Here is a 65095-nt window from a genome sequence, read left to right on the forward strand (position 1 = left end):
GTGGAAGGAAGGCGGGGTAGGGGTCGGCCTAGGAAAGGTTGGAGGGAGGGGGTAAAGGAGGTTTTGTGTGCGAGGGGCTTGGACTTCCAGCGGGCATGCGTGAGCGTGTTTGATAGGAGTGAATGGAGACGAATGGTTTTTAATACTTGACGTGCTGTTGGAGTGTGAGCAAAGTAACATTTATGAAGGGATTCAGGGAAACCGGCAGGCCGGACTTGAGTCCTGGAGATGGGAAGTACAGTGCCTGCACTCTGAAGGAGGGGTGTTAATGTTGCAGTTTAAAAACTGTAGTGTAAAGCACCCTTCTGGCAAGACAGTGATGGAGTGAATGATGGTGAAAGTTTTTCTTTTTCGGGCCACCCTGCCTTGGTGGGAATCGGCCAGTGTGATAATAAAAAATATATATATATATATATATATATATATATATATATATATATATATATATATATATATATATAATATATATATATATATATGATGTTTTGCCAAATATGTAAAACTGGTCAATTAGCAAGAACTCATTTAAAATTAAATCCTTTCTAAAATTGTCTCTTATACGTTTGAAGATATATTTTTTTCATTAATGATATTGTAAAAAATTTTAATTACCTAACCTTATTATAACAAGAACAATTTATTTTAGCCTAACCTAACTAAATATATTTTAGATTTGTTTACAATAATTTAATACTAAACAGAGTGAAATATATATTTTTCGTTAGGTTCAGAATGATTTTGGTGAAATTATTGCATACACAAATTTTCACTTGTCCTATATGGCAAGATGAGCGTTGCTATTTAAGCCAAGATCGCAAGTTCTGCCTATTCGGCACGACATATATATATATATATATATATATATATATATATATATATATATATATATATATATATATATATGTGTGTGTGTGTGTGTGTGTGTGTGTGTGAGTACTCACCTAATTGTGGTTGCAGGGGTCGAGACTCAGCTCCTGGCCCCGCTTCTTCACTGATCGCTACTAGGTCCTCTTTCTCTGCTTCCAGAGCTTTGTCATACCTTGTCTTAAACCTATGTATGGTTCCTGCCTTCACTACATCACTTGTGTGTGTGTGTGTGTGTGTGTGTGTGTGTGTGTGTGTGTGTGTGTGTGTGTGTGTGTGTGTGTGTGTGTGTGTGTGTGTGTGTATGTCCTGCAGAATACTTAAAACTTTCGATTTTGGCTTAAATATCAATGCTCTTTTTGCCCAATAAGGCAAGAGAAAATTTGTGTATGCAATAATTTCGCCAAAATCATTCTGAACCTAACAAAAAAAAATATATTTCAATGTGTTTGCTTATTATTAAATCATTATAAATTTATATAAAATATAATTAGTTGGATTAGGCTAAATTAAATTTCAATCGTCATAATTCGGTTAGGAAAATTTCCTAAGGTTTATGGAAAATTTTATAGGGGGTTACCTGTAAGTACCTCATTACATACATGCAAGTAATCTCATTGGGAGACAACAACTGTGGAAAATACTGTATATATTTTCCAGAAATACAGTAGTTATATGTAAATAGATGGCCATACTGTATTTAAAAGAATTATATTATTTAAAATGGGAAGCTGGACCTGCGCCTGCACAGACAAGACAGTCTCCATTGTTAATTTGAATTGATTAACACGTTGTGAATAATGGGAAGAAATTTTCGTGCTCTAGAGGTTAAAATTGGGCTGACACCTCTCAAATAGGAGGCGAAATTGTTGGATGTGTATTCCTGCATAACTTGAGATGTCAGGCGACTGGACAAGCCAGCTCCAGGAACCTCAGATAAGTCTGTTATGTTATAACTCTGGCCAGTTGTTATTTTCATGTATAGACAGAGGTTTTCTGAATATGATACACCTTGGTTTCCAGTCAAATTGGTGAGTGTTATGATTAAGATATATTCTCCTTCTGTTATATAAATGTGTATTTATATATAATCATTTTTTAATTTAATATACAGTCCACAAATTTATATATTTACCAGCATTCCTGGTGTATGTATATTTCATTTAATTAATAGGTCCATAGCAACTTGTGGATATGACAGTGGTAGGTATCGAAGGGAGACATTTTTTGCTACCTAGGTGTCCCAAATTCCTACTTGTCTAACTGATAAATAATAATTATCTATGTTCATTTACTGTTATGTATATAATGATACATCCAAGTAAATGCAATTTTCCACATTTAATTTGCCCGTTGGTCCTTCTTGATCGGAGGTAATTAGTGAAGTCGTTAATTAGTTAATTACTTAATAATTATATGTGAAATGACAGAAGGAGGTGGATGTTAAGTTCACAAATTTACTTAATATGTAGTGGATTATAAATATTACAATATTAATTTTGATAAGTCAAGTCTGGCTAAGTTTATATTAATTTGTATAATACTAATTTGATAGACAATTGTGGCCAAGATTTATATCAGTGTATGTGTAATTGATAAGCCAAGTGTAACTAATATTAATGTTTATAATATTAATTTGCTATGCCAAATTCTGTCAAGGATTTATTAATTTGTATAATATTAATTTTGATAAGCCAAGGCTGGCTAAAGGTTTGTATTAATGTACATTTAAAATTTATATAATTTTCTTACATGTAATTGCTAAGCTCAAGTAACTAGGATTTATTTAAAGGTAAGTTGTACTATTTACCTTTACAAAGTGCATAATTTAGTACATAATCAGTGTTATTAAGTTGAATTTAATACATTGCATCATGGCTGAAAATGAGGAAATTAATATAGAAGACAAGCATATGGAATATAGAGCAAAAAAAGCAACACTACAGGCTAGAAAGGGTCATGTAACCAAGGCATATAATAAGTGTTTGGAATTAATGAATCAAGAAACTGTGAATACTGATGATTTAAAATTGTATTTAGATGCTTTAGGTAATAGATATGATTCATACAAATCATATTACAACAAATATGAAGGAGATTTGTTAGTAAACTGTGTAGATGAGACTGAAGTAGATCTCATGATTAATCAGTATTATGAATTAGAGGAAAAGATTCTTTCTTGTAAAAGTCAGGCCTTGAATAAATTAAAATGTGTAAACCAGGCAGTTAATCAGTCTACTCCAGCAAATAATATGTCTTTGCCAAAACTCCCAGAACTATGTTTACCTGTATTTAATCCTGGTGAAAATTGGGAGGAATTTTGGTCAATTTTTAAAGCAGCTGTGCATGACAGGAGTGACCTAACCTGTGTAACTAAATTATTTTACCTCAAAGGACAGGTAAGAGGAGATGCTTACATACTCATACAAGCCTTTCCCAATGTAAATGATTCTTATAAAGAAGCAGTTGACTTGTTGAAGGTCACTTATGGTAATATAGAACAAAGTAGGTTGGATCTAGTGAATATCATTGTTAATTTAAAATCTCCAGATCACACTTACAAAGGTTTACAGCAGTTTAGAGTTAAACTGGAGAGCACTCTCAAAACTTTAAGTAATAAATATAATCTGAAGGAATCAGACTGGTTATTGAGTGCCAGAGTATAGAATAAACTAAGATGTAAAACATTTGAATGAATCTCAAACAAATATCACAAGGGTTATTTTGGACTAGAGGAAATAAGACTAGGTCTACAAGAATTAATTGTGCAGTTGCAGACCAGCCAACTAACTCATTTTAAAGATGCAACACATAATAACTCTGAGGTATCTGTCAAGTTTCACAAAGGGAAAAATTATCCCAATGTTAATAATCAAAATTCATTTCCTAAAAAGAGTTGCATAGGTCATATCAAGTAGCAGGAATCAGAAATAATGATTCTCCACAAGGTAAGAAGAATAAGTACCCTCCTAAGAGTAGCCCAGTTAATAAGAAACCAGTCAAAGAAAAGAAAGATTGTCTCTTCTGCAAGGGTACTCATTTTTCTAAGAATTGCAATGCATACAAATCATGGAATGATAAAGTTGAAAGACTGGAGGAACTTGACAGATGAATCAGGTGTTTAGGTAATCACAGTGTAAAGGATTGTTATGCCAAATTAAACTTCTGTTATCAATGTCATAAAGGAAGACACCATATAGTCATGTGTAAGGGTCTATATGATAATGTTGATAATAATGATAATGTTGACAATCCTGACACAACAGTGGCTAATGTAAAAATTGCTGCTAATGTTAATAATGATGGTTTTGTTGAAGTAGCCTTACCTGTGTTACAGGTAAAAATTTATGATAAAAGACATAAATAAAAAAATGTAGCTGCATTATTAGACCAGGGATCACAATGTACTTTCATAAAACGTAAATGTCTTAATGGGATGAGATGGGAGATCCTACAACTCTAAAATTATCTGGTTTTCTCCCAGATAAAAGGGCTCAATTGTATGACACTGTTTATGTAACTGTCAGTTTGGGCAATGAGAAAAAACGTGTTAATGCAGTAATTGTAGATAGACTTCCAGAGAAAATATCTACAGTAGGGCTTAGTAAAGCTACAGAAAGACTTTCGCATAATGTAAATTTAGCACATTCTGGGGTAAGTGATGATTCTGTAGGCCCAATAAATATTTTGATAGGTAGTGACTATTATGCCTCCTTTGTAAAGGGTATGGTAAAGAAATGTGGTGTCACCCTTTTGAAGACTGCAGGAGGCCATGTAATGTATGGTAGGATTCCTCGTAATAATAATGCATGGCTAGAGGAAACTATAAATACTATCACTGTGTGTCTTACTCATGAAATCGTACCCCAGTATAATGCTTCCATAGAGGATGGTGTTGAGCCAGTGCATAAATTGTGGGAATTAGACAGCATTGGAATAAATGTAAATGAAGAAAGTCAAGACGATTCTTTTACTCAGGAGCAATACCTGAGAGATGTAAAATTTGAATCTGGACAATACTGGGTACGACTTCCGTGGTGGAGACTGAACCATCCAGAATTGCCCACTGATTACAGAATGGCATATGCACAATTAAAGGCTCAGCTCTGCGAACTGAGTAAGACACCAGAATTGTTAACTGCCTATAATGATATAATTGCTGAGCAGTTAATTAATAAATTTATAGAAGAGGTACCTCCTGAGCAAGCCAAAATTTATGGTCACTATTTTCCACATCACGGAGTGAAGAAGGATTCTAAGACCACTCCTCTGAGAATTGTGTTTAATTGTAGTGCCAGGAGTAACAAAAATGTACCTAGTTTAAATGACTGTTTGATGACAGGTCCGTCGTTGACAGAAAAATTAGGAGATATTAAATTTCAGAGTGAAGCACTATGTCTTTATGGCTGACATAAGTAAAGCTTTCCTAAGAGTGGGTTTACAAGAGGCTGACCGGGATTGTACCCGCTTCTTATGGCCTGAGAATCCTATTGACCCACTTAGCCCTCTGAAAACCTTTCGCTTTAGGAGCGTATTATTTGGTGCTACATCCAGTCCGTTCCTACTTCAAGCGATGATAAATGCACACCTTATACGTATGGAAAGTCCACTGAGTAAAGTAATGAGCAAACAATTTTATGTGGACAATTTCCTGGGTGTGACGTCAACTGAAGAGGAACTGTTAATGACTTATGGAGATGCTAATAAAATAATGCAAAGCGCAATTATGCCTCTGAGAGAATGGAATAGTAATTCGTCCAAATTAAAGGACAAAATAAGTAAAGATTTCCCTGGAGATGAAGTGCCAAAATGTAGTAGTGTATTGGGTTTAACTTGGGATACTGGGAGAGATTTGTTAATGTTAAAACCTAATAATTACAGTATGCCCAATAAATTAACTAAGAGAGTTTTGCTTGCTGAAGTTTCCAAATGTTTTGATCCACTAGGTTTAGTGTCACCCCTTACTATAAGAGGGAAATTATTAATACAGGAAGCATGGAAACTTAAATGTGCTTGGGATGAAATTCTACCTGAGGAATTCATTAACAGGTGGGATGAATTAATTGGTGATTATGAGAAAATTCCAATGTTGGAGTTCCCACGCCAGGTGGCCAATCCAAATGGGAAAAATGTACTCCACATTTTTTGTGATGCTTCAAAATTGACATTTGGAGCAGTTGCTTACTTTCAATGTAATAGTGTTATTTCTGTAATAAAGTTGGTAGAATTACCGACAATATGTAAAGTAAAAGGACACAAGTGCAACTAATGTGACATTTATTGTGGCAACGTTTCGCTCTCCAGGAGCTTTATCAAGCCATTACAAACAATACATGGACACAGAGGGTATACAAAGGCTCAGAGTGAGGTGTAATACTAGTGAGGTACCATTTCGATGTTCACTAGTGGTAGTAGTAGTAGTAGTGGTAGTGACAAAAGTAATACAATATGGTAGAGCAATTAATTCGTACATGAGTAAAAGGATATAAAAGCTATTACTTGGGAAACATAAAAATAGGTTGGACAAATATAGACTGGAAAGAGGCAGCTTGTTTCAGTGTTCACTCTCTGTAATGTGCTTTGTGTAGTATAACAGGAGAGACTATGTGATGGCAGGGTTTACTGTTTTCAGGAGGATTCTTGCTAAGACTTCGGAGATGGTGAAGCTGCCGTTGTTTTGTTTAATTGTATTTGAAACAGCGATCAGTGCTGATTCGAGGCACTTGCGTCTGCGGAAATTAGTTTCTTTGATCACTAATTGGGCGTCTCTGAATTTCATGAGATGATTGGTGGAATTTCGGTGTTGTACACAGGCGTTGTTCAAGTTATCGTTCCTACATGCGTAAATGTGTTCATTGAGGCGGGTGTCGAGGTTTCTGGCTGTTTCACCTACGTAAATCTTGTCACAGCCTCCACAGGGTATAGTGTAAACTCCTGCATTGACTGGTTCGTGGTGCTTGGATTTTGTCCTGGTTATATCCTTTATTGAAGTGCTAGAAGCGATGGCGACTCTGGTGTTAGCTTGTGAAAGTACTTTTGAGACGTTCAGTGCAACCTGACTGTTGGGAAGAATTATAACTTTGCTGGGAGTGGTGTTGATGCGTGGAGAATTTATGATCTGAAGAGCTCTTTTCTTGCAGTCTTTGATGAAAAAAGAAGGAAAATGTAACTCTGTGAATGTTTGGTGAATGTATTGACACTCCTCGTCAAGAAACTCAGGACTACAAATTCGGTATGCTCTTAGGAAAAACCCGATGATGATGCCTCTTTTGGTCTTGGTATCTTGACTGGAATAGAAGTGTGTGAGATCATTTTTATTGGTGGGTTTCCGATAAACTTGAAATCTTAGGTTGTTGTCTACTTTGTGAATGAGGACGTCGAGGAAAGGTAGCTTGCCATTGGACTCTTCTTCTAGTGTAAACTGGATCGCCGGTTCAACTGCGTTGAGCCTTGCCTGAAGATCCCGTACATCAAAACGTTTTGGTTACGTTACGTGGACGATGTCCTCGTAATAACTCCTCTGTGTCCATGTATTGTTTGTAATGGCTTGATAAACCTCCTGGAGAGCGAAACGTTGCCACAATAAATGTCACATTAGTTGCACTTGTGTCCTTTTACTTTACAGTGTTATTTCTCTTGGCCAATTAAATCAAGTACCTTGCCTCGGTTGGAATTAACAGCCATTTATGTAGGTGTCAAATTAGCTAATTATATAAGAAATAAGTTGCAGGAGATAAATATTAGCGACACTGTAATTTGGTCTGATAATGAGGTATCCTTACAATGGATTCGTAATGGAAACAGTAAAATTGTGTACGTAAAAAACAGAGTCGCTGAAATCAATCAGATGCAAGAGAAGTATAATAGTTTTTGTCAGCATATGCTAACATTTAATCATAAACCTGGTGAGGAGAATCCAGCTGATTTCTTGTCTCGAGGTTTACCTTATGTTAAATTTGTAAATGCTGTATCATGGTTTAAAGGAACCCAGGGCAACATGGGTTTAGAACAGGTCGCTCCTGTCTGTCTCAACTATTGGATCACTACGACAAGGTCCTAGATGCACTAGAAGACAAAAAGAATGCAGATGTAATATATACAGACTTTGCAAAAGCCTTCGACAAGTGTGACCATGGCGTAATAGCGCACAAAATGCGTGCTAAAGGAATAACAGGAAAAGTCGGTCGATGGATCTATAATTTCCTCACTAACAGAACACAGAGAGTAGTAGTCAACAGAGTAAAGTCCGAGGCAGCTACGGTGAAAAGCTCTGTTCCACAAGGCACAGTACTCGCTCCCTTCTTGTTCCTCATCCTCATATCTGACATAGACAAGGATGTCAGCCACAGCACCGTGTCTTCCTTTGCAGATGACACCCGAATCTGCATGACAGTGTCTTCCATTGCAGACACTGCAAGGCTCCAGGCGGACATCAACCAAATCTTTCAGTGGGCTGCAGAAAACAATATGAAGTTCAGCGATGAGAAATTTCAATTACTCAGATATGGTAAACACGAGGAAATTAAATCTTCATCAGAGTACTAAACAAATTCTGGCCACAAAATAGAGCGAAACACCAACGTCAAAGACCTGGGAGTGATCATGTCGGAGGATCTCACCTTCAAGGACCATAACATTGTATCGATCGCATCTGCTAGAAAAATGACAGGATGAATAATGAGAACCTTCAAAACGAGGGATGCCAAGCCCATGATGACACTCTTCAGGTCACTTGTTCTATCTAGGCTGGAATATTGCTGCACACTAACAGCACCTTTCAAGGCAGGTGAAATTGCTGACCTAGAAAATGTACAGAGAACTTTCACGGCACGCATAATGGAGATAAAACACCTCAATTACTGGGAGCGCTTGAGGTTCCTGAACCTGTATTCCCTGGAACGCAGGCGGGAGAGATACATGATTATATACACCTGGAAAATCCTAGAGGGACTAGTACCGAACTTGCACACGAAAATCACTCACTACGAAAGCAAAAGACTTGGCAGACGATGCAACATCCCCCCAATGAAAAGCAGGGGTGTCACTAGCACGTTAAGAGACCATACAATAAGTGTCAGGGGCCCGAGACTGTTCAACTGCTTCCCAGCATGCATAAGGGGGGTTACCAACAGACCCCTGGCAGTCTTCAAGCTGGCACTGGACAAGCACCTAAAGTCGGTTCCTGATCAGCCGGGCTGTGGCTCGTACGTTGGTTTGCATTCAGCCAGCAGTAACAGCCTGGTTGATCAGGCTCTGATCCATCAGGAGGCCTGGTCACAGACCGGGCCGCGGGGGCGTTGACCCCCGGAACTCTCTCCAGGTAAACTTCAGGTAAACCGAGTTGGTTGGTAAATAAAGCTAATTGGCCTGTACAAAAGCCGTACATTGCTCCTATTGAAATTACTGTGACCACCGCTCCAATAGTTTGTCCTCCCTTAGCCATTGACATAAATAGGTATTCTTCTTTACCCAAACTAATCAATGTAACTAAGTTGGTGTTTAAATTTCTAAACAAGATGAAAATTTTATTTAAGTTTTCACATCCTCTTGAATATTGGATAAAGAGGGTACAGGAGGAAATCTAGGGAAATGAGATTAAATTGATGATGGAAAGACAAATTGTGAAAGGTTCCATAATAGAGAAATTGGGGCTGTATTTAGAGAACAATGTAATTAGGTGCAGAGGTAGGTTACAAAATGCTGAATTGGGTGATTATGCTAAACACCCTATCTTACTGCCCAAAACTCATCATCTAACAAATTTAATTGTTCTAAATGCCCATAAAAATGTAATGCATGGTGGGGTACAAGATACCTTAAATTGTATTAGGGAAACTTTCTGGATTCCACAAGGACGGCAAAGTGTAAAAAGGGTGATTAAATCTTGTGTAATATGTCGCCGTGTGGATGCCAGATCCTATATGTACCCAGGTCCTCCACCATTGCCTAAGGAGCGTGTACAGTTAGTGAAACCATTTGATGTAACAGGTATAGACTATAGTGGTCCAATAATTTTAACAGGTACGTCAAATGATTTTCCACTGAAAGTGTATGTTTGTTTGTTCACCTGTACTGCAACTAGGGCAGCTCATTTAGAAGTGGCACAGGACTTGTCTGCAGAACAGTTTATACAGCTGTTTCGAAAATTTGCAGCTAGGAGATCCTGTCCGAGATTGATGATTACGGATAATGCCACAAATTTTGTAGCAGGTGCTCAACACTTGATAGAATTAAATAATAGTAACGATGTTCAATCTCTGTTAACCAAGCGAGGGTGTACCTGGAAATTTATTACTCCTAGAGCCCCTTGGCAGGGGGGGCTGTACGAAAGACTGATAGGCACAGTGAAGAGGTGTCTCCGTAAAGTACTACACCAGAAGAGAATTAATTTGGAAGAATTCCGTGCAGTGTTAGTGGAGGCAGAGAATCGTATAAATAACAGACCTCTCTCGTACATGAGTGATACACCTGATGCAGATGTATTAACACCTTCTCACCTAATTGGAAGCTGGCTCTGTCTATAGAGATAATCCGGAAGAAAGTGATGAAGATTACAATGATACGGCAGTGTTGTGTAATAAATTTAAAATGTTAAATAAAGTAATTGATCATTGGTCTAATGTTTGGAGTAAGGAATATCTTCTTACACTACGTGAACACTTTTATGGTGCGACAGAGGCAGTAAATCGACAGAACATTCAACCAGGTTGTTATGCAGGGTTCTGCATGACATCATAATGTACATATAGTGGAGAAGTGTGCCATAATAGTATGAATGTTATAATTGTAAAGAATAATTTTATAATTCATAATGTGCTTTTGGGGGTACTGTAAAGTACTCTAACTGTAATTATAAAGAAATTCTGTTAATGATTTATTTTCCAAGGATATTTGGGTACGCAGAGTAAGGTGGTTTGGGGATTCACGTGACGTTAGCATGGTGTGTAGAGGCTGGCGTTGGAGATGCTGTGTATTTAAGATAAGTATGTAGTTGTACACTCATTTTGTTTATCCAACTCAAGCCATAGGCTCGCATATGGCTTACCTGTATGTTCACCCAGGCTCTGACATGGTCAGGGTGCTGTGGAATGAGTGAAGAAATAAGAAATGAGGTTTATAGTGTAATGACGGCCTGACGCTGATGAAGCCTAGTGGTTATGGTGGCTGAACCTCCAGCCAGCTGTGTGTACCCTCATTTGGGCGTTTAGAATTAAGGTTTTTCTGTTATGTTATGTTATGGTGATTAAATAGATATATTTTCCTAATTGGGATTTTTGCCTAGCCCTCTGTTAACCAACCCATTGAAGTAACACATACTGGTTTAGCGCTTTCTGTTTTGACTGGGATAGCCCTGGGTGGCCTGTTTGGGCTTGAGATGTGTATAACTTTTACCTTTGCTCTTAGACCAGGCTCAAGCCCCCAGCTATCCCACACTTTTGCTTAATATGGGGGCCTGTATATGGGAGAATTATCAAATTTTATGTGGTAATTCAAGTTTACAACCTGGAAAGTCAATAATCATTCTTTACTGGGTTGATCAGAGGAAGCATTCACTATAACACTCACACTAAAATAATAATTTACCTTTGTTTGCAATATTGCTGGTTTTTAGGGTGTTGTTATTAATTAATACCCTGTGAATAATTTACTTTTGTGTGCAACATTGCTGGTTTTTAGGGTGTTATTATTAATTAATACCCTGTGAATAATTTACCTTGTTGTATAATATTGCTGGTTTTAGGGTGTTATTATTAATTAATACTCTATAAATCATTTACCTTTCTGTATAATATTGGTAGTTTTTAGGGTGTTATTATTAATTAATACCCTGTGAATAATTTACCTTTCTGTATAATATTGCTGGTTTTAGGGTGTTATTATTAATTAATACTCTATAAATCATTTACCTTTCTGTACCATATTGTTGATTTTTAGGGTGTTATTAATACTTGATATTTTGTGCATAATTTACCCTTGTAGGTACAATCTTGCTGATTTTTAGGGGGTTATGCTCACCTAAATTTCTGGAAATAATTTACCTTTGCAGGTGCAGTAGCTCATATTTTTTTTCTGCCAGGATTTTCTTTTTGTGTGCAATCCTGTTTAATTTGAGGGAGTCACATGACAACTCCTTGTGAATATACTACATCAGTATATGTACCTTGCTGTGTGCTTTATTATTTTATATCAGTAAGTTCTGTGGCTGGTAGTAAGATTTGGTGCTATTATTTCCCAAAATGGCTGACACTGGTAAAAATTCTGAGGATGACATGCATTTGGAAGGTGACATTGAATCAAATCCCCATGATAGGGACCTGGATAAGGAAGTAGTAATTTTACAAATGAAATTAGCCCTAGTTGCAGAAGAAAAGGAACGGTTAAGGATTGAGCGTACAAAGATCCAGGAACAGAGAGCCTTAGAGGAGCTTAGGGCTCAAGAAAGAGCTAAAGAGAGGCAGCTTGCTTCTCACCCAGACACAGACACAAGGGTAGATGTTTTTCATTTGGATAAAGCCATAAAATTTGTGCCCAAATTCCTAGAAAAAGACCCAGACCAGTTTTTTCTGTTATTTGAAAGTACGGCCAAATCCCAAGTTTGGTCGGAAAAGGAATGGGCGACATTAGCAAGAACCCAATTAGTTGGTAAAGGGTTACAGGCTATTAGTTCTTTAGAAGGATCTGCCTTTTCTGATTATTATAAGCTAAAAGAGGTAGTTTTACTAGCTTATCAAATGTTGCCGGAAAGGTACAGGCAGAAATTCAGAGGACTAAAGTTTCAGGCAGGGCAGTCTTTGGTGGAATATGGTAAGGAGAAGATGTCACTTCTAAATAGGTGGTGTCGCTCAAAGGAAGTGGTAGGCAATTATGAAGGTGTAATTACCTTAATTTTGTTAGAGGATCTTTTGAGAAATGTTCCTCCTGACCTTAAGGCATATCTTGAGGAGAAGGATCTTGATGATTTTAATAATGCTTTAGAGCTGGGTGATAGATTTTTAGCTAACCAAAAATTTGGTAGCAGTTACCACACCCCACATACTAATAATGGTAAGTTTTCTTCACCCACCAATAGGAATAAAAAATTTCAGAAGTTTAAGCCACCCATTTGTCAGCCTAATAACCACAAGAGTTTTAATAACCCTAATTTTCCAGTACCCACTCGAGGAGGTTTTAAGTCAGCTGTCACAGGTCCAGGACTACAAGGAACAGGTGGGACTAGCCCAGTTCCCCAGAACCAAGGCATCCAACCTAGGTCAGATGAGCAGGGGGCCTTTAAACCTTATCACTGTACATATTGCAATAAACAGGGCCACCTGCAGCCATATTGTCGAAAGATGCTTAGGGACCAGGCTGCGGCAGATGCTTCTCCAGTAAATACACCGATTACACATAATGTGGCTTGCATTGCAGTTTTGCCCCAAGGTATCCAAAGAAGACCAGCTGTCTTTGACCCTCGGATGAAGGTCTATTCAAGTAAGTCTAATGTGGCCTTACACCAAAATGAAGGTAGGGTCACAGGTGTTATGTCTTTGAGGGACACTTGTAGCACATACACCTTGCTTCGCAGGGGTGTATTGCCAGTGTCGGATGACACCTACACCGGATTGGACATTTTTCTTAAAGGGATAACTGGAGTCCCTGTCAGGACTCCAGTGCACAGGTTATGGATAGAGTCTGCATACCAGTCTTGGTACCTACCTGTAGGTATTGCAGAAGATGTACCTTTCGCAGGAGTTGACCTTCTACTAGGCAACAACGTTGTGGGACTCCTCAAAAGTGAGGAATGTTTGGTTTTGCAGGACCCTGCTTTACAAGGTGGTAATGACCCAATTGGAGCAACGGTACCTGAAAATTTTTCAATGTGCTTTCTGACTAAACAGGGGAACAAGGCAGGAGCTGTGCCTCCCTGTGACCCTTCTGCACACTGTGGTGATGGTTTGGGCATGGGGAGCCTGTTCATTGAGTCTGACCTGCAGGAGACTCTGAGCAGTGATGAACCGGTTCAACCGGAACTCGGTTGGAGAAGTGGTCTTGGTGCTGATGTGGGAAAAAATCCCCTGACTCTGCAGCAGCTGAGTGAGGCCCGGGAAGGTTGTGACCTCCGGAATGCTATTCATTTATCAGTTGTCGCGGAGGATGTGGTTCCCAAATTTACCAAGTGTTTATTTTGCAGAGTTGATCAAATGAGCAAGACTCTTTTTAAGAGGACCTGTGCTTACGTGGCCGCAGCAGAACTATTAAAGTGTCTTTGTCAGTATTTTTTACAGATTCTGAAGGAACGGCATTTCGGTGTTAAGACGGGAGAGCTAAATAATCAGTGTTTATTAATAAATTCCTTTTCTAACAGGTTACCAGAGTCTGTACCCTTTCTGAATAATTTTGTGTGTTTGGTTTTGAGATTTCTGGTGAAACATTTTTGTCTCTTAGGCTTTGCACAAATCACCCAGAAGTCATATTTTATGAAATGTCACGTAGCTTTGAGAGGCCTACTTGAGGTTAAATTTACCAATGTATATCATCCTAGGAGTCAAAGAAAAGCTCCATGGTTTTCCCAGTCTCTCAGGGTAATGCATATTTGTTTTCCCCAGTAGCAGAAGGACTGGGAGGAGGGAATTCCCCTCCCTTTCATTACCGTGTGGGGAAGCACTCTGGAATCATTAAGTCATGTGCTATGTGAGGATGGTGATGTTTCCCCGGGTTTTTTTTTCTCGGTTTCAGAAAATTCTTGGCTAAGATGAGGTCGATGGCACTAGTGCACCAGTCTGCCAGTCCGCCCAGGATGACGTGGGACTATGAGGGGGTGCTACACATTCTGGAAGCTGGAGAGATGGGATTGGCATTGGAACCGGGTCCTGGGAAGGCTATGATGGAACTGTGTGGTGACTTCAAAATGATGATGGATAAAGTCCCTGAGAAAGATAATGTAAGCAGGAAAATTGTAAGAGATTGTGGAAGATTTGGATCTTCTGAAAGACTGGTTGAAGTGTTGGCTCAGCCATGGTGCACCTTAGTGAAAGAGTTTTGGGATGCTGAAAAATGGGGCCATGTTAAACCCCATGAGGTAGAGGTTTCCGAATTTGTGAAATATCAGCAGGCCTGGCATGATGTAAGCTGGGGTGAAATAGGTTCCTTGAAGGAAGTGAAGTGTTTATTTCTAGAGACTGTTTGTATCCAGCGAGAGTCGGTGGACGTTGTTTTTTACTGGTCTCACACTAGGTGATACCTTGAAAACGTGCACTGACTGCCGCCAGGTACAGTTAAAAAATAAGGTTTTGTCTCCTCTTTATGAACTACATGCAAATTGTGTGAATGAACAGTGGGTGCGTCATCTGCTTCCCACGACCATGTGTGCCAAGGACACACCCGTATTTGTAACTTTAATATCTCTGTCCATGTACCTTTTGTATGCCATTAACCCTCAAGATCTTTTATGTGTAATCCTGAGTTACCCACCCTGGGTTTTGCAAAATGATACAGAGGTTGGGTCAGTCTTGTTGCAGGGTAGAGCAGGAGAAGTAATGCCACTCAGCTGCTTCTCAGCAAAAAGTAGCAGGCACCAAAGAAGTTATACCTCCATAGAAAAGGAGGCTCTTGCTTTAGTGTTGGCAGTGCAACATTTTGAGGTGCATATTTCTTCATCAGTTCACCCTATAACTGTGTATAGTGACCATATTCCTTTACGTTTCCTTCACTTAATGAGGCATCACAATCAGAGACTTACAAGGTGGGCCTTGTTTCTCCAACTTCTTAATCTTGTGATTCATTATGTGAAGGGAGCGGAGAATGTGGTTGCTAATACCTTGTCTTGTGTTTAAAGTGCACGATGTAGTGTATAGATCACTTATCTATTCTTATTTTGCAGTGATTTGCGGTAGACGAGTAGATGGAACTCTGGACCACCCAAAGGAGAAGGGCAGGTTGAGTTGGAGCTGGAGGTATCAGGATTCCCTAGTGTGTGTGTATTTAGGGGGGTAGTCACATCAAAGGCCATGCCTAGGTAAGGTATGCTACATTTTTTTAGGTGTTGGCTGGAATGCCTCGCCTCAGTTTTATGTTGGTATAGGGACTGTTGGACCTAACGTTTTAGTGAATGTGGGGCTGGCGGTGATGCCCTCCACTGTTTGGGTCATGTCTTTTGATCCGAGGTGTTTTGGTTCTCCAGGACTCTTTTTCAATTTTTCCTTTTTGGATCACCGCTGGGGTGACTCCAGGGTCCTTGGAATGACATGTAGGTGACGGCCTGGGAGGTCCACCTTTTGGGGGTGTTCAGTGATGACTCCAGGGTTTTACGGCCGCAGTCCCACCAACAAGATTTATGTGCCTATCCACCCATTGTTTTTGGGGGCCTGATATTTTCCCCTCTCCTGTGCTCTCCTGATTCTCGCAGAGGTGTGTCATGGGGAACCAGTTTTGTTTACTAAAGATTGCTGTGAGATGGGAGTGATAATGTGATGTTGTTTTCTCCGTAGAATTTAACATGTAACATATGTTTTTCTTTTCTTTGAACTCCTGGAAAATGTACTTACTGTTTAAAAGTTTTTTTTTGGTGGCACCTACAGTTTGGTCTGCCTTGCAACATACTGAACTTTGGTGTTACTTCATAAAACGACATTCCTCAGGGGCACTTTTGTACAAAGTTTACTTGCTTGTTTATAAGTTTGCTTGATGTAATTTAGGTAAAATGCATCAACGCCAACGCCTGGCCAGCGCTGTGTTGTAATGGTGCCTTTTCCTAAAACAGCTGTCTAAGAGTGTGACTGTGAGCTCGTTGGGCATAGAACTTGATCACTTTTATGTTCGACGAGTTTCATATGTCTGCAATCTAGTACCTCAGTTTGTAAATACGGCATATTTGTAGTACCAAAAGACCGTGATTGTATGGTGGTCATTCCCCAGTTATCATTTTCCCAGTTACCTCAGACCTTAATGTGGGGCTTATTTTCTTTTTTTTTTCTTTTTGCTTAGCGGTGTCCGTAGGGACCCCGCTAGCAGAGTGAGACCCATGGTCTGGGGGTGGGGGTGTTATGCAGGGTTCTGCATGACATCATAATGTACATATAGTGGAGAAGTGTGCCATAATAGTATGAATGTTATAATTGTAAAGAATAATTTTATAATTCATAATGTGCTTTTGGGGGTACTGTAAAGTACTCTAACTGTAATTATAAAGAAATTCTGTTAATGATTTATTTTCCAAGGATGTTTTGGTACGTGGAGTAAGGTGGTTTGGGGGAGTCACGTGACGTGAGCATGGTGTGTAGAGGCTGGCATCGGAGATGCTGTGTATTTAAGATAAGTTTGTAGTTGTACACTCATTTTGTTTATCCAACTCAAGCCATAGGCTCGCATATGGCTTACCTGTATGTTCACCCAGGCTCTGACATGGTCAGGGTGCTGTGGGATGAGTGAAGAAATAAGAAATGAGGTTTATAGTGTAATGACGGCCTGACGCTGACGAAGCCTAGTGGTTATGGTGGCTGAACCTCCAGCCAGCTGTGTGTACCCTCATTTGGGCGTTTAGAATTAAGGTTTTTCTGTTATGTTATGTTATGGTGATTAAATAGATATATTTTCCTAATTGGGATTTTTGCCTAGCCCTCTGTTAACCAACCCATTGAAGTAACACATACTGGTTTAGCGCTTTCTGTTTTGACTGGGATAGCCCTGGGTGGACGGTTTGGGCTTGAGATGTGTGTAACTTTTACCTTTGCCCTTAGACCAGGCTCAAGCCCCCATCTATCCCACATTTCTGCATAACACAGGTGACATTGTGTTGATTGATACTGAACAACATCGAACATTGTGGCCTCTGGGCAAAGTATTGACATTGTAACCAGATGCACAAGGTGTTGTCAGGAATGTCAAAGTGTTGTGTCGTGGCCAGGAAAGTTTACTCACAATTAATAAATTGATTCCCTTGGAATTAGATGTTCAATCAAACGTAAATGAAAATCTGAGGGAAAGTGACACGAGTGATATGGAAGATAACGCAGACCAAGTGATGCCGGAAGATGAAATCGTAGTAAGAGCTACTAGGAGAACAGCCACTCAAGCCAGAACTGGCTGGAATCGTCTCCTAAAGGAAGGAGTAATTTGAGTTGTTTAACAAACTCCGGCCGGCCGCAGTGTGGAAAATACTGTATATATTTTCCAGAAATACAGTAGTTATATGTAAATAGATGGCCATACTGTATTTAAAAGAATTATATTATGGAAAATGGGAAACTGGACCTGCGCCTGCGCAGACAAGACAGTCGCCATTGTTAATTTGAATTGAATAACACGTTGTGAATAATGGGAAGAAATTTTCGTGCTCTAGATGTTAAAATTGGGCTGACACCTCTCAAATAGGAGGCAAAATTGTTGGATGTGTATTTCTGCATAACTTGAGATATCAGGCGACTGGACAAGACAGCTCCAGGAACCTCAGATAAGTCTGTTATGTTATAACTCTGGCCAGTTGTTATTTTCATGTATAGACAGAGGTTTTCTGAATATGATACACCTTGGTTTCCAGTCAAATTGGTGAGTGTTATGATTAAGATATATTCTCCTTCTGTTATATAAATGTGTATTTATATATAATCATTTTTTAATTTAATATACAGTCCACAAATTTATATATTTACCAGCATTCCTGGTGTATGTATATTTCATTTAATTAATAGGTCCATAGCAACTTGTGGATATGACAGTGGTAGGTATCGAAGGGAGACATTTTTTTCTACCTAGGTGTCCCAAATTCCTACTTGTCTAACTGATAAATAATAATTATCTATGTTCATTTACTGTTATGTATATAATGATACATCCAAGTAAATGCAATTTTCCACAACAACCATATTGTTTACCGTAGTTACCCTGTGTAGGCATGTGAGAAAACTTAGCCACCCCTGGTCACTGCAGGTGGTTCCTTCGACCTCACAAGCTTACCCATATCTATCCAAGACCAGTATGAATTGGATAGCACCCACAAGTATGGCACTACTAATTAATTGTGGACTGTATAGATTATATTAGTTTAACTGAACGAAGGGGTGGGGGGTATTTTGCACATGTATATATCCATCAAGGAAAAAACACTTGTATGTAATACCACCACTTACCAGATATTCTCTGGTGGTCACTTGATGTAGCTGGATCACTCACAACCTATCCAATTACAACATACCTAACTGGCCAGTATCAGTTTGTTATAACTAGAAGGGTTACTTAACTGTGGGTAATTGATGCTCCTTATTTCCTCCATTCACCATCTCATTTCGATGTCCTGCTACACCGGCACGGTTCTTATTCCAGCAGGACGAGGTATCCATTGGTTTGTCCCGGTTTAGAAGTCGTGACTCCATAAAAACTTCACTATCCTCGGGACAGAAACCACGAGGTCTACACGTGTTCACTTGGAGCAAGGCGACTTATTTCACTTCATGCATACTCTTAACTTAGTGTTATTATCACTGATTACATTACAATTCACAAGACGATTTAATGTCTCATAATTATTATGCACATTTGAGGTCACTCCATTAAGATCTGAGACCGATGAGTGATGATTAAATCACGGGTATTTTCCCCTGGACACACTCCATGGCATCGCACCAGTCACCACCGGTCCTACCATTATTCACTAATTTTACCACTTATTACAGCGGTCCCATAAATCACATTCCTTCACTCTTCACCAGGAACAGTTATGATACTTCCTATTATGAAGTGAGGCCTATATTAATCCTTAGGCTGCCATGAATGCCAATTTCCTGGTCCCATGTTTTCCCAGCCTCTTAACTCCATTCCAAACACTCCTGCTCCCTGATGCCCCATCTCGACCTCACCCTCTGCACATCTGTGCAGGCGCAGAGCGAACCCTGTTGGTTCTATTCCATTTTCAAATACATTTTTTGACCTATATCAACACATTAAACACCTATTAGGCACTACAGCTTCGGAAAATTAAAATATTTTCCACACTGCGGCTGGGCGGAGATCGTTGTTAGACGATGTAACTAATGTTTAGTACAATTTTCCCATCTTCACTGGCCACCTGGCTTGGGAACTCCAACATTGGTATTTACATAATCACCCATTAATTCTTTCCACCTGTTAACTCCTCAGGTAGAGCTCCATCCAAAGCACACTCAAGTTTCCATGCTTCTGGTATTAACAATTTCCCTCTTATCTGGAGAGTTTATCTGGAGAGAGTTTCGGGGGTCAACGCCCCCGCGGCCCGGTCTGTGACCAGGCCTCCTTAGGTCAGTGTCCCAGGATGCGACCCACACACCAGTCGACTAACACCCAGGTACCCATTTTACTGATGGGGAACATAGACAACAGGTGGAAAGAAACACGTCCAATGTTTCTACTCTGGCTGGGAATCGAACCCAGGCCCTCACCGTGTGAAGCGAGAGCGTTAACCACCAGGCCACCAGAGCACCTCTTATTGTAAGGTGTGACACTAAGCCTATGCTCTCTGGGTTAATTTATTGGGCATACTGGAATTATGAGACTTTAACAATAACAAGTCTCTCTCAGTATCACAAGTCAGCCCCAGCACATTACTGCATATAGGCACTTCAACTCCAGGGCTATCCATATTTATTGATCCCTCAAAATGGACTAATTACTGTTCCATTCCCTCAGGGGCATCCTTGCACCTTGCATTATTTCATTAACCCCTTCATATATCCTCATTAGTTCCTCTTCAGTTGACGTCACACCCAGGAAATTGTCCACATATGAATATTTACCCAATTACTTCGCTCAGTGGACCACCTGTGCACTTAACGTGTGCATTTATCGTCGCCTGAAGTAGGAACAATTTATTATTTAACTGTTGATTAATTATATCATTATAAGCAGTCAACAATTCTGGTGCCTTGCTCAGTTCGCAGAGCTGGGCCCGTTAACTGTCCATATGCCATCCTATAATTAGTAGGTAATTCTGGACGGTTCAGCTTCCACGGAAGTCGCACCAGTCACCACCGGTCCTACCATTATTCACTAATTTTACCACTTATTACAGCGGTCCCGTAAATCACATTCCCTCACTCTTCACCAGGAACAGTTACGATACTTCCCATTATGAAGTGAGGCCTATATTAATCCTTAGGCCGCCGTGAATGCTAATTTCCTGGTCCCATGTTTTCTCAGCCTCTTAACTCCATTACAAACACTCCCGCTCCGTGATACCCTGTCTCGACCTCACCCTCCGCATATCTGCGCAGGCGCAGAGGGAACCTTTGTTGGTTCTATTACTTTTTCAAATACATTTTTTGACCTATATCAACACATTAAACACCTATTAGGCACTATTGCTTTGGAAAATTAAAATATTTTCCACAGGCTCTTTTGATACAAAATCATTTTATTTTTGTATTAACATAAATGAAATATATATATCTTTTAAATGTATAAGAGAAAATTTTAGAAAGGACTTAATTTTTAAGTGAGTTCTTGTTAATTGACCAGTTTTACTCTTTTGGCACATGTATATATAAATGCAGTAGAACCTTGACTTACGAGTTTAATACGTTCCGTGACCTAGCTCGTAACTCAATTTACTCGTATATCAAATTAATTTTCCTCATTTAAATTAATTGAAAAACCATTAATCCATTCCTGCACTCTGGAAACTAAGAAAAAAATACTTGAATATGACGCTATTATCAACTGTATGGCTTAATTATATATCATAATTCATCTAATATGACATAATAAACAATATAATTAACACAGAAACATGATATACGCTCTAGAATGAATAAAATAGGCCATAATATGGTGGCAGAGGCAGCGGCGTCCGCATTTCTGTTCATCTTTGACTATAGTATCTTCCTAATTCTTACTGTAAGAGAAAACGGAATATTTTTGAGGCTAACTGCAGTAGATCACTAGTTTTCTAAAGTTTATTCTCTATAAGGATTACAATGCTGAGTTTACAGAAATTTGGTTATTGTTTGGTTTACATGTAGTAAAATTGTGATTACAGAGTGTACCACTAGAACGCTTAGCATGGCTAGGCATTTCGGGCATACTTAGTTTTATTCTTAATTGTAAAATATTACAAATTATGAGGCAAGTTGGTATTATGGCTAAGTGACTAAATACTAGTTTGTGAGTTTAGCAATGTGAATGCTTTTGTTTTGGCACAGTATATAGTTTCAGTATTGGAGTATCACAGGATTCATTATTTTAAGACTGAGATTAATATTTCTGTTTATGGTCAAATGAGTGAGCGAGTGTAAGTGTGAACCACCAGGTGGTATTCGTGTAGTTAGTTGACGGGGTGTATCAGGGAGATAAGATTCTAAGGAAAACACTGACACAATATGTATTTATAAATAAGGAATATCATATAAAAGCTGTTTATACAAAGTCTGTATGTACTTACACACTTGGAGCAAAGAAGGTGAGAAGGTTGAGGGTGGGGGATGTTGAGGGTGCAGCGTATGATGTATTGCCTGGTTAAGTCCATGGAAATCATCGTCTTTTTCTTCTCAGTACTGTTCTTTGCACTTATTTTCTTAGGACCCATGGTTAGAAAAAAGAAATTTTGCCAAATGACTGTAAAAAATGCAAACAATCACGAAAAAACTACTCCCACAGCGATGTAAACATATTCACTTCTTGACTCACGAAATGTGTACTGCTTACTAGACGTTTTGCTATCAGCTGTGCCAACTTGCGGCAGCATTCTGAATTATTATTACGTACGTATTATGTATTATTATTATTATTATTATTACTTTAGGGAACTGGAGCTCAGATCCAATGTTCTAGATCAAGAGCCCCTCACCAGCGTCAAGGTTCCTTGACGCTGGTGAGGGACTCTTGATCTAGGAAACTGGATCTGTGCTTTAGTTACCTAAATTAATAATAATAATAAAAATAATAATATTAATAATAATAATAATAATAATAATAATAATAATAATTATAATAATAGTAATAATAATAATAATAATTATTATTATTATTATTATTATTATTATTATTATTATTATTATTATTATAACGAACTCCGTCAACTCATTGCACTGTTTAACTCGCTGTAGGAGCAGTTCTTTCATGCTTTGCTTACATTTTTGACAGTCATTTGGCCAAATTTCGTTTTTCTAAGCATGGGTCCTAAGAAAGTAAGAGTAAAGGACAGTGCTGAGAAAAAAAGAGAATGATTTCCATGGAATTAAAGCATGAAATCATAGATAAACAAGCGAGGTGTCCAGGTTTTGTGTTGAGGGGGAAGGGGGCAGAGGGGGAAGGGGGCAGAGGGGAGATGGCTCGTAACTCAAATGTTGGCTGCAACTCAGAGAAAAAATTCGGCCAAGGGACTATTCGTATCTCAAAAAACTCGTATGTTGGGACACTCGTAAGTCAATGTTCCACTATATATATATATATATATATATATATATATATATATATATATATATATATATATATATATATATATATATATATTTATTTATTATTATTATCACACTGGCCGATTCCCACCAAGGCAGGGTGGCCCGAAAAAGAAAAACTTTCACCATCATTCACTACATCACTGTCTTGCCAGAAGGGTGCTTTACACTACAGTTTTTAAACTGCAACATTAACACCCCTCCTTCAGAGTGTAGGCACTGTACTTCTCATCTCCAGGACTCAAGTCCGGCCTGCCAGTTTCCCTGAACCCCTTCATAAATGTTACTTTGCTCACACTCCAACAGCACGTCAAGTATTAAAAACCATTTGTCTCCATTCACTCATATCAAACACGCTCACGCATGCCTGCTGGAAGTCCAAGCCCCTCGCACACGAAACCTCCTTTAACCCCTCCCTCCAACCTTTCCTAGGCCGACCCCTACCCCGCCTACCTTCCACTACAGACTGATGCACTCTTGAAATCATTCTGTTTCGCTCCATTCTCTCTACACATCCGAATCACTTCAACAACCCTTCCTCAGCCCTCTGGACAACAGTTTTGGTAATCTCGCACCTCCTCCTAACTTCCAAACTACGAATTCTCTGCATTATATTCACACCACACATGCACTCAGACATGACATCTCCACTGCCTCCAGCCTTCTCCTCGCTGCAACATTCATCACCCATGCTTCACACCCATATAAGAGCGTTGGTAAAACTATACTCTCATACATTCCCCTCTTTGCCTCCAAGGACAAAGTTCTTTGTCTCCACAGACTCCTAAGTGCACCACTCACCCTTTTCCCCTCATCAATATATATATATATATAATATATATATATATATATATATATATATATATATATATATATATATATATATTGTTGGAACTTATTCACTCTGAGAAGTCCCAACAGGGGAAAACACACCATTCGAGGGCCCTTAAACCCACCCAAAACACAAACACACTCACCCGGGTTGGCGAAGGTGGTTGGAAGGTACTTAATTTATAGATTTACCTTTCAGGGAAGAAGTAGGTAGTTACACTGTTAGTACAGTAATATTAGGATTATTGAGGCAACTGTAGATAATAATAATGTAGACCTAAGACCTTAACATAGGTAGTAATAGGCCGATAATGTAGGCAAACACTAGGTTATGTTAGCCAGGGAGAACTGCCAACCCAAGTTTGAATGCTGGGGCATGGGGTTTTGAGACCACCGTGCTTTCTTCTAAGACCAGACACCATCTGAACAACGCGTGCCGTGATCAGCAGGCGGCACCCCCCCACGTGTCTTCATATATGAGACCTGAGGAAATCTGGTGGAGGCACCTCGATGTACCATAGATGACCTCCTCCATCAGGCCCATACAGTAAGACAAGACCTCCACTTTTTCTTAGGATTCTGGCCAGTGTCTGGGGAAAATTACGAGTCGTGCTGTGCCTTTGTGCAGCAGGCAGTTCATGACCAGTACGTGAATTTGTCTCTTGTCAACCTAGAAGCTAGTGTCCGTTTCTGCATAGTAATACTAGGGGATACACACCCTCTTGGATACAGGAATTTCTGAGGTGCAGGCAGGTCACTAATATCGACTGAATATTGCAGGAACTAAGGCTCCCGGTTGCACGTGGTTTCTGAGGGGCAGTCCAAAGTGGCTAAGCTTAGGGAAGTTAAAGACCAGAATAGCTTCTACATCACCAAGTAAGTTAGTCCTTTAAACGTGCATGCAGGCGAGATTTCTTGCAACATCAGTCATTTATGAAAATCTGTCCAATAATTCACTTGTGAGGCTGAGGTACCGACCTCAGAGCTCGGTGTCAACAGAGCTTGCCAGGGTAGGCGACTCACTTGGAGGCAGTCCAGACAAATTTTCACAAGTGGTCCTTCGTAACCATGATGTGGAATAGCTAGGTTAAAATTAACATAGCTAGGCCAGAATTAGGAACCAGTTTAACAGAGTTAGGTTAAGTTAGTACACCTAGCCCCAGAGTTACACAGAGGCTAGGCCAAGCTGACTATACACAGAAGTTGTTATTTGCAGTAATTTACAGGCAGGCCAGGTAGGCTAGAGAAGCTTGTGAATTTAATTATATACAGTGATTACAAGTAATCCAGAGTAGGAGACTTGTGTGTTAATTACTTACAGTGGATTTGCAAGGTAGCCACAGTTAGGCTAGGCTTGTGCACTTATAGTAGCTAGGACAGATTTAACCTAGTTATTATTTACAGGGAGTTCTAAAGCCAGGTAAGCTATAGCACACTAGTTAGGTTAGGATTTACCTTATCCAACCATCCACGCTGGACTGAGTAAGCTGGGCCCAGTTAGGTCAAGCTGTTTACATACATTATTCATTTACTGTTTCACAAGTTGAATTGTTGAATTTATTTGTGCTAACCAAGTGATTTTTAATTTGTATACTGCATCTTTTTATTGTGTGATTTTCGTTGTCTTTGACTCATTTTAATGTGGGATTTGTGAACAGACTAGGTTAAGTCCTGTAATTATTTGCTGACATTGTACAGGAAATTGCTAGGTTAAGCTTTCACATTGGTATACATTTGAGTTGGGGTTGATAGCTAACAGTGTACCCTTTAAGTCAGAGTAGAGTCAATATAACAAAGGGAATCGTTAACTTGTTGAGGAACCTTGAGACTCGTTCATTCTTGCCTAACACCGTGACGTGCTGTGTGGTGGACTGAGTAAAGTACAATTAGTGTCACACTCCAAATTAAACCTCGACAATGGCAGATGGGAGTTCAGAAGAGTCTGGTTCAGTGTTAGCAAAATTAAAACGATCAGTGGCGGCATACAAAGGGCATCTGAACAGAACGCCCAACAGGTGCAAGGCTACTTGCCAACGCAGTAAAGTAGACTGCGATGATTTGCAAGACTGCTTGAAGCTTATGGGAGAAAAATGGGAAGCCTACGAACAAGCATTCTCAGCATATGAGCTACATGCTATTGAGGATGGGGAACTCCAGGATAGTCTTCGGCAGGCTCAGGACGAATTCACTAAGGATGATGTAGATTGTCAACAGGAGATGAATACGTGCAAAGATAAGTTAAGTACATTAAAGGCTAGTATTCCAAGGGTGGTGTCGAACACCGCAGGTACCACAAACAGCCACACACCTGTTAATATGTTGCCCAGGTTGCCCCAGTTGAATTTACCGACATTTGACGGAACCCTAACTGAGTACATTGTTTTCTGGGATCAGTTTAAAGCCCAGATAGATGACAGGAACGATTTGTCAGATGCCGTCAAATTGCAGTATTTGCGGTCACAGCTCAAGGGTAAAAAGCCTTAGACTTGGTCCGGCACTACCAGATTACTGACACTAATTACCAACATGCCAAAGACCAATTAGAAGACATGTTTGGCAACACTGAAGAGATAAAAGTGGCCATACTTTATCGGTTGTTGGATCTAGAGGCTTGCCGACATGACCGTCAAAGCCTAGAGAAGTTCTGTATTGAAATTATGAGTTTGACAAATAGTTTGAGAGATTTGCATGATGAGGATGATTCAGAATGGGTCCTTAGCCAGGTGATTCAGAGGAAACTGGCTAGCACTACAGTGCATGAGTTACACTTAAAATATCGGACGATTAGGTTTACAATACAACAAATTGTTGAAGGGTTGGGAGATCTCGTTTCTCATTTGAGTATAGGTGTGAGAAAAGAGTCACCACCATCACCACATAAAAACCCAGACAGTTACTCAAAGATCTCGAGAGATAAGTCTAAAGCTCATACGACTAACGTTGGAGTGTACTATGGTAAAGAAGTGTCTAAGGTAAAAACCTCTAGGCAGAACCTCAGAGGCACTCATGCCAGAATATGCGTGCTCTGCGAAGGCAAACACGCTAGCACGAGTTGATCGGAGTATACAACACTGAGCAGTAGGCAACAGAGACTAAGGGAGTTGAGACTCTGCTTCAAGTGTTGTGGGGAACACTTTGCGAGAGACTGTGGCACCCAGCTCAGTGAGTGTCGAGTCTGTTGCAAGGGTAAACACCATACTGCACTATGTCCCAATAATTTAAGGGAACCCCAGGCTAGTAAGGATATCTCTCAGGTAGAGACAGAAAGGGAGTCCGAGCCTGAAATGGTAGCCAGCGTGATTAGTGGGAGTGAAGTCTCTAATCCGAGTGAGAATCACAGAGGTGCTGCCCTACCTACAGTCATGGCAAAGGTTGTGAATGGGCACAGGTCCGAAACAACCCGATTATTCTTTGACTCAGGAGCACAAGCATCCTTGATAACAAAGAAGTTGGTGGCTAAATTAAAGGTGAAGGCCACAAGAAAAGTTAGTATGATGTTGGGAGGGGCTATAAGTCAGGCCCCACCCGAATCTTATGATGTGGTGGATGTCACAGTCAAATTAGGTGGACATAGCAGAGACATTACAGCCTTGGTGGTAGAGACGTTACCCACGGCAATTACAGCGAGAGGTCTTGCTGCAGCAGCTAAGCGATTGAAAGACCTTGACGCGAAGCTGGCAGACCAGGGAATTACCACTGACACAGTCAGAAATGTAGGTATCCTGGTGGGAGCCAATCAGATAGATGACTTCCTGTCTACACGACGGATGTTTAGGGAAGGAATTGGTTTATACAGATCCCCAGTAGGATACATCATAGGCGGCAGGATTCCACCTGAATTCCCTGCCACGCCAGATGGAGAAGAAGCTATCCCCATGATAGCTGGGGGAGTAGTGATAATGAGTATACACAATGAACCACCAGGGAAGCCGAACCAGGTAGTGAGTGACGAACACTCGGCCACCTTGGGAAAAGACTTTTACAGGGTACATAAAGAGGGAGATAGATTGCCATTAAATCCAGGGAACCTCGTATCAGTGGGAGGAAAGGCTACCAGGGCATGTGGGCCACTGGGTGGGAAAGTACGGAGCCGCTCAGTCAAGGCTAGACACACGAAAGATGTTAAAATTAAAGGGAAGGATGTTAAGACCACCAGAACCAACAAGTTTACACCCCCAGAGGTCCACGCAGTGGAAACTGGACAGTTGAAGTTAGACCAGAGTCTGCTCGACGAGAGTAGCCGGATGGCACTCGTGTCCGGGGTCCACTGTGGGGGCTCGCGGAAGGTGAACTTGATTTAGACTTAGCACCTACCTTCGCTGGCGGGAGGATGTTGGAACGTATTCAGTCCGAGAAGTCCCAATGGGGAAAAACACACCATTCGAGGGCCCTTAAACCCACCCAAAACACAAACACACTCACCCGGGTTGGCGAAGGTGGTTGGAAGGTACTCAATTTATAGATTTACCCTTGAGGGAAGAAGTAGGTAGTTATACTGTTAGTACACTAATATTAGGATTATTGAAGCAACTGTAGATAATAATAATGTAGACCAAAGACTTTAACATAGGTAGTAATAGGCCGATAATGAAGGCAAACACTAGGTTATGTTAGCCAGGGAGACCTGGCAACCCAAGTTTGAATGCTGGGGCATGGGGTTTTGAGAACAACGTGCTTTCTTCTAAGACCAGACACCATCTGAACAACACGTGCCATGATCAGCAGGCGGTGCCCCCCACGTATCTTCACATATGAAACCTGGGGAAATCTGGTGGAGGCACCTCGATGTACCATAGATGACCTCCTCCGTCAGGCCCATACAGTAAGACAAGACCACTTTTTCTTAGGATTCTGGCCAGTGTCTGGGGAAAATTGCGAGCGAGTCGTGCTGTGGCCTTTGTGCAGCCGGCAATTCATGACCAGTACGTGAATTTGTCTCTTGTCAACCTAGAAGCTAGTGTCCGTTTCTGCATAGTTATTCTAGGGGATACACACCCTCTTGGATACAGGAATTTCTGAGGTGCAGGCAAGTTACTAATATTGATTGAATATTGCAGGAACTAAGGCTCCCGGTTGCACGTGGTTTCTGAGGGAAAGTCCAGGGCTAAGTTTAGGGAGGTTGAAGACCAGAATAGCTTCTACATCACCAAGTAAGTTAGTCCTTTAAACGTGCATGCAGGCGAGAATTCTTGCAACATCAGTCATTTATGAAAATCTGTCCTATAAGCCACTTGTGAGGCTGAGGTACCGACCTCAGAGCTCGGTGTCAACAGAGCTTGCCAGGGTAGGCGACTCACTTAGAGGCAGTCCAGACAAATTTTCACACACACACACACACACATATATATATATATATATATATATATATATATATATATATATATATATATATATATATATATATATATATATATATATATATATCTTGATTATATTATCCAGTTTTGGTCTCCATGTTGTATAAAATATAGGAAGATATACTAGAAAGGATAGTAAGATGATCAACGAAACTCATAACTTTATTAATTATTGAAAAGTAAACTATGTGAAGAAAAACTCGATGCACTGAACCTGCTCTCTCTTAGAAAATTGAAATTCTGATATCTCTTAAGAACCTTTAAGATAAAAAGAAAGCTTACTCTAGCACAAAAAAAATTTACGTGCAAAAGTGATTCAATGAGGTGAAACAACGGGATGAACTCCAAGGTTAGAAGTGCAACATAAATGTGAAGGAAGGTTTTCCAGAGTTACAGAATACTGTAACAGACTGTCTTCTGAAGTTGTAAGTGCAAAATAAATTCAGTTCATAATTAACTGACTGGACAAACATTTTGCAGTATTGGAATCAACCACTAACAATGTAAGGGCTGATTAGATGAGCTTACTGTGGCTATTACAACCTGACGTTAGTTCACTAAGTACGAAAGACAACCGGATGATCGTGGGTTACCCGGTGCAAAGTAGTAGCAGTAATAGTATTAAGAGTATTAGTAGTAGTAAGTAATAGTAGTTAGTAGCAAGTAATTGTATTAGTTGTAAGTAATTGTAGTAATAGTAGATATCCAAATACTTCTTCCACCTTTCCTGTTAAACACTTTTTCACGTTACTTACTGAGATATGCTTCCAAGTTGGTAATATAGTTGGAGGAAGTAGATGGCGACGAGGAAGCTATAGGGTTCTTGTCTTAACTATCTCGAGTCCAGACAGAAGCAGAGGTAGCTTGATAGTTGCCTCGGTGTACTGTATACACACTACAAGGCCTTCTGCTATTTTCTAGCCGCCTTTCCCATGTACTGCTTTCCACAGAGTATTAAACATGTGTGTTGTAGGCAGGGGTTCAAACCTCGCCAGGACGGTTCTTGGTGGTGGTGGGGGATTCGTTCCTGGAAATGGAGCTGTGGTGGTTCACGGTGGTGTTAGGGTGGCTACTAGAATTGGAGCTTCGCTTGTTCTTGATGGTGCTGGGGTCACTGCTGGAGGTAGTGCTGGAGCCATTCCCGGAATTGGTGCTGGAGTCACTTCTGGAGGTAGTGCTGGAGTCATTCCTAGAGGCAGTGCTGGGGTCACTCCTGGAGGTAGTGCTGGGGTCGCTCCTGGAGGTGGGGCTGAGGTGATTCTTGGGAGAGGTACTGGGATTGCTTTTGGGGGTCAGGCTGAGGTCATTCTCTTCCTCTAGGCTGTCGCCTTCATCATACTGGTCAGGTGAATCTATTCTCTTTATCACTGAGGAGCCAATCATACCATGAGTGGCGGAGACGGGGGCGGCAGCGTCGTGTGGCGGCATATCGTCGAAACCGTCGTAAGCCACCTCTGGGATCTGGAAGGTGTTTACAATATAGTCATTGTGAAGGACGTGGGATGAGCCATGCTCTCCTCCCCAGTTATGTGACATATCCCCCTCGGAGAAGTGAGTGTCAGTGGCAGCGTGGCTGGTGATCTCAATGATTTCTTCCCACGTGAGCTTATCACACTCCCCTTTGTCGCCGAGAGGGCAGTAGTCGAACCTCTCCCTGAAAGGAGAGGAGGTGAGGATACTGATGTTGAAGAAGAAGGTGAGGAGAGTGAAGCTGATGAAGAGTGTTCGGTCCATCACACGCGAGATGAACTTCCACTCCTCCACCAAGTCGTTCTTCTTCGTGGCGTGGTCTCTGTCAGCCGCTTCTTGAGATAAAATCTTATTTATGGACTCCAAAGCTGCGATGGCTCGCCGCTGGAAGGGATCTGAAAAATATCAAATAATCTTAGAAGTATAAATGATAAAAAAGTTCAAGCATATCACGGAGCCATATGTTCTCCAACAACAACTGAATTAATCTTAAGGTAATATTTATTTGATAAGAGACATCCAGAAAGGCTAAGTTATGTACTAAAATGTAGAGTGTTACTAGCACCCTGATCCCTCTCTCACCTTACTGTGTACTGGAGCTAATCGTATTAACTACTGGACAGTGTTATCGAAGTGTGGAAAACAGCAGTAATACACCTGACCCTCTTTCTCTCTCTCTCTCTCTCTCTCTCTCTCTCTCTCTCTCTCTCTCTCTCTCTACGCACAACACACACGCCAAGTAGAGATGGAGAGAATGCTAGACATGGTAGGAAAAAAAGATGTCTAAATAGATGTTGAACCCTCATGATGCAGAATGGTGATAGAAAGAGCTTCTTTGGTGTAAAAGTGCATCTAATGGGTGGTGAGTTCTGATGCTTTTGAATGACTTTAGCCAGTTAGTCATACAAAGGAACTGAGAGCTGCTCATAGTGTATATATCGCCTGCATCTGGACAAAATATAACTATATGAGATTAAATCTCATTCCACGGGCGCTATGATCCATAAGGTTTAAGTGCTCACAAGGGAATATAATAATAGTTATCCGTGTAAAAATAGTAAAGTGTGAAACGAGTTAGATGAATAGGCATGGAAGTCGAAACTCCATTATACACGTCACAAGAAACAAAGATTCACCTAATCCAGTCACTGGTTACCAGCTGATACATGACCCTGGAAGCAACACTTCAGCTTCTGGGTCTGACATTGATATGTCTATTTTCAGAGAATACATAATTTTAATAGTGAAAAATTTTCACTGAAATGTTGATAACTATGTTTTAAGAAGATGTAAGCATTTTATTTATTGAAAGTGAGAGAGAGAGAAAGTGAGTGACGTGTGGTGTGGTGTACTTACCTGTGAGCACATGTGGATCCAGCTCATCCTCAGGGAACTGCTTGCTTTCCTTCTTGTCTTCTAGTTTAGGAGACTTGGCATGCTGGGGTTGGACCACAAACACTCTCACCATATTGTCACCGTCCTTGTTCATTGCTGTCTTCAGCTTCTGCACTGGTGTGATTTTCTTGCTTTGCTCCTGTGTAGACAGGGACTAAGGTTGTGAGAGATGCCAAGACATATTTCTTCAACTTCCAGTATATCTCAAACTTCTCAATTAGCTATTTACATACCTGTGCAATTTATCGTGTTTACGCCTGTCTTGCAAACCGCTGACTGTCCGCTAAAGCACTCTCCCCTCTCTTCCTAGTAATTCCCTACACCTTACTTCACTTCGTCCCTCTATTTCCACCACTCGTGTTCTGTCCCTTCTCCTGTATTCCCAGTTTTGTCATACAGTATGCTGCAACACAGAGTGATATGGTTCTCTCACCTCTCTCCCCATGAAAAGTATTTGTTACCCACGGTACTACTCCTACACCTTATCTACCAGACCAGTACACAACACTAACCCCCCATTCCCCGCACCTCGTTGACTGAACCAGTACTCACATCGACGTCCCAAGCCTTCTTGACGACGGCTGGGATCTTGACGAGGATGGCGCGGGCCACGAAGAGGGTCGCGACCCTGGCAACACAAATACCACAGCATCAGCCACAACAATGTTTTTTTTTTTTTTTACCTTTCCTATAAATAAAGAACTAAAAAATATTATGGCACTTATAAATAGTGCATCTTCCTGAGCATCAAGCAATTTATCTTATATTCCTGAGACCTACCCGTACGTCGGGTTGCGTGTGGCCAACAGTAACAGCCTGGTGGATCAGGCCCTGATCCACCATGAGGCCTGGTTATGGACCGGGCCGCGGGGGCGTTGACCCCCAGAAACCCTCTCCAGGTATACTGCGTATCTGTGCTGTCTTGAGGCCTAGTCAGACTAGGCTTCTTGATCTAGTTATTTCTAGTAACATCTGAAACCAACTGATTCTAGCTTTATATTTTTCCCTTTGTTGTTTTAACATCATATCCACTATGGTTTATTTTTGAGCCTAAGATACTCAGAAAAAATATATGAAAAAATACAGACATGATGGGAATAGAACCTTTACTGACAACTTGATCAATAAAGAATCTCATGACACTGAATTTGTCTCTGAAATTTTATCTCCGGTATAATAACACGTCACGGAACGTGCAACTCACCCAGGACAAGTCAGTTTTAAAACTAGCAAACCAGCACATAAACCACAGTGGTTAATGTGCTGGTTTACTATTAAACGATTAATCACTGTAGTATGCCAGATTAACAGGCTTTATCCAGTCGAGTTTATTTTTATACCAGGGACAATGCAGCACAAGCCCCACTGTGACCGGTTTTAAATGTTAGTTGTTAAGTATGTGCTGGCTTACCTCCGGAGGTAAACACCCATAGTGAAACATTTGATCCCTTACCGGTGTTACAACTCCTCTGCTCTAACAGAGTTAAGTTTTCCAACCCTTTTAAAACTCGAAGATATTCTCTTCTCTCCATAGCCCCATCTGGCTGATGCCCGGACGGAGGATCAAGCCTCCACTGCTCCTTGCGCTGGATAACCCACACGGGTTTTCTTCTTCTCATGAAGAAATTAATTATCATAAAAACCAAAAGCAACATATTTGTTTATCTATACCACTAATCACCCATTCTAATTATTACATAAGAGAGTTGGCGTAAGTTTCGACGTTTCAGGACGATCTGAGTTGTTTATTGAAGTAAATGTCATTTTAGCTACAAAGTGAGCGTAAATAACCCAGCTGATGCTATATCTTGTACAAACATATACTTTACTTGTATTTTAAATCAGGCTTCCTCTGTAAACTGCATTTTTAAGGAGAAAGTTGATCAAAATCTTAACGGCTGTGTAATATACAAGAAGTTGTATTATATACAGGAAGAATTTTGAAAAAAGATTAGAACAAAAGATGGTTACTTATAAAAGAATTACTCAAGCATTCATCTCTCTGTCTCTGTCTCTGTCTCTGTCTCTCTCTCTCTCTCTCTCTCTCTCTCTCTCTCTCTCTCTCTCTCTCTCTCTCTCTCTCTCTCTCTCTCTCTTTCTCTCTCTCTCTCTCTACCTGAGGAACACAGGCACATGGTATCCTCTCAGACCCACTACGTTGAGGTTGAGGACGATCACTGAGAGAGCGATGTTGAACGCGATCAGGGAGATGCAGGTGCCGTAGTACACACCTGGGGGAGAGATGACACTTTACACCTGTGTTACACCTGGGGGAGAGAAGACACTTTACACCTGTGTTACACCTGGGGGAGAGGAGACACTTTATACCTGTGTTACACCTGGGTAGAGGAGACACTTTATACCTGTGTTACACCTGGGGGAGAGATGACACTTTACACCTGTGTTACACCTGGGGGAGAGAAGACACTTTACACCTGTGTTACACCTGGGGGAGAGGAGACACTTTATACCTGTGTTACACCTGGGTAGAGGAGACACTTTATACCTGTGTTACACCTGGGGGAGAGAAGACACTTTACACCTGTGTTACACCTGGGGGAGAGGAGACACTTTATACCTGTGTTACACCTGGGGGAGAGGAGACACTTTACACCTGTCTTGCGCCTGGGGAGAGGAGACACTTTACACCTGTGTTACACCTGGGGGAGAGAAGACACTTTACACCTGTGTTACACCTGGGGGAGAGGAGACACTTTACACCTTTCTTGCACCTGGGCAGAGGAGACACTTTACACCTGGAGGAGAGGAGACACTCTACACCTGTGTTACACCTGGGGGAGAGGAGACACTTTACACCTGTGTTACACCTGGGAAGAGGAGACACACTTTGCACCTGGGGAAGAGGAGACACTTTAGACCCATGTTACACCTGGGAAAAGGAGACACACTTTACACCTGTGTTACACCTGGGGAGAGGAGACACTTTACACCTGGGAAGAGGAGACACATTTTACATCTGGACAGAGGAGACACACCTAACAACTGGAAAGAGGAGACACAATTTACACCTGGGCAAAGGAGACACAATTTACACATGTGTTACACCTGGGAAGAGGAGACACACTTCACACCTGTGTTACACCTGGGGAGAGAAGACACACTTTACGCCTGGGGAGAGAAGACACACTGCACACTTGGGGAGAGGAGACACACTTTACACCTAATTTGCATAGTTTCAACCCCGTTGATAGACAAAGTAGACACTTCTCGTCAGTACCGACACTGAGTGAAACATTACACTCATCCGTCGTTACCAACACTGAGTGAAACATTACACTCGGCTTTCAGTACCTACACTGAGTGAAACATTACACTCTGCCGTCAGTACCAACACTGAGTGAAACATTACACTCGGCTTTCAGTACCTACACTGAGTGAAACATTACACTCTGCCGTCAGTACCAACACTGAGTGAAACATTACACTCGGCTTTCAGTACCTACACTGAGTGAAACATTACACTCGGCTTTCAGTACCTACACTGAGTGAAACATTACACACTGTCGTCAGTACCAACACTGAGTGAAACATTACACTCATGTCCTCAGTACCAACAATGAGTGAAACATTAAACTCCAGTCGTCAGTACCAACACTGAGTAAAACATTACACTTTGACGTCAGTACCAACACTGAGTGAAACATTACACTCCTGTCGTCAGGACCAACACTGAGTGAAACATTACACTTTGAGATCAGTACCAACACTCAGTGAAACATTGCACCCTGTCTTCAGCACCAGAACTGAGTGAAACATTACACTCCTGTGGACAGTACCTACATTGAGTGAAACATTGCACACTGCCTTCAGTATCAACACTCAGTGAAACATTACACTATGCCCTCAGTACCAACACTGAGTGAAACATTACACTCTGTTGTCAGTACCAACACCCAGTGTTGTCAGTACCTACACTGAGTGCAACATTGCACTCTTTCGTCAGCACCAACACTGAGTGAAACATTACACTCTGTCGTCAGTACCAACAGAGAGTGAAACGTTACATTCTACCTTCAGTACCAACACTAAGCGAAACATTACACTCCTGTCGTCAGCACCTACACTGAGTGAAACATTGCACTCTGCCTTCATTAACAACACTGAGTAAAACATTACATTTGTCGTCAGCCAACACTGAGTGAAACATTACATTCTGCCTTCCATAACAACATGGTGAAACATTACACTCTGACTTCAGTACCAACACTGAGTTAAACATTACAACTCTGTCGTCAGTACCAACATGAAGTGAAACATTGCACTCTGCTTACATTACCAACATTGAGTGAAACATTACATTCAGCCGTCAGTACCTACAGAGTGAAACATTACACTCTGTCTTCAATAATAACACTAAGTGAAACATTACATTCTGCCGTCAGTACCAACATTGAGTGAAACATTACAATCTGCCTTCTGTACCAACACTGAGTGAAATATTACCTTCTGTTGTCAGTACCAACACTGTGTTACAGCTGGGACAGATGAAGCACACTTAACCAACACTGAGTAAAACATTACACTATGCCGTGAGTACCTACGCTGAGTGAAACATTATACTCTGCAGTCGGTACCAACATTGAGTGAAACATTACATTCAGCCGTCAGTACCTACAGAGTGAAACATTACACTCTGTCTTCAATAATAACACTGAGTGAAACACTATACTCGGCAAATCAGTACCTACACAGAGTGAAACATTACACACTGCCTTCAGTAATAAAACTGAAAGAAACACTACATCTGTCGTCAGTATCTACACTGAGTGAAACATTACACTCCTCTCGTCAGTACCAACACTGATTGACAAATTACAAGCCTGTCGTCAGTACCAACACTGATTGACAAATTACAAGCCTGTCGTCAGTACCAACACTGATTGACAAATTACAAGCCTGTCGTCAGTACCAACACTGATTGACAAATTACAAGCCTGTCGTCAGTACCAACACTGATTGACAAATTACAAGCCTGTCGTCAGTACCAACACTGAGTGACAAATTACACTCCTGTCGTCAGTACCAACACTGAGTGACATATTACACTCTTGTCGTCAGTAACAACACTGAGTGAAACATTGCATTCTGCCATCAGTATCAGCACTGGGTGAAACATTACACTCCTCTCGTCAGTACCAACACTGAGTGACAAATTACACTCCTGTCCTGAGTGCCAACACTGAGTGAAACATTACAACTATGCCCTCAGTACCAACACCGAGTGAAACTTTACACTCGTGTCGTCAGTACCATCACTGAGTGACACATTATACTTCTGTCGTCAGTAGCAACATTGAGTGAAACATTAATTTTCTGACGTCAGAACCAACACTGAGCGAAACATTACACTCTGCCGTCAGTACCAACACTGAGTGAAACATTACACTCTGCCGTCAGTACCAACACTGAGTGAAACATTACACTCTGCCGTCAGAACCAACACTGAGTGAAACATTACACTCCTGCCGTTAGTGCCAACTCTGAGTGAAACTTTACACTCCTGCCTTCAGTACCAACACTGAGTGAAACATTACACTTTGCCGTCAGTACCAACACTGACTGAAACATTACACTTTGCCGTCAGTACCAACAATGAGTGAAACATTAAACTCCAGTCGTCAGTACCAACACTGAGTGAAACATTGCACTTTGACGTCAGTACCAACACTGAGTGAAACATTACACTCCTGTCGTCAGGACCAACACTGAGTGAAACATTACACTTTGAGATCAGTACCAACACTGAGTGAAACATTGCACCCTGTCTTCAGCACCAGAACTGAGTGAAACATTACTCTCCTGTGGACAGTACCTACATTGAGTGAAACATTGCACACTGCCTTCAGTATCAACACTGAGTGAAACATTACACTATGCCCTCAGTACCAACACTGAGTGAAACATTAGACTCTGTTGTCAGTACCAACACCCAGTGTTGTCAGTACCTACACTGAGTGCAACATTGCACTCTTTCGTCAGCACAAACACTGAGTGAAACATTACACTATGCCCTCAGTACCAACACTGAGTGAAACATTACACTCTATTGTCAGTACCAACACCCAGTGTTGTCAGTATCTACACTGAGTGCAACATTGCACTCTTTCGTCAGCACCAACACTGAGTGAAACATTACACTCTGTCGTCAGTACCAACACAGAGTGAAACGTTACATTCTACCTTCAGTACCAACACTAAGCGAAACATTACACTCCTGTCGTCAGCACTTACACTGAGTGAAACATTGCACTCTGCCTTCATTAACAACACTGAGTGAAACATTACATTTCTCGTCAGCCAACACTGAGTGAAACATTACATTCTGCCTTCCATAACAACATGGTTAAACATTACACTCTGACTTCAGTACCAACACTGAGTTAAACATTACAACTCTGTCGTCAGTACCAACATGAAGTGAAACATTGCACTCTGCTTACATTACCAACATTGAGTGAAACATTACATTCAGCCGTCAGTACCTACAGAGTGAAACATTACACTCTGTCTTCAATAATAACACTAAGTGAAACATTACATTCTGCCGTCAGTACCAACATTGAGTGAAACATTACAATCTGCCTTCTGTACCAACACTGAGTGAAATATTACCTTCTGTTGTCAGTACCAACACTGTGTTACAGCTGGGACAGATGAAGCACACTTAACCAACACTGAGTAAAACATTACACTATGCCGTGAGTACCTACGCTGAGTGAAACATTATACTCTGCAGTCGGTACCAACATTGAGTGAAACATTACATTCAGCCGTCAGTACCTACATAGTGAAACATTACACTCTGTCTTCAATAATAACACTGAGTGAAACACTATACTCGGCAAATCAGTACCTACACAGAGTGAAACATTACACACTGCCTTCAGTAATAAAACTGAAAGAAACACTACATCTGTCGTCAGTATCTACACTGAGTGAAACATTACACTCCTCTCGTCAGTACCAACACTGATTGACAAATTACAAGCCTGTCGTCAGTACCAACACTGATTGACAAATTACAAGCCTGTCGTCAGTACCAACACTGATTGACAAATTACAAGCCTGTCGTCAGTACCAACACTGATTGACAAATTACAAGCCTGTCGTCAGTACCAACACTGATTGACAAATTACAAGCCTGTCGTCAGTACCAACACTGATTGACAAATTACAAGCCTGTCGTCAGTACCAACACTGATTGACAAATTACAAGCCTCTCATCAGTACCAACACTGATTGACAAATTACAAGCCTGTCGTCAGTACCAACACTGATTGACAAATTACAAGCCTGTCGTCAGTACCAACACTGATTGACAAATTACAAGCCTGTCGTCAGTACCAACACTGATTGACAAATTACAAGCCTCTCGTCAGTACCAACACTGATTGACAAATTACAAGCCTGTCGTCAGTACCAACACTGATTGACAAATTACAAGCCTCTCGTCAGTACCAACACTGATTGACAAATTACAAGCCTCTCGTCAGTATCAACACTGATTGACAAATTACAAGCCTCTCGTCAGTACCAACACTGATTGACAAATTACAATCCTGTCGTCAGTACCAACACTGAGTGACATATTACACTCTTGTCGTCAGTAACAACACTGAGTGAAACATTGCATTCTGCCATCAGTATCAGCACTGGGTGAAACATTACACTCCTCTCGTCAGTACCAACACTGAGTGACAAATTACACTCCTGTCCTGAGTGCCAACACTGAGTGAAACATTACACCCATGCCCTCAGTACCAACACCGAGTGAAACTTTACACTCGTGTCGTCAGTACCATCACTGAGTGACACATTATACTTCTGTCGTCAGTAGCAACATTGAGTGAAACATTAATTTTCTGACGTCAGAACCAACACTGAGCGAAACATTACACTCTGCCGTCAGTACCAACACTGAGTGAAACATTACATACTGTTGTCAGTACCAACACTGAGTGAAACATTACATTCTGTTGTCAGTTCTAACACTGAGTAAAACATTAGAATCTGCCGTCATTACCAACACTGAGTGAAACATTACACTCTTCCGTCAGTACCAACACTAAGTGAAACATTTCTCTTTGCCTTCAGTAGCAACACTGAGGGAAACATTGCACTCTGCCGCCAGTATCAACACAGAGGGAAACATGAAACTCTGCTGTCAGTACCAACACTGAGTGACACATTACACTCTGACTTCAGTACCAACACTGAGTGAAACATTACACTTTGTTGTCATTACCAACACTGAGTGAAACAATACACTCTGTTGTCAGTACCAACACTGAGTGAAACAGTACACTCTGTTGCCAGTACCAACACTTAGTGAAACATTACACTATATCGTGAGTTCCAACACTGAGTGAAATATTACACTCCTGCCTTCAGTACCAACTCTGAGTGAAACATTACACTCTGTCGTCAATGCCAACACTGAGTGAAGCATTACACTCTGCCGTCAGTACCAACACTGAGTGAAACATTACACTCTGCCTTCAGTACCAACACTGAGTGAAACATTGCACTCCTGCTGTCAGTACCAACACTGAGTGAAACATTACACTCCTGCCTTCAGTACCAACTCTGAGTGAAACATTACACTCTTTTCTCAGTACAAACACTGAGTGAAACATTACACTCTACCGTCAGTACTAACACTGAGTGAAACATTACACTCTGCTGTCAGTACCAACACTGAGTGAAACATTACACTCCTGCCGTCATTACCAACACTGAGTGAAACTTTGCACTCCTGCCTTCAGTACCAACTCTGAGTGAAACATTACACTCTGTTCTCAGTACCAACACTGAGTGAAACATTACACTCCTGCAGTCAGTACCAACATTGAGCGAAACATTGCACTCCTGCCTTCAGTACCAACTCTGAGTAAAACATTACACTGTAATGTCAGTACCAACACTGAGTGAAACATTACTCTTCGCTGTCAGTACCAACAATGAGTGAAACATTACACTCCTGTCGTCAGTACCAACACTGAGAGAAACATTACACTTTGCCGTCAGCACCAACAGTGAGTGAAACATTACACTCTGTTGTCAATCCTAACAATTCGTGAAACATTACACTCTGCGGTCAGTACCAACACTGAGTGAAACATTACACTGCTGCATTCAGTACCAACACTGAGTGAAACATTACACTTTGCCGTCAGTACCAACAATGAGTGAAACATTACACTCCTGTCATCAGTACCAACAATAGGTGAAACATTACACTTTGGCGTCAGTACCAACACCGAGTGAAACATTACACTCCTGTCGTCAGTTCCAACACTGAGTGAAACATTACACTCCTGTCGTCAGTACCAATGCTGAATGAAACATAACACTTTGAGGTCAGTACAAACACTGAGTGAGACATTGCACTCTGTCTTCAGTACCAACACTGAGTGAAACTTTACACTCCTGTCGACAGTACCTACACTGAGTGAAACTTTGCACTCTGCCTTCAGTACAAACACTGAGTGAAACATTACACTCTGCCTTCAGTATCAACATTGAGTGAAACACTACACTCCTGTCGTCAGTACCTGCACTGAGTGAAACATTACACTCTGCCTTCAGTACCAACATTGAGTGAAACATTACACTCTGTCGTCAGTACCAACACTGAGTGAAGCATTGCACTCTGTGGCCAGTACCAACACTCAGTGTCGTCAGTACAAACACTGAGTGAAACATTACACTCTGCCTTCAGTAACAACACTGAGTGAAACATTACACTCTGCTCTCAGTACCTACATTGAGTGAAACTTTGCACTCTTCCGTCAGTACCAACATTGAGTGGAACATTACACTCTGTCGTCAGTACCAACACTGAGTGAAGCATTGCACTCTGTGGCCAGTACCAACACTCAGTGTCGTCAGTACAAACACTGAGTGAAACATTACACTCTGCTTTCAGTACCAACACAGAGTGAAACATTGCTTTTCTCGTCTGAACGAACAATGAGTTAAACATTACACTCTGCCGTCATTACCAACACTGAGTGAAACATTACACTCTGCCTTCAGTAACAACACTGAGTGAAACATTACACTCTGTCTTCAGTACCAACACTGAGTGAAACATAACACTCTATCGTGAGTACCAACACTGAGTGAAACATTACACTCTGCCATCAGTACAGACATTTAGTGAAACATTACACTCTGTCTTCAGTACCAACACTGAGTGAAACATAACACTCTATCGTGAGTACCAACACTGAGTGAAACATTACACTCTGCCATCAGTACAGACATTTAGTGAAACATTACACTCTGTCTTCAGTACCGACACTGAGTGAAACATTACACTCTGTAGTCAGTACCAACACTGAGTGAAACATTACACTCTGTAGTCAGTACCAACACTGTGTTACAGCTGGGACAGAGGAAGCACACTTTACCAACACTTAGTAAAACATTACACATTGCCGTCAGTACCAACACTGAGTGAAGCATTACACTCTGTCGTCAGTACCTACACTGAGTGAAACATTATGCTCTGCCATCGGTACCAACACTGAGTGAAACATTATACTCAGCCGTCAGTACATACAGAGTTAAACATTACACTCTGCCTTCAATAATAACACAGAGTGAAACATTACACTCTGCGGTCAGTACCTACACAGAGTGAAACATTACACTCTTTTCTCAGTACCAACACTGAGTGAAACATTACACTCCTGCCGTCATTATCAACACTGAGTGAAACTTTACACTCCTGCCTTCAGTACCAACTCTGAGTGAAAGATTACACTCTGTTTTAAGTACGAACACTGAGTGAAACATTACACTCCTGCCGTCAGTACCAACATTGAGCGAAACATTGCACTCTGCTCTAAGTACCAACACTGAGTGTAACATTACACTCCTGCCGTCAGTACCAACATTGAGCGAAACATTGCACTCCTGCCTTCAGTACCAACTCTGAGTGAAACATTACACTCTTGTCGTTAGTACCAACACTGAGTGAAACATTGCACTCTGTTGTCAATCCTAACAATTCGTGAAACATTACACTTTGCTGTCAGTACCAACACTGAGTGAAACATTACACTCCTGTCGTCAGTTCCAACACTGAGTGAAACATTACACTCCTGTCGTCAGTTCCAACACTGAGTGAAACATTACACTCCTGTCGTCAGTTCCAACACTGAGTGAAACATAACACTCCTCTCTTCAGTACCAATGCTGAGTGAAACATAACGGTTTGAGGTCAGTACCAACACTGAGTGAGACATTGCACTCTGTCTTCAGTACCAACACTGAGTGAAACTTTACACTTCTGTCGACAGTACCTACACTGAGTGAAACTTTGCACTCTGCCTTCAGTACAAACATTGAGTGAAACATTACACTCTGCCTTCAGTATCAACATTGAGTGAAACACTACACTCCTGTCGTCAGTAACAACACTGAGAGAAACATTACACCCCTGCCCTCAGTACCAACACTGAGTGAAACATTACACTAGTGTCGTCAGTACCAACACTGAGTGAAACATTACACTCCGCCGTCAGTACAAACAGTGAGTGAAACATTGCACTCTGCCATCAGTATCAGCACTGGGTGAAACATTACACTCCTCTCGTCAGTACCAACACTGAGTGACAAATTACACTCTTGTCGTCAGTATCAACACTGAGTGAAACATTACTCTCTACCATCAGTACCAACACTGATTGACAAATTACAAGCCTGTCGTCAGTACCAACACTGATTGACAAATTACAAGCCTGTCGTCAGTACCAACACTGAGTGACATATTACACTCTTGTCGTCAGTAACAACACTGAGTGAAACATTGCATTCTGCCATCAGTATCAGCACTGGGTGAAACATTACACTCCTCTCGTCAGTACCAACACTGAGTGACAAATTACACTCCTGTCCTGAGTGCCAACACTGAGTGAAACATTACACCCATGCCCTCAGTACCAACACCGAGTGAAACTTTACACTCGTGTCGTCAGTACCACCACTGAGTGACACATTACACACTGCCGTCAGTACCAACACTGAGTGAAACATTATACTCTACTGTCAGTACCAACACTGAGTGAAACATTACACTCCGCCGTCAGTACCAACACTGAGTGAAACATTTCACTCCGCCGTCAGTACCAACACTGAGTGAAACATTACACTCTACTGTCAGTACCAACACTAAGTGAAACATTACACTCCGCCGTCAGTACCAACACTGAGTGAAACATTACACTCGGCTTTCAGTACCTACATTGAGTGAAACATTACACTTGGCTTTCAGTACAAACACTGAGTGAAACATTACACTCTACCGTCAGTACCAACACTGAGTGAAACATTACACTCCGCCGTCAGTACGAACACTGAGTGAAACATGCTTTCAGTACCTACATTGAGTGAAACATTACACTCGGCTTTCAGTACCTACACTGAATGAAACATTACACACTGTCGTCAGTACCAACACTGAGTGAAACATTACACTCTGCCGTCAGTACCAACACTGAGTGAAACATTACACTCTGCCGTCAGTACCAACACTTAGTGAAACATTCCACTCTGCCGTCAGAACCAACACTGAGTGAAACATTACACTTTGCCGTCAGTACCAACAATGAGTGAAACATTAAACTCCAGTCGTCAGTACCAACACTGAGTGAAACATTGCACTTTGACGTCAGTACCAACACTGAGTGAAACATTACACTTTGAGATCAGTACCAACACTGAGTGAAACATTACACTTTGAGATCAGTACCAACACTGAGTGAAACATTGCACCCTGTTTTCATCACCAGAACTGAGTGAAACATTACTCTCCTGTGGACAGTACCTATATTGAGTGAAACATTGCACACTGCCTTCAGTATCAACACTGAGTGAAACATTACACTATGCCCTCAGTACCAACACTGAGTGAAACATTACACTCTGTTGTCAGTACCAACACCCAGTGTTGTCAGTACCTACACTGAGTGCAACATTGCACTCTTTCGTCAGCACCAACACTGAGTGAAACATTACACTCTGTCGTCAGTACCAACACAGAGTGAAACGTTACATTCTACCTTCAGTACCAACACTAAGCGAAACATTACACTCCTGTCGTCAGCACCTACACTGAGTGAAACATTGCACTCTGCCTTCATTAACAACACTGAGTGAAACATTACATTTCTCGTCAGCCAACACTGAGTGAAACATTACATTCTGCCTTCCATAACAACATGGTGAAACATTACACTCTGACTTCAGTACCAACACTGAGTTAAACATTACAACTCTGTCGTCAGTACCAACATGAAGTGAAACATTGCACTCTGCTTACATTACCAACATTGAGTGAAACATTACATTCAGCCGTCAGTACCTACAGAGTGAAACATTACACTCTGTCTTCAATAATAACACTAAGTGAAACATTGCATTCTGCCGTCAGTACCAACATTGAGTGAAACATTACAATCTGCCTTCTGTACCAACACTGAGTGAAATATTACCTTCTGTTGTCAGTACCAACACTGTGTTACAGCTGGGACAGATGAAGCACACTTAACCAACACTGAGTAAAACATTACACTATGCCGTGAGTACCTACGCTGAGTGAAACATTATACTCTGCAGTCGGTACCAACATTGAGTGAAACATTACATTCAGCCGTCAGTACCTACAGAGTGAAACATTACACTCTGTCTTCAATAATAACACTGAGTGAAACACTATACTCGGCAAATCAGTACCTACACAGAGTGAAACATTACACACTGCCTTCAGTAATAAAACTGAAAGAAACACTACATCTGTCGTCAGTATCTACACTGAGTGAAACATTACACTCCTCTCGTCAGTACCAACACTGATTGACAAATTACAAGCCTGTCGTCAGTACCAACACTGATTGACAAATTACAAGCCTGTCGTCAGTACCAACACTGAGTGACATATTACACTCTTGTCGTCAGTACCAACACTGAGTGACATATTACACTCTTGTCGTCAGTAACAAGACTGAGTGAAACACTGCATTCTGCCATCAGTATCAGCACTGGGTGAAACATTACACTCCTCTCGTCAGTACCAACACTGAGTGACAAATTACACTCCTGTCCTGAGTGCCAACACTGAGTGAAACATTACACCCATGCCCTCAGTAAGAACACCGAGTGAAACTTTACACTCGTGTCGTCAGTGCCATCACTGAGTGACACATTATACTTTTGTCGTCAGTAGCAACATTGAGTGAAACATTAATTTTCTGACGTCAGAACCAACACTGAGCGAAACATTACACTCTGCCGTCAGTACCAACTCTGAGTGAAACATTACACTCTTCCGTCATTACCAACACTTAGTGAAACATTGCACTCTGCCGTCAGTATCAACACAGACGGAAACATGAAACTCTGCTCTCAGTACCAACACTGAGTGACACATTACACTGTGTTGTCAGTACCAACACTAGGCGAAACATTACATTCTGTTGTCAATACCAACATTGAGTGAACCATTACACCCTGTAGTCAGTATAAACATTGAGCGAAATATTACACTCTGCCTTCATTACCAACACTGAGAGAAATATTACACTCTCCCTTCAGTACCTACACTGAGTGAATAATTACACTCTGCCGTCAGTACCAAGACTGAGTGAAACAGCACTCCTGAGTGAAACATTACACTCTGTGTTGTGATGTACCAACACTGAGTGAAACATTACACACTCTTTCAGTAAAACTGAGTGAAACATTACACTCATGTACCAACACTGAGTGAAACATTCAGTACCAGCACACTCCTGCTGTCAGTACCAACACTGAGTGAAACATTACACTCCTGCCTTCAGTAACAACACTGACCATTGCACGTCTGCAGTGAAACATTACACTCTTATCGTCAGTCAGTATGCCCTCAGTACCAACACTGAGTGAAACATTACACTCTACCGTCAGTACAACACTGAGTGAAACATTACACTCTGCTGTCAGTACCAACACTGAGTGAAACATATACACTGCCTGTACCAACACGTCAGTACCAAGACTGAGTGAAACATTACACTTTGTTGTGATTACCAACACTGAGTGAAACAATACAATCTGTTGTCATTACCAACACTGAGTGAAACATTTCACTCCTGCTGTCAGTACCAACACTGAGTGAAACATTACACTCCTGCCTTCAGTACCAACTCTGAGTGAAACATTACATTACACTGAGTGAAACATTACACTCTGCTCTAAGTACCAACACTGAGTGAAACATTACTCTTCGCTGTCAGTACCAACACTTAGAGAAACATTACACTTTGTCGTCAGCACCAACAGTGAGTGAAACATTACACTCATGTCGTTAGTACCAACACTGAGTGAAACATTGCACTCCGTTGTCAATCCTAACAATTCGTGAAACATTACTCTCTGCCGTCAGTACAAACACTGAGTGAAACATTACACTTTGCAGTCAGTACTAACACTGAGTGATACATTACACTCTGCAGTCAGTACCAACTCTGAGTGAAACATTACACTTTGCAGTCAGTGCTAACACTGAGTGAAACATTACACTCTGCAGTCAGTACCAACTCTGAGTGAAACATTACACTTTGCCCTCAGTTCTAACACTGAGTGAAACATAACACTCCTCTCTTCAGTACCAATGCTGAGTGAAACATATCGGTTTGAGGTCAGTACCAACACTGAGTGAGACATTGCACTCTGTCTTCAGTACCAACACTGAGTGAAACTTTACACTTCTGTCGACAGTACCTACACTGAGTGAAACTTTGCACTCTGCCATCAGTACAAACACTGAGTGAAACATTACACTCTGCCTTCAGTATCAACATTGAGTGAAACACTACACTCCTGTCGTCAGTACCTGCACTGAGTGAAACATTACACCCCTGCCCTCAGTACCAACATTGAGTGAAACATTACATTTCTGCCGTAAAATCCAACACTGATTAAATCTTTACTCTCTTCCGTCAGTAACAACACTGAGTGAAACATTACACTCTGCCATCAGTACCTACACTGAGTGAAACATTACACTCTGTGTCAGTACCAACACTCAGTGAAACATTACACTCCGCCGTCAGTACAAACAGTGAGTGAAACATTGCACTCTGCCATCAGTATCAGCACTGGGTGAAACATTACACTCCTCTCGTCAGTACCAACAGTGAGTGAAACATTACACTCCTCTCGTCAGTACCAACACTGATTGACAAATTTCACTCCTGTCGTCATTGCCAACACTTAGTGACATATTACACTCCAGTCCTGAGTGCCAACACTGAGTGAAACATTACACCCATGCCCTCAGTACCAACACCAAGTGAAACTTTACACTCGTGTCGTCAGTACCATCACTGAGTGACACATTATACTTCTGTCGTCAGTAGCAACATTGAGTGAAACATTAATTTTCTGACATCAGATCCAACACTGAGCGAAACATTACACTCTGCCGTCAGTACCAACACTGAGTGAAACATTACACTCTGCCGTCAGTACCAACACTGAGTGAAACATTACATACTGTTGTCAGTACCAACACTGAGTGAAACATTACACTCTGTTGTCAGTTTTAACACTGAGTAAAACATTAGAAACTGCCGTCATTACCAACACTGAGTGAAACATTACACTCTTCTGTCAGTACCAACACTAAGTGAAACACTTCACTTTGCCTTCAGTAGCAACACTGAGTGAAACATTACACTCTGCCGTCAGTACCAGCACTGAGTGAAACATTCCACTATTGTCGTCAGTACCAGCACTGAGTGAAACATTACACTCCTGTCGTCAATACTGAGTGAAACATTACACTCCTGTCGTCAGTTCCAACACTGAGTGTAACATTACACTCTGTCGTCAGTGCCAACACTGAGTGAAACATTACACTCTGCCGTCAGTGCCAACACTGAGTGACACATTACACTCTGTTGTCAATGCAAACACTGAGCGAAACATTACATTCTGTAATCAATACCAACATTGAGTGAAACATTACACTCTGTTGTCAGTACCAACACTGAGTGAAACATAACACTCTATCGTGAGTACCAACACTGTGTGAAACATTACACTCTGTTGTCAGTACCAACACTGAGTGAAACATTACACTCTGTTGTCAGTACTAACACTGAGTGAAACATAACACTCTATCGTCAGTACCAACACTGAGTGAAACATTACACTCTGTTGTCAGTACCAACACTGAGTGAAACATAACACTCTATCGTGAGTACCAACACTGTGTGAAACATTACACTCTGTTGTCAGTACTAACACTGAGTGAAACATAACACTCTATCGTGAGTACCAACACTGTGTGAAACATTACACTCTGTTGTCAGTACCAACACTGAGTGAAACATTACACTCTGTTGTCAGTACTAACACTGAGTGAAACATAACACTCTATAGTGAGTACCAACACTGTGTGAAACATTACACATTGCCGTCAGTACCAACACTGAGTGAAGCATTGCACTCTGTCGTCAGTACCTACACTGAGTGAAACATTATAATCTTTTGTCGGTACCATCTCTGAGTGAAACATTATACTCAGCCGTCAGTACATACAGAGTGAAACATTACACTCTTGCTTCAATAATAACACTGAGTGAAACATTACACTCTGCCGTCAGTACCTACACAGAGTGAAACATTACACTCTGCCTTCAATAATAACACTGAGTGAAACATTACACTCAGTCGTCTGTACCAACACTGAGTGAAACATTACATTCTGCCTTCAGTACCAGCACGGAGTGAAACATTACACTCCTCTCGTCAGTACCAGCAGTGATTGACAAATTACAATCCTGTCGTCAGTAACAACACTGAGTGAAACATTACACTCTGCCGTCAGTACAAGCACTGAGTGAAGCATTACACTCTGCCGTCAGTACCAACACTGAGTGAAACATTACACTCCTGCCTTCAGTACCAACTCTGAGTGAAACATCTCACTCTGTTCTCAGTACCAACACTGAGTGAAACATTACACTCTGCCGTCAGTACCAACACTGTGTGAAACATTACACTGTGCCGTCAGTACCAACACTGAGTGAAACATTACACTCTGTTTTCAGTACCAACACTGAGTGAAACATTACAATCTGCCGTCAGTACCAACACTGAGTGAAACATTACACTCTGTTCTCAGTACCAACACTGAGTGAAACATTACACTCTGCCGTCAGTACCAACACTGTGTGAAACATTACACTCCGCCATCAGTACCAACACTGAGTGAAACATTACACTCCTGCCGTCAGTACCAACACTGAGTGAAACATAACACTCCTGCCTTCAGTACCAACTCTGAGTGAAACATTACACTCTGTTGTCAGTACCAACACTGAGTGAAACATTACACTTTGCCATCAGTACCAACACCGAGTGAAACATTACACTCCTGCCGTCAGTACCAACACTGATTGAAACATTACACTCCTGTTGTTAGTACCAACACTGAGTGAAACATTACAGTTTGCAGTCAGTACCAAAAATGAGTGAAACATTATACTTCTGTCGTCAGTACCAACACTGAGTGAAACATAACACTCCTGCCTTCAGTACCAACTCTGAGTGAAACATTACACTCTGTTGTCAGTACCAACACTGAGTGAAACATTACACTTTGCCGTCAGTACCAACACCGAGTGAAACATTACACTCCTGCCGTCAGTACCAACACTCATTGAAACATTACACTCCTGTTGTTAGTACCAACACTGAGTGAAACATTACAGTCTGTTGTCAGTAAGAACACTGAGTGAATCATTATGCTATGTCATCAATGCCAACACTGAGAGAAACATTACACTCCTGCAGTCAGTACCAACACTGAGTGAAACATTACACTTTGCCGTCAGTACCAAAAATGAGTGAACCATTATACTTCTGTCGTCAGTACCAACGAGTGAAACATTACACTTTGCGCTCAGTACCAACACTGAGTGAAACATAACACTCCTGTCGTCAGTACCAATGCTGAATGAAACATAACACTTTGAGGTCAGTACGAACACTGAGTGAAACATTGCACTCTGTCCTCAGTACCAACGCTGAGTGAAACTTTACACTCCTGTCGGCAGTACGTACACTGAGTGAATCTTTGCACTCTGCCTTCACCACCAACACAGTGAAACACTGCACTCCTGTCGTCAGTACCTGCACTGAGTGAAACATTACACTCTGCTTTCAGTACCAACACTGAGTGAAACATTACAGTCTGTCGTCAGTATGAACACTGAGTGAAACATTGCACTCTGTTGTCAGTACCAACACTCAGTGTCCTCAGTGCCAACACTGAGTGAAACATTACACTCTGCCTTCAGTAACAACACTGAGTAAAATATTACACTCTGCTTTCAGAACCTACACTGAGTGAAACTTTGCACTCTGCATACAGCACCAACACTGAGTGCAACATTACACTCTGCCTTTAGTACAAACATGAGTGAAACATTACAATCTGCCTTCAGTACCAACACTGAGTGAAGCAATACACTCTGTCGTCAGTACCAACACTGAGTGAAACATAACACCCTATCGTGAGTACCGACACTGAGTGAAACATTACATTCTGTTGTCAGTACCAACACTGAGTGAAACATAACACTCTATCGTGATTACCAACACTGAGTGAAACACTACACTCTGTCGTCAGTACCAACACTGAGTGAAACATAACACCCTATCGTGAGTTCCGACACTGAGTGAAACATTACACTCTGTAGTCAGTACCAACACTGAGTGAAACATAACACTCTATCGTGAGTACCGACACTGAGTGAAACATTACACTCTGTAGTCAGTACCAACACTGAGTGAAACATAACACTCTATCGTGAGTACCGACACTGAGTGAAACATTACATTCTGTTGTCAGTACCAACACTGAGTGAAACATAACACTCTATCGTGATTACCAACACTGAGTGAAACATTACACTCTGTAGTCAGTACCAACACTGAGTGAAACATAACACTCTATCGTGATTACCAACACTGAGTGAAACATTACACTCTGTAGTCAGTACGGACACTGAGTGAAACATTACACTCTGTCGTCAGTACCAACACTGAGTGAAACATTACACATTGCCGTCAGTACCAACACTGAGTGAAGCATTACACTCTGTCGTCAGTACCTACACTGAGTGAAACATTATGCTCTGCCATCGGTACCAACTCTGAGTGAAACATTATACTCAGCCGTCAGTACATACAGAGTGAAACATTATACTCAGCCGTCAGTACAGAGTGAAACATTACACTCTTGCTTCAATAATAACACTGAGTGAAACATTACACTCTGTCGTCTGTACCAACACTGAGTGAAACATTACATTCTGCCTTCAGTACCAGCACGGAGTGAAACATTACACTCTGCCGTCAGTAACAACAATGAGTGAAACATTACACTCTGCCCTCAGTACAAGCACTGAGTGAAGCATTACACTCTGCCGTCAGTAACAACACTGAGTGACACATTACACTGCTGTCGTCAGTACCAGCACTGAGTGAAACATTACACTCCTGTCGTCAATACTGAGTGAAACATTACACTCCTGTCGTCAATACTGAGTGAAACATTACACTCCTGTCGTCAATACTGAGTGAATCATTACACTCCTGTCGTCAGTACCAACACTGAGTGAAACATTATACTCCTGTCGTCAGTACCATTACTGAGTGAAACAATACACTCCTGTCGTCAGTACCAGCAATGAGTGAAACATTACACTCCTGTCGTCAATACCTACACTTAGTGAAACATTACACTCCTGTCGTGAGTACCAACACTGAGTGAAACAATGCACTCCTGTCGTCAGTACCAGCAATGAGTGAAACATTACACTCCTGTCGTCAATACCTACACTGAGTGAAACATTACACTCTGCCTTCAGTAACAACACTGAGTGAAACATTACATTCTGCTTTCAGTACCTTCACTGAGTGAAACATTGCACTTCTCCGTCAGAACCGACACTGAGTGAAACATTACACTCTGCCTTCAGTAACAACACTGAGTGAAACATTACATTCTGCTTTCAGTACCTTCACTGAGTGAAACATTGCACTTCTCCGTCAGAACCGACACTGAGTGAAACACTGCACGAAGTCGTCAGTACCAAAACAGAGCGAAACATTACACTCTGCTTTCATTACCAACACTGAGCGAAACATTGCAATCTACCTTCAGTACAATCACTCAGAGAAACATTACACTCTGCCGTCAGTACCAACATTGAGTGAAACATAACACTCTATCGTGAGTATCAACACTGAGTGAAACATTACATTCTGCTTTCAGTACCTTCACTGAGTGAAACATTGCACTTCTCCGTCAGAACCGACACTGAGTGAAACACTGCACGATGTCGTCAGTACCAAAACAGAGCGAAACATTACAGTCTGCTTTCATTACCAACACTGAGCGAAACATTGCAATCTACCTTCAGTACCAACACTCAGTGAAACATTACACTCTGTCGTCAGTACCAACACTGTGCGAGACATTGCACTCGTTTGTCAGTACCAATGCTCAGTGTCGTCAGTACTAACACTGAGTGAAACATTAAACTCTGCCTTGAGCAACAAAACTGAGTAAAACATTACACTCTGCTTTCAGTACCTACAATGAGTGAAACATTGCACTCTTCAGTCAGTATCAACACAGAGTGGAACATTGCACTCTGCCATCAGTATCAACACTAAGTGAAACATTACACTCTGTCGTCAGTACCAACCCTGAGTGAAACATTAGACTCTGTTGTCAGTACCAACCCTGAGTGAAACATTACACTCTATCGTGAGTACCAACCCTGAGTGAAACATTACACTCTATCGTGAGTTCCAACCCTGAGTGAAACATTACACTCTATCGTGAGTACCAACCCTGAGTGAAACATTACACTCCTGTCGTCAGTACCATCACTGAGTGAAACATTACACTCTTATTGTCAATACCTACACCGAGTGAAACATTACACTCCTGTCGTCAGTACCAACACTGAGTGAAACATTACACTCATGTCGTCAGTATGAACACTGAGTGAAACATTACACTCCTGTCGTCAATACCTACACTGAGTGAAACATTACACTCCTGTCGTCAGTACCAACACTGAGTGAAACATTACACTCTTGTCGTCAATACCTACACCGAGTGAAACATTACACTCCTGTCGTCAGTACCAACACTGAGTGAAACATTACACTCCTGTCGTCAGTACCAGCACTGAGTGAAACATTACACTCCTGTCGTCAATACCTACACTGAGTGAAACATTACACTCCTGTCGTCAGTACCAGCACTGAGTGAAACATTACACTCCTGTGGTCAATACCTACACTGAGTGAAACATTACACTCCTGTCGTCAGTACCAGCAGTGAGTGAAACATTACACTCCTGTCGTCAGTACCAGCACTGAGTGAAACATTACACTCCTGTCGTCAGTACCAGCACTGAGTGAAACATTACACTCCTGTCGTCAATACCTACACTGAGTGAAACATTACACTCCTGTCGTCAGTACCAGCACTGAGTGAAACATTACACTCCTGTCGTCAGTACCTACACTGAGTGAAACATTACACTCCTGTCGTCAGTACCAGCACTGAGTGAAACATTACACTCCTGTCGTCAGTACCTACCTGAGTGAAACATTACACTCCTGTCGTCAGTACCAACACTGAGTGAAACACTACACTCTTGTCGTCAATACCTACACCGAGTGAAACATTACACTCCTGTCGTCAGTACCAACACTGAGTGAAACATTACACTCCTGTCGTCAGTATGAACACTGAGTGAAACATTACACTCCTGTCGTCAGTACCAGCACTGAGTGAAACATTACACTCCTGTCGTCAGTACCAGCACTGAGTGAAACATTACACTCCTGTCGTCAGTACCAGCACTGAGTGAAACATTACACTCCTGTCGTCAATACCTACACTGAGTGAAACATTACACTCCTGTCGTCAGTACCAACACTGAGTGAAACATTACACTCCTGTCGTCAGTACCATCACTGAGTGAAACATTACACTCTTGTTGTCAGTGCCAACACAGTGAAACGTTACACTCCTGTCGTCAGTACCAACACTGAGTGAAACATTACACTCTTGTCGTCAGTACCTACACCGAGTGAAACATTACTCCTGTCGTCAGTACCAACACTGAGTGAAACATTACACTCCTGCCATCAGTGCCAGCACTGAGTGAAACATTACACTCTTCCGTCAGTACCAACACTGAATGAAACTTTACACTCTTCCGTCAGTACCAACACTGAATGAAACATTACACTCTTCCGTCAGTACCAACACTGAGTGAAACATTACACTCCTGCCATCAGTGCCAGCACTGAGTGAAACATTACACTCTTCCGTCAGTACCAACACTGAATGAAACATTACACTCTTCCGTCAGTACCAACACTGAGTGAAACATTACACTCTTCCGTCAGTACCAACACTGAGTGAAACATTACACTCTTCCGTCAGTACCAACACTGAGTGAAACATTACACTCCTGTCGTCAGTACCAGCACTGAGTGAAACATTACACTCCTGTCGTCAGTACCAGCACTGAGTGAAACATTACACTCCTGTCGTCAGTACCAGCACTGAGTGAAACATTACACTCCTGTCGTCAGTACCAGCACTGAGTGAAACATTACACTCTTGTTGTCAGTACCAACACTGAATGAAACATTACACTCTTCCGTCAGTACCAACACTGAGTGAAACATTACACTCTTCCGTCAGTACCAACACTGAGTGAAACATTACACTCTTCCGTCAGTACCAACACTGAGTGAAACATTACACTCTTGTTGTCAGTACCAGCACTGAGTGAAACATTACACTCCTGTCGTCAGTACCAGCACTGAGTGAAACATTACACTCCTGTCGTCAGTACCAGCACTGAGTGAAACATTACACTCTTGTTGTCAGTACCAACACTGAATGAAACATTACACTCTTCCGTCAGTACGAACACTGAGTGAAACATTACACTCTTCCGTCAGTACCAACACTGAGTGAAACATTACACTCTTCCGTCAGTACCAACACTGAGTGAAACATTACACTCTTCCGTCAGTACCAACACTGAGTGAAACATTACACTCTTGTTGTCAGTACCAACACTGAATGAAACATTACACTCTTCCGTCAGTACCAACACTGAGTGAAACATTACACTCTTCCGTCAGTACCAACACTGAGTGAAACATTACACTCTTCCGTCAGTACCAACACTGAGTGAAACATTACACTCTTGTTGTCAGTACCAACACTGAATGAAACATTACACTCTTCCGTCAGTACGAACACTGAGTGAAACATTACACTCTTCCGTCAGTACCAACACTGAGTGAAACATTACACTCTTCCGTCAGTACCAACACTGAGTGAAACATTACACTCTTCCGTCAGTACCAACACTGAGTGAAACATTACACTCTTGTTGTCAGTACCAACACTGAATGAAACATTACACTCTTCCGTCAGTACCAACACTGAGTGAAACATTACACTCCTGCAATGGTAACTCGAAAGCTTCATCAAGTCTACTCTCACCTGCTAAGGGAATCTTCTCGGTGGGCGGGAGCTTCTCCGTCATGGCCATGAGGAAGACCATCATAGCCAACATTGAGTTGGTACCCAGGCCGATCTTCTCTCCAGATTCAGAGGGCAGCGAAAAGACCATCAAGGCTGCGGGAGGAGGAGAAGTGTCATCCACACCCCACACACACACACACGCACTCTCAGTTGTTCAAGGAGATCGTGATCCCAGGAAGGTGGAGCTTCTCTAATCTTCCTTCGATCAAAGCTGATGACCTCCCATTTTCCAGAAGCTGGATTTCTCACCTTCGGGTTTAGCGTTTCCAGGTAAATATAATAATAATAATAATAATAATAATAATAATAATAATAATAATAATAATAATAATAATAATGTTTTTATTATTATTATTACACTGGTCTGCATATGGAATGATTTAATTTTTATTTTTATTCATGGTTGCGGTCTTACATATTCTTGAGCTGCTGATTGTAAATATCTAAACCATTTTGCTCTATCATGTAAGAATTTTGAATAAAATACAAATTAATGATATTAAAAAATGTGAATTTTTAATAAATTGTTACTTTATTAAAATCAGGCAAGTAGTCATGGAAAAGCACATTCTGTTAGTTTTAAGAACATGTGAATTCCAAATCAACATGAATCAGATCAAATGATTTTATTAAAAAAAATATGATCCTAATGGTTAGCCTACATACTGATTCAAGGGAAGGAGGAACGCTTTGATTTTCGCTTGTGCTGGGCATCGAGACCATTACGTTTCAATGACCAGCAGTAATCTGACATCATGCTGACATTCCATTTGCCCTAGTATCGAGTTTCTATGGTGCAAATATCCTGATGGAATCGCTCTCATTGTTCCTCACTGTAGTCCCCACAATTGTTGGAAAAATAGTCAAGATGTGAGTGCAAAAAGTGTGTCTGCACACTCATTCTAGACAGGTCTTAGATCATTAGCTCATATTCGGGGAAGCGCCTGTTTCCCAGGAAGTTGTGGACATTCTGCTTGAATGAAAACCAGACATTCACCTCGACACCTGCTAATGCTTCATCAAAATGCTTGTTCTTCATCAGTTCCCGAATCTGAGGACCAACAAAGATTCCTGCCTTTAGTTTACCTTCACTTATAAGAGGAAACTTTAACTCCAGGTAATTGAAAGCAGTTCCATTCTTGTTCAAGACCTTCACAACATTTTTCAACAGCCCTAATTTGATGTGGAGTGGTGGCACAGTTGCAGCTGCGTTGCCATTGTAGAGTAGTACAGCCTTTAAACTTCTTTTAGAAGAATCAACGAAGATTCTCCATTCATCTGCTTTGTATGACATCCCCATGTGTTCAATAAGGCCAGAAATATTTGAACAGAAAACTAAAGATTCCTCTTTGTCACAGAACTGAGTAAATTCCGCTTCACGATGACGGTACCAAGCGAATGTTGTTCCAGGAGCTAGAAGCCTCCGATCCTTCAGTCTAGAGCCAAGTAACTGTGCACTTTCTTTTGGAAGGTTAAGGTCTCTCACCAAGTCATTGAGCTCAACTTAGCTGAAGGGTTTGGAATTGTCATGTGCTGGTGGTTCATAGTCTACTTCCATCTCCTTATAATCACTGGCATAAGACTTTGATGAAATTTGCCATGTCTCAGGTGGCACAGGTGCAGGAATATCTTCAGAGTGTGGAACAGGCCTTATTGCTGAAGGAATATTTGGGTATATTATGCGATCATTAGTCTTCTTGTTGAATCCAGCTACTTTAGTCATACAAAAGTAGCAGTCATCATGGTGGTTCATTTACTCCCGCCATACCATTGGTACCCCAAAGGGTACCAACTGACCAAATCTGGAGCTTACTGATGCAACTTTTGCAGGCTTTGTGTGGTCCAAATGGTTTGTCCTGGTCTCCAAGTTTGCTGCCAAAATAAGCAAAGTAGCAGCGCTTCAATAAAGGAGTAATGTTGCTCCGGGAATCTGAAGGGTGAACTGCCGGCAGACATAGCAAAATATGTCTTGTGAATTTATGTAGCTTCTAGGCATATTAATAATATGAAAATAAAGAAAAATATATTAGATTTAACATTTAGTCATTATAAGGTAAGCATTTTAACTGATAATATGTGTGCAACAGTTAGGTATCTTTATTTCGAAACGTTTCGCCTACACAGTAGGCTTCTTCAGTCGAGTACAGAGGGTGATGGACTGATTACATCGTCTTCAAGTATCTTCTGCTTCTATCAACTTTTCTGTACTCGACTGAAGAAGCCTACTGTGTAGGCGAAACGTTTCGAAATAAAGATACCTAACTGTTGCATATGTGTCTTACCTAACAACCTGTCGGTATTTTATACCATTTTAATGTTCAACTGATAATATACCACATTCTCATTTACTTATGTTATACGAAAAGAGAAAAATAACGTTTCCGTATAACTTGACGACCTGATGTGATAGAGATGAATAAGAAACACAGTGAATCACTATTTTCCATATATATACCGAGAAATATACCAGAGAGTCAATAAAAAAATCATGCAGACCAGTGTTAGTATTAATTAATATTATTATATTAATACACATCATATCGGAGAATTATTATTATAATCAAGGGAGAAGCACTAAACCCGTATGATTATACCGCGCCTGTGGGGGGATGTGGAAGGTATTCAGATTTAATTCAGGGAACTGGAGCACATATCCAATTCCCTAGATCAAGAGCCCTTCACCAGCATCAAGGAACCTTCCTTGAGGGGTCATATCGGAGAAAAAGACAAGAGAGAGAGAGAGAGAGAGAGAGAGAGAGAGAGAGAGAGAGAGAGAGAGAGAGAGAGAGAGAGAGAGAGAGAGAGAGAGAGAGAGAGAGAGAGAGAGAGAGAGAGGTACTGAAGTTAAATGGCCTAGTATGGGGCAGTTGACCTGCTGATGTGATCCTTCCTTCTTATGTTCTTATGAGAGGAAGAAAACTGTGGCAGTGTTACAACTCTTTGCCTCTTCTATGAGCTTGTTAAATGTCAGCAACAGATCTATCCCGTGAAGGTTGTTGGGGGGGGGGGGAAGAGTGAGTGGATGCTCGACCCTCCGGCCACTGGGAGAGAGACACACTTCTTGGCAGTCTCTGGAAATTTTAGACAACCTTTCGGTTCGTTCTGGACCAGAATCGGTGCCGGTCGCACCGTAACGTTTGTCTTGAAATTGTCTCTCTAAATTACGAGTTAGTTGTGAAGTGAGCTGGTTGAGTGAGTAATGTGAGTGAGTAGTGATGAGGTAAATGATGGAGATACACTCACCACAAAAGTTGATGAGTATACCAGGCATGATGAAGAAGAAGAGGGAGTAGATGGTCCTCCTCTGCACCTGAAGATAGTAGCTGATAGCTGTGGGAAGAACGTTCTATGTTGTATTAACACAACACATCCCAGTGAAGATAAATACTGCCGTTCACAAGATGAATGTGGAACACACAATAAACTAGTTACTACCGTCCACAGGACGGATATTATTTTAATTCCAGTCTTCCCCTAGGGTGTGACTTACACAGCTGTCTAATATGTAGGAATCGACTTATTACTTAATGCCACATACAAACATCCCAAATTTTAGTGATAAATTAAAGACACTAATAATAAACAACCAATTGAACAAGCACCACTTTCTCTTAGCCGGAGACTTCAATATCAACCTTGGTCTCAGCCAGTAACAGATTTCATCAACAATATGAACAACACACTTCTTATACCAACAATAACTAAACCAACCAGGCTGACTGAGACAACTGCAACCATAATTGACCATATATGGACCAATATACTAGCCCCCCTTTAAATCAGGGATAATCACAGACAGCACTACTGACCACTACCCCACCTTCCTCTTAACAAACATTAGTAAACCACTACTGGAATAAAACAAAGTTTCTTTTCGACTCCATGACGAGGCCTCAGTAAGTAACTTCACAACAGAGCTAGAGACTGTTGACTGCCCTACAGACTTCTCCAATGCCAATGGTATCGATGACTGGATTGACATATTTCTTAAAAAATTACTTAGACTATGTAATAAACATTGTTCTATAAAAATGAAACAGATTATGAATAAACGGCTAGGTTGTCCATGACTAACTAACAGCGTACTAAGATCCGTAGATAAGAAACATCAATATAAAAAGCAATATAGGCAGGGTTTAATACATAAAGATACTGTTAAACACTCTTCATCAGTTCTCACCAAACTAATGAAAAAAGCCAAGCAATTATACTACACCAGCAGATTCACTGAAACAAGAGGAGATATAAAAAAGGCCTGGAAAACACTCTCTCAGATTCTGGGAACCCACAAACTAAAAAAAAAAAACCTAGGGATACTGTCCTAATTAAACCAAGTGAATCACAATTACAGCCTATTGATACGGTTCACAAAGTAAATGACTTCTCAAACATAGGATCATACCTCGCCAGTAAAATCCCAGGTACCAACGCCCGAGCAAGTGACTACTTACATGGAAATTTCCCATCCTCCATCTATCTTGCACCTACCGAGCCCACTGAAGTCACCTTGATTATCAAGTCACTTAAAAATATATCAGGGAATGTCTCAAGTCCCACCATTATTGTACAAGCAAGCAGCTCATGTTCTTTCGCCTGCTATTTCATTACTTTTTAACAAATCTCTAGAAACTAGCACTTTCCCGACACTACTCAAGACAGCAAGAGTTACACCAATACACAAAGGTGGTGACCCCTCAGATGTAAACAACTATAGGCCAATATCAAACTTACCGTTGTTATCCAAAATCTTCGAAAAACTCGTGCACAAGAGACTATATTCGTTCATAACAGCACAAAACATACTCAACCCCTGCCAATTTGGCTTCAAGAAAAACAAAAGCACAAATGATGCAACTGTAAAAATGCTAGACCTACTCTACACTGCACTGGAAAATAAGAAATATCCATTAGGACTCTTTACTGACCTAAGAAAAGCTTATGACACAGTAGACCACGGCATCCTACTATACAAACTTGACCATTATGGTATAAGAGGCTATGCCTCTCATTCCTTACAAACAGGTATCAAACATCTCCATTAAAGACACAACCTCATCATCACGACCACTTGATACTGGAGTGCCACAGGGAAGTGTCCTTGGTCCCCTGCTCTTCCTCCTATATATCAATGATCTTCCCAACGTATCACAACACCTGAAACCCATTCTCTTTGCTGACGACACGACTTATGTCATCCCCCACCCAAATGTTGCCACACTCAACACCATTGTTAACGACGAGCTCCTGAAAATATAAATCTGGATGGCTGCCAATAAGCTTATACTTAAGACTGACAAAACCTTCTATATTCTGTTTGGTAACAGAGCAGATGTTGCACAACTCGACATTAAGATCGACAATGCCCCTATTGCCAAATACAATGAGGGCAAAATCCTGGCCCTTCACCTTGACAGCAAACTGAATTTCAGAACCCATATCCAACACATAAAAAGAAGTATCCAAAACTGTTGGGATCCTCTCTAAGACACGTTACTATGTATCAAAATCAACCCTTCTTACACAATACTATTCACTTATCTATCCCTACCTCACATACATCATTTGTGCTTGGGGATCAACAGCAATTACCCACCTAAAGCCAATAATAACCCAGCAAAAGCCGCTTTAAAAATTACCACAACCCAATGCTAAGCAACCCCCCCCCCCCACTCTTGAAAGACCTAAACTTACTATTCTGCAGTCTACATTTACAGAACCATAAATTGCAATATTAACCCTGAACTAAAGCACTTTCTTGTTAGTTGCGACAGGACCCATAGGCATAATACCAGACATAAACATCTCTATGACATTCCCCGAGCACGGTTAAATCTATACAAAAATTCAATGCACATAAAAGGACCTAAAATCTAGAACTCCTGAATGAAAACTCTAGAACTGCAGACTCAATAACCATTTTAATAGGAAGCGTTAAAAAACACTACCTCCCTAACACACACCACCGGTAGCTAACACACACCACCGGTAGCTAACACACACCACCGGTAGCTAACACACACCACCGGTAGCTAACACACACCACCGGTAGCTAACACACACCACCGGTAGCTAACACACACCACCGGTAGCAAACACACACCACCGGTAGGTAACACACACTACCGGTAGCTAACACATACCACACCGGTAGCTAACACACCCCACCAGTAGCTAACACACACCACCGGTAGCTAACACACACCACCGGTAGCTAACACACACCACCGGTAGCTAACACACACTACCGGTAGCTAACACACACCACCGGTAGCTAACACATACCACACCGGTAGCTAACACACCCCACCAGTAGCTAACACACACCATCGGTAGCTAACACACACCACCAGTATCTAACACACACCACCGGTAGCTAACACACCCCACCAGTAGCTAACACACACCACCGGTAGCTAACACACACCACCAGTAGCTAACACACACCACCGGTAGCTAACACACCACACCGGTAGCTAACACACCCCACCGGTAGCTAACATACACCACCGGTAGCTAACACACCACACCGGTAGCTAACACACCCCACCGGTAGCTAACATACACCACCGGTAGCTAACACACCACACCGGTAGCTAACACACCCCACCGGTAGCTAACACACCCCACCGGTAGCTAACATACACCACCGGTAGCTAACACACCACACAGGTAGCTAACACACCCCACCGGTAGCTAACACACACCACCGGTAGCTAACACAACCCACCGGCAGTGAACACACACCACCGGTAGCTAACACACACCACCGGTAGCTAACACACTCCGCCGGAGGCTAACACACACCACCGGTAGCTAACACACCCCACCGGTAGCTAACAAACCCCACCAGTAGCTAAGACAACCCACCGGCAGTGAACACACACCACCGGAAGCTAACACACACCACCGGTAGCTAACACACACCACCGGTAGCTAACACACCACACCGGTAGCTAACACACCCCACAGGTAGCTAACATACACCACCGGTAGCTAACACACCACACCGGTAGCTAACACACCCCACCGGTAGCTAACACACACCACCGGAAGCTAACACACACCACCGGTAGCTAACACACACCACCGGTAGCTAACACACACCACCGGTAACTAACAACCCACCGGCAGTGAACACACACCACCGGTAACTAACACACACCACCGGTAGCTAACACACCCCGCCGGTGGCTAACACACACCACCTGTAGCTAACACACACCACAGGTAGCTAACAAACCCCACCGATAGCTAACACAACCCACCGGCAGTGAACACACACCACCGGAAGCTAACACACACCACCGGTAGCTAATACACACCACCGGTAGCTAACACACAAGCCAACAGTAGCTAACACGCACCACCGGTAGCTAACACACACCACAGGTAGCTAACACACCCAACTGTAGTTAACACACACCACCGGTAGCTAACACACACCACCGGTAGCTAACACACACCCCACCGGTAGCTAACACACACCACCGGTAGCTAACACACACCCCACCGGTAGCTAACACACACCACCGGTAGCTAACACACACCACCGGCAGCTCACACACACCACCGGAAGCTAACACACACCACCGGTAGCTAACACAACCCAGCGGCAGTGAACACAACCCACCGGTAGCTAACACACACCACCGGTAGCTAACAAACCCCACTGGTAGCTAACACAACCCACCGGGAGTGAACACACACCACCTGTAGCTAACACACACCACCGGTAGCTAACAAACCCCACCGGTAGCTAACACACACCCCACCGGTAGCTAACACACACCACCGGTAGCTAACACACACCCAACCGGTAGCTAACACACACCACCGGTAGCTAACACACACCACCGCCAGCTCACACACACCACCAGTAGCTAACACACACCACCGGTAGCTAACAAAACCCACCGGCAGTGAACACACACCACCGGTAGCTAACACACCCAACTGTAGTTAACACACAACCCAGGTAGCTAACACACCCCACAGGTAGCTAACACACCCAAAGGTAGCTAACACACCCCAACGGCAGCTAACACACATCACCGGTAGCTAACACTCAGCACCGGTAGCTAACACACCCCACAGGAAGC

General features: G+C 41.6%; 1 protein-coding gene across 1 annotated transcript; it reads right to left on the reverse strand.

The window, feature by feature from the left end:
• Window positions 1-30433: 30433 nt before the first annotated feature.
• Window positions 30434-60320, reverse strand: LOC128694459 (acetylcholine receptor subunit beta-like 1). The gene is made up of 6 exons (XM_070105399.1): window positions 60240-60320; window positions 56955-57089; window positions 34434-34548; window positions 32870-32945; window positions 32279-32456; window positions 30434-31317 (listed from the first exon to the last, which is right to left on the reverse strand). Exons 1-6 carry the CDS (start codon window positions 60265-60267, stop codon window positions 30434-30436), a joined length of 1416 nt encoding a protein of 471 aa, XP_069961500.1. The 5' UTR covers window positions 60268-60320.
• Window positions 60321-65095: the final 4775 nt, after the last annotated feature.

Source organism: Cherax quadricarinatus, chromosome 6 (genome assembly GCF_038502225.1).
Source record: "Cherax quadricarinatus isolate ZL_2023a chromosome 6, ASM3850222v1, whole genome shotgun sequence".
In the NCBI taxonomy this organism is placed as follows: Eukaryota; Metazoa; Arthropoda; class Malacostraca; order Decapoda; family Parastacidae; genus Cherax; species Cherax quadricarinatus.

Coding starts and splice junctions, on each gene's coding strand:
- LOC128694459 (XM_070105399.1), bottom strand. CDS start 60,267: ATGCCTGGTATACTCATCAACTTTTGTG. Junction 57,090..60,239: donor TATACTCATCAACTTTTGTG/GTGAGTGTATCT, acceptor CTCCTCCCGCAG/CCTTGATGGTCTTTTCGCTG. Junction 32,946..34,433: donor CATGTGCCTGTGTTCCTCAG/GTAGAGAGAGAG, acceptor TTGTGTTGCCAG/GGTCGCGACCCTCTTCGTGG.